At 41.1% G+C, this 58,961-nt stretch overlaps 2 protein-coding genes across 2 annotated transcripts; both read right to left on the bottom strand.

The window, feature by feature from the left end:
• Positions 1 to 5,328: 5,328 nt before the first annotated feature.
• On the bottom strand, positions 5,329 to 24,180 carry Ifgga2l2 (interferon-gamma-inducible GTPase 2 like 2). Its single transcript, NM_001024284.2, is given in 2 exon segments — positions 5,329 to 7,354; positions 24,082 to 24,180. A coding segment is annotated over 1 exon segment (1,233 nt). The 5' UTR covers positions 7,334 to 7,354; positions 24,082 to 24,180; the 3' UTR covers positions 5,329 to 6,100.
• A 15,925-nt stretch (positions 24,181 to 40,105) lies between these two features.
• Ifgga4l (interferon-gamma-inducible GTPase 4 like) lies at positions 40,106 to 58,139 on the bottom strand. The gene is given in 3 exon segments (NM_001394984.1): positions 40,106 to 43,527; positions 52,780 to 52,841; positions 53,749 to 58,139. A coding segment is annotated over 1 exon segment (1,248 nt). The 5' UTR covers positions 43,508 to 43,527; positions 52,780 to 52,841; positions 53,749 to 58,139; the 3' UTR covers positions 40,106 to 42,259.
• Positions 58,140 to 58,961: the final 822 nt, after the last annotated feature.

The raw sequence follows: 58,961 nt of genomic DNA, 5'->3' as shown, positions 1-58,961 counted from the left end.
AAGGATCCCAAGACCCTCCTCACCTCCTCCTAATGCAAATAACTGTCAATATTCAGTAAGCACACAAAGCCATGTCTGTGAGTGGCTAAAGAAAATAATTAATTCAATACCTATGGCTGTTTTGTCTGTATCTATGTACTGCTTGTCGTCTGGTGTCTTTAGAAGCCAGAAGAGAGCATTTGATCCCCGGGGACTAGCCTTACAGACATCTGTGAGCCACTATGTGACTCACAGAAACCAAACTCATGTCCTCTGGAAGAGCACCCAAATGCTCTAAACTTCTGAGCCATCTTTTCATCCCTAAGAAAGTTTCCTGATTGATGATTAGTGTATGGGGTTCAGTCTACTGTCGGCAACAATATCTATAGCTAAGTGATCCTGGGATGAAAAGTCCAACTCAGCCTGAGCCAGAGAGCAGGCCAGCAAACAGCCTTCCTTAATGGTTTCCTTTTCAGGTGCCAGCCTTGAGTTTCTCTCCTAAGTTTTCTCAGTGATGGACTGCGAGGTGGGAGGTGTAAGGTGAGAGGAATTCTTTGCTCCTGCAGTTGCGTTCCGTCATTGTCTTACTTTTCTATTCAAGTTTTGAGTAAATACAACTGTCCATCCAGAACACTGAGCCAAGTTATCTGTCATACCTGAGGGAGAAAGAAGAACTTTCTATGATGAAAATAGATAAAACACAAATCTGTGATGACAGAGGCAGCTCCACAGAAGATACTGGAAGGAAGTCTATGAACTGAAGAGAAAAAATTCCAGCCTGGGGCAAGCCAGAGGAAAGGATAAAGCATGCTAATAAAACTAAACAGGAAACAAAGAACAAACAAACCCCAAACCCATCCCTAAAATATCAGCAAACCCTCTGGAATCAACACGTAAGTTTCAACAGTAATTCTAAATTTTAATAGTCTCGGTTTCCTACTTAAAAAAAAAACCCACAAGTATTTTTCATGAAAACCCAGGTTGTTGTCTCCAATATTCACTGTACCACAAAAGATTGGCACTCCTTTGGGGTCAAGGACTGAGGAAAAGGTGTCCAAGCCAATGGACTTAGAAACAAGCAGATGTAGCTGTTCTAATATCTGAAGAAATAGACGTCATACCAAAACTAGTGAGAAAAGAAAGATGGCTGCTTCATACTGAGGCAATCACACAAGGGCCTTTATTCAAGGTAGCTCTGGCCCCTTAGCCCACCACCCACACACAGGATGGTTTTGGTGGAGAGGAGCCAGAACATCTATGGGGGTAAGTTTTTATAGAGAGCAACAAGGGAGGGTGAGTGTTTCAAGTCTGAGAAGCATCTAATTGGAGAGCTACTATGGCCTTTAGCATAATTGGCTGGTGCTGGGGGTCAAACCATAAACTTCACTTTTGCTTCCCTCTGCATTCGTGGTTGTTAAGCAAGGAGTGGGCTTGTTGAGGATTAACCTGGAAATGCTGGATTTGTTGGGGGAGATTAACCTGGAGAGGCAGGTCTTGTAAGAGTTAGCCTAGAAACAGGAGCTAGGCTCTGGTTTTGTTTGGAGAGGGGAATAACTTGGGATTTAATGCTAGGTGCTAGCCTGCTAGTTTACCTGAATTCAAGTTCTCTAAAATCGAGTCTGAACTTAAAGGATTTGGTCTCCCAGTTTTTGAACATTATTAAAAACAAAGTACTGTACATTATTAAAAAAAATACACCTTGTTCCAAAATAGCCAATTCTACACAGAGAAACGCTGTCTCAAAAAACCAAAAGAAATGATAGATAAATTTAATTCATCTTAAATTAACAAATGCAAAGTAAAATTAAAACTCTAATTAAAACATAACAAAGTAAATATATTATTAAAAGTATAAGCATAAAAAGTTAGAAACAGGGGATATAGGAAGAACACCTTTACTGTCTTCTTCATTTGCTCCTCCATCATATTTTTGAGCAGGGTCTCTCCCTGAGCCTGCAGCTCTCTGACTCAGTTATATGGCCCCAGCAAGCTCCAGGGATCTTCCACTCTCTAGGCTCCCAGTGTTGGGTGTCAGGCATGTGTGACACACCTGGAGTTTTATGTGGGTGCTGCGATCCCTACTGAGGTCCTCATGCACAGCAAACACTTAACTGATGGTGCCCTCGTAGCTCTTGCAATACAGTTCTATCTGATGAAATAAACTGGGCATTCAATATTGGCTCATATTCAGTGTACTCTGTGATATTTGTCCTTTGTGGTCTTCCTGAAATTCATGGTGACCCCATTCTGTGGTGACCAAGGGTCTCTAATAGCTTCTAAAGGCCAGTCCACCAGAGATCAATATTCCTTTGGGTTTGTCCATGTTTGTGATGGTTTATGTAACCTCTGTCTGAAGGAGGATGAATAGTTGTATTCTGTTTTAGGATGAAATGTTCTATAGATATCGATCAAATCCATTTGGTTCATAACTTCTGTTAGTTTCTCTGTGTCTCTGTTTAGTTTCTGTTTCCATGACCTGACCATTGCTGAGAGTGGGGTGTTGAAATCTCCCGCTATTATTGTGTGAGGTGCAATGGGTGATTTGAACATTTTAGTAAGGTTTCTCTTTTGATTGTAGGTGCACTTGCATTTGGAGCATAGATATTCAGAATTCAGAATTCATCTTGGTGGATTTTCACTTTGATAGATATGAAGTGTCCTTCCTTATCTTCCTAAAATAAATTTTGTTTGAAAGTCGATTTTATTTGATATTAGAATGGCTACTTCAGCTTGTTTCTTGGGATCATTAACTTGAAAAATTGTTTTCTAGCCTTTTACTCTGCGGTAGTGTCTGTCTTTGTCCTCCAGGTTTGTTTCCTGTATGAAGCAAAATGTTGGGCCCTGTTTATGTATCCAGTCTCTTAATCTATGTCTTTTTATTGGGGAATTGAGTCCACTGAGGTTGAGAGATATTAAAGAATAGTGATTGTTGTTTCCTGTTATTTTTGTTGCTAGAGGTGGAATTATGTTTGTGTGGCTCTCTTCTTTTGGGTTTGTTGCAAGAAGATTACTTTCTGTCTTTTTCTAGGGTGTAGTTTTCCTCCTTGTATTGGAATTTTCTATCTATTATCCTTTGTAGGGCTGGATCTGTGGAAAGATATTTTGTAAATTTGGTTTTGTCATGAAATAACTTGGTTTCTCCATTTATGTTAATTGAGAGTTTTTCTGGATATAGTAGCCTGGGCTGGCATTTGTGTTCTCTTAGAATCTGTATGACATGTGCCTAGGATCTTCTGGCTCTCATAGTCTCTGATGCAATTCTGATAGGTCTGCCCTTATATGTGACTTGACCTTTTCCCCTTACTGCTTTTAATATTTTTTCTTTGTTTTGTGCATTTCTGGTCTTAGTTATGGGTTTACTGCTGTGAATAGATACCAGACCAATGTAAGTTTTAGAAAGGACAACATTTAATTGGGGCTGACTTACAGGCTCAGAAGTTCAGTCCATTATCATCAAGGTGGGAGCATGGCAGCATCGCAGCATCCACACAGGAATGGTGCAGGAGTCACTGAGTTCTACATCTTCACCAGAAGGAAGGTGGGAACAGACTGAGCATCCTCAGGCAGCTAGGAGGAGGGTCTCCAAGCCCATCCCCACAGTGACACACTTCCTCCAGCAAAGCCACACCTTCTAATAGTGCCAGTCTCTGCGCAAAGCATATGCAAAGCATCACAGATGTTTTGACTATTATGTGATGGGAAGAACTTCTTTTCTGTTCCAATCTATTTGGAGTTCTGTAGGCTTCTTGTGTGTTTATGTTTATGTTTATGTTTATAGGCATTTCCTCCTTTAAGTTAGGGAAGTTTTCTTCTATAATTTTGTTGAAGATATTTATTGGCCCTTTAATTTGGGAATCTTCGCTCTCTTTTCTACCTATTATCCTTAGGCTTGATCTTCTCATTGTGTCCTTGATGTTTGGGGTTAGGACCTTTTTGTTTTGCATTTTCTTTGACTGTTGTGTCAATGTTTTTTATGGCATCTTCTGCCCCTCAGATTTTGTCTTCTATCTCTTGTATTCTGTTGGTAATGCTTGTGTCTATGACTCCTGATCTCTTTCCTAGGTTTTCTATCTCCAGAGTTGTCTCCCTTTGTTATTTCTTTATTGTTTCTATTTTCATTTTTAGATCCTGTATGGTTTTGTTCAATTCCTTCACCTGCTTCATTCTGTTTTCCTATAATTATTTAAGGGATTTTTGGGTTTCCTCTTTGAGGGCTTCTACCTGTTTACTTGTGTTGTCCTGTATTTCATTTATGCATTTATGTCCTTCTTAAAGTCCTCTAACATCATCATGAATAGTGATTTTATATCAAAATCTTGCTTTTTCCAGAGTGTTTTTCTGGTCCCCCATAGATTTATGGCCATCAGTCATGTAAGGGCAATGTCTCAAGCCCATCCACAGGTAGAGGAAGTGACCACTGGTCACAGGCTCAAGACAGATCTCTATTATAATGCGGTACATAAAGGCCTGGAGGCTTAGCCAATCACCTTTTCTTCCCAGACACTCTTCCCTGTGAAAGGTATTTAATCTCAGGCCTAACCTGAGAAGTGGGATATGGTTTTAACCATCTATTTTCCACCATGACAATAAATGTCTTAAAACCACAGACTTCTCTTTTCATTGGGATCCACAATAGGGAGCCATAGAGAAGGCCTTTGCCTACAGAGTTGCGCCTAATCTGTAGATGGCCTCTCTGTGCTCCTAGCCAGGCCCCATCAGTAAACTCAAGGCTAAGGCAGTCCAGTCAATGATCACAGAACCCCTCTTCCCAAGGACCAGACAGAGCTCCCCCTTCTCCCCTACCCCACTCCTCTGCTCTTCCTCTGCATCCCAACAGTGCCTGGATGCTTAAGAGTCTGAAAACCTGATGGTTCTGGCCTCCTCACAGGCCCTAGGAACCCTGAAGCAGCTCAGGCTCTGTCTTACTGTTAGAAGGTGCTTCCCCACCCCGGGAGTGGTGTCATGTGGCTTCCCACATCCCAACAGCCAGCAGCCTGGCAGTGGACTAAACTCCATCAACTTCCTGTGTCCTGCACCTGGAGTGGCCCAGAGCCCTGTGGAGGAGCAAATGTGCAGTACTAATAACCAACAACAATCCTGTATCGCTTTATTCCAGAATTCTTTCTCCTCTTGGTTATCCCATCTTTCAGTTCCTGCCTACCCCATAGGCCACAGGCTTTTTAAATGACAGATGATGCATCCATACAGCAAATGAGACATTTCTTTACGATTCAGAGAAGTGTTAGCTCAGTGAACAAGAATTGAGATTACCAGCGAACAAAAGCATCATTTCCCATAATCAACAGTAGCATATCAAGGGTGCAGTGGGGATAACAACAGCAGACACTCTTTTTTAATCAACAATTTATTACATATTTTATGGTGCCATGTGTGGCTTAAAACAGGTTTTATTCTAAATAACCATAAGCAAGACATGTAATGACAGTAATTCAGAGTTCTCCAGTTCCTGGCACAGAATTACAGATGTTTTCTAGTAATTATCCCTAGCAAGAATGTGGCAGGAGTTTTAGGAGTTTGTTGTTCATTAGCAAACTTATGATCTGTGGTTATGGTTTCTTTCTACTTTGGTCTTAAGTTCTTCCTGTTGAGAGAATCTGTAAACCATGCTAGTCACTCTCTAACACAGGCTTGATGATAGCAGGAATAGGTAAAGTTCAAGTGAATGTATGTGTGTATACGTGTGTGTACGTGTGTGTGTGTGTGTGTGTGTGTGTGTGCTTGCACATGCGCACATGCATGTGTGCACGCATGCGTGTTTGAGAGACAGAAAGGTACGTAGTGAGAGAGAACATCAGCTAGTGAGAGAATTCTGTTATAATTCACACTAATGAGCCTGGTCCTCAGATGTCTCATGTAGTTAGCAGATTGGCTAATGACATGGTTATGGTCCGTGGCTGTGGGTGACTTGAGTTTGAACTTACATATTTTTTATTGGCTTGGTTCTTTTGAGGCAGGGCCTCACCAGGTAACTCTAGTTGGAATTCGCTATGTAGCCTAATTGGTTGCCTTCAAACTCACAGACATGTGCCTGCCTCTGCCTCCTGAGTGGAGTCCTGGTGTTAGGGTGTGCACCTCCATGCTTGGCCTAAACTAGTCTGAACTAGTTTCTTGAATGTGTCTCTCTAAGGAGAACTTTGGCATCTTCAGCCACTGTGTCAAGGAAAAGAAGTTGTAAGTAAAAGGATTTCCTAAAGTAAAGACCTGTTGCCAGGAGCCCACCATTAGCTGAGGCAGATTTCTCCATGTATTTTAAAAGCATCCCTTCTAATGCTTTTCTTTTCTTAGTTTCTAACAAATAAGGAGATTTAATGATTTTTCTCAGTTGTTCAACAGGCACTTGGGAATCCTTCGCCATGAACTGCAGGGTTGCATCATCCACTCCAAAGAGAACTCGATAGTGGTTTAAACTCATCTTTAACTTCTCCACATCACTGTCTTTGAGGGTGTCCACTACAGGAATAGTCATCAAAACTCCATCTTTGAAGGCTTCTAGCCAGATAAACTGCTGTATAAAGGTGTGTTTTCTTTCAATGGCTGCCTCTGTAATATTAGGCAAGGAAACCATAATGTTGTGATATGTGTGAGTAGAAAGTTTGTTTTGCAGCATGGCCTTCAGGATCGGGAAATCATAGTCAGATACATTTCTGTTTGAGATCAGGAAGATCGGCGGCACATGAAGGTTATTCTTCTTAAACATAGTCACACAATGGCTTCGGATATGCTTCAGGAAGGTTTCTCTGCTAAAGGTGTCTTTGCATTCCGTTTCATTTTCTAGATCTATGTCCATCTTGGTTCTCACAAAATAGAAATCCTTCTTCATCATGCTGACTGCTTTGGCGAGGTCTATATCGTTTTTCCTAAAGCGTGTGGCTGAAATAATAATGAAGAAGTCATACTCACAGAATTTCATTTTCTCCAGATAGTCTTTTGGTGGGAAATTTGTGGTTCCAATCCCCGGCAGATCCCAAACAACCACATTCGGAATGTTGGGATGTCTGTATGGAGTTCTCCTCATGGTTGTCTCCACTACCCCAATCGGAGCTGCAGTTTCATCTTCATGTCCAACCCCCCTGAAGACATTGATGAAGCTGGACTTCCCTGTTCCAGACTCTCCTATCACAGCTACATTGAGTGGGGTGTTAGCAAGTTTTCTCAATGCAGAAGTAATTTCATTATTTGCCTGCGGAAGGTCTTCTAGTATCAGGTATAATTCAATCAATGTGATGGTTTCCTGAGAAATGATTTTGTTTTCTGCCTTAAACTTCTTAAAATATTCACTGAAGCTGGAGTACAAGGCTTCACTCTTAGCTGTGCCAGAGAACAGCTGACCCATGACACTGAGCAAACAAAGGCCCTGGAAGGAAGAAGGGAGAGTAAGTTGCAGGAGACTGATGGCAGAGGAACGCCTTGGTGCTTTGCTCTCTGAAAGCACTGTGTCCTCTGGAATGAAGCCTGCTACATTCTGATGTGGACTGGTTCTTATGTACTTCTACTTGCTCTCCAGTAAGTCCTTTATGATGGAAACTTTAAAAGTCAACCGAGAGTACCACGGCCTAAAGCTGGTCTTCAATAACAATAAGGGAAGAATGCCCACATATACGTGGAAATTGAACAATGCTCTACTCAATGATAACCTGGTCAAGGAAGAAATAAAGAAAGAAATTAAAGACTTTTTAGAATTTAATGAAAATGAAGGTACAACATACCCAAACTTATGGGACACAATGAAAGCTGTGCTAAGAGGAAAACTCATAGCGCTGAGTGCCTGCAGAAAGAAACAGGAAAGAGCATATGTCACCAGCTTGACAACACACCTAAAAGGTCTAGAACAAAAAGAAGCAAATACACCCAAGAGGAGTAGAAGGCAGGAAATAATCAAACTCAGAGCTGAAATCAACCAAGTAGAAACAAAAAGGACCATAGAAAGAATCAACAGAACCAAAAGTTGGTTCTTTGAGAAAATCAACAAGATAGATAAACCCTTAGCCAGACTAACGAGAGGACACAGAGAGTGTGTCCAAATTAACAAAATCAGAAATGAAAAGGGAGACATAACTACAGATTCAGAGGAAATTAAAAAAATCATCAGATCTTACTATAAAAGTGTATATTCAACAAAACTTGAAAATCTGCAGGAAATGGACAATTTCCTAGACAGATACCAGGTACTGAAGTTAAATCAGGAACAGATAAACCAGTTAAATAACCCCATAACTCCTAAGGAAATAGAAGCAGTCATTAAAGGTCTCCCAACCAAAAAGAGCCCAGGTCCAGACGGGTTTAGTGCAGAATTCTATCAGACCTTCATAGAAGACCTCATACCAATAGTATCCAAACTATTCCACAAAATTGAAACAGATGGAGCACTACCGAATTCCTTCTATGAAGCCACAATTACTCTTATACCTAAACCACACAAAGACCCAACAAAGAAAGAGAACTTCAGACCAATTTCCCTTATGAATACCGACGCAAAAATACTCAATAAAATTCTGGCAAATCGAATCCAAGAGTACATCAAAACAATCATCCACCATGATCAAGTAGGCTTCATCCCAGGCATGCAGGGATGGTTTAATATACGGAAAACCATCAACCATCCATTATATAAACAAACTGAAAGAACAAAACCACATGATCATTTCATTAGATGCTGAGAAAGCATTTGACAAAATTCAACACCCCTTCATGATAAAAGTCCTGGAAAGAATAGGAATTCAAGGCCCATACCTAAACATAGTAAAGGCCATATACAGCAAACCAGTTGCTAACATTAAACTAAATGGAGAGAAACTTGAAGCAATCCCACTAAAATCAGGGACTAGACAAGGCTGCCCACTCTCTCCCTTCTTATTCAATATAGTTCTTGAAGTTCAAGCCAGAGCAATCAGACAACAAAAGGAGGTCAAGGGGATACAGATTGGAAATAAGAAATCAAAATATCACTATTTGCAGATGATATGATAGTATATTTTAGTGATCCCAAAAGTTCCACGAGAGAACTACTAAAGCCGATAAACACCTTCAGCAAAGTGGCTGGGTATAAAATTAACTCAAATAAATCAGTTGCCTTCCTCTACACAAAAGAGAAACAAGCCGAGAAAGAAATTAGGGAAACGACACCCTTCATAATAGACCCAAATAATATAAAGTACCGCGGTGTGACTTTAACCAAGCAAGTAAAAGATCTGTACAATAAGAACTTCAAGCCTCTGAAGAAAGAAATTGAAGAAGACCTCAGAAGATGGAAAGATCTCCCATGCTCTTGGATTGGCAGGATTAATATAGTAAAAATGGCCATTCTACCAAAAGCAATCTACAGATTCAATGCAATCCCCATCAAAATACCAATCCAATTCTTCAAAGAGTTAGACAGAACATTTTGCAAATTCATCTGGAATAACAAAAAACCCAGGATAGCCAAAACTATTCTCAACAATAAAAGGACTTCAGGGGGAATCACTATCCCTGAACTCAAGCAGTATTACAGAGCAATAGTGATAAAAACTGCATGGTATTGGTACAGAGACAGACAGATAGACCAATGGAATAGAATTGAATACCCAGAAATGAACCCACACACCTATGGGCACTTGATTTTTGACAAAGGAGCCAAAACCATCCAATGGAAAAAAGATAGCATTTTCAGCAAATGGTGCTGGTTCAACTGGAGGTCATCATGTAGAAGAATGCAGATCGATCCATGCTTATCACCCTGTACAAAGCTTAAGTCCAAGTGGATCAAGGACCTCCACATCAAACCAGATACACTCAAACTAATAGAAGAAAAACTAGGGAAGCATCTGGAACACATGGGCACTGGAAAAAATTTCCTGAACAAAACACCAATGGCTTATGCTCTAAGATCAAGAATCGACAAATGGGATCTCATAAAACTGCAAAGCTTCTGTAAGGCAAAGGACACTGTGGTTAGGACAAAACGGCAACCAACAGATTGGGAAAAGATCTTTACCAATCCTACAACAGATAGAGGCCTTATATCCAAAATATACAAAGAACTCAAGAAGTTAGACCGCAGGGAAACAAATAACCCTATTAAAAATGGGGTTCAGAGCTAAACAAAGAATTCACAGCTGAGGAATGCCGAATGGCTGAGAAACACCTAAAGAAATGTCCAACATCTTTAGTCATAAGGGAAATGCAAATCAAAACAATCCTCAGATTTCACCTCACACCAGTGAGAATGGCTAAGATCAAAAACTCAGGTGACAGCAGATGCTGGCGAGGATGTGGAGAAAGAGGAACACTCCTCCATTGTTGGTGGGATTGCAAACTGGTAAAACCATTCTGGAAATCAGTCTGGAGGTTCCTCAGAAAATTGGACATTGAACTGCCTGAGGATCCAGCTATATCTCTCTTGGGCATATACCCAAAAGATGCCTCAACATATAAAAGAGACACGTGCTCCACTATGTTCATCGCAGCCTTATTTATAATAGCCAGAAAATGGAAAGAACCCAGATGCCCTTCAACAGAGGAATGGATACAGAAAATGTGGTACATCTACACAATGGAATATTACTCAGCTATCAAAAACAACGAGTTTATGAAATTCGTAGGCAAATGGTTGGAACTGGAAAATATCATCCTGAGTGAGCTAACCCAATCACAGAAAGACATACATGGTATGCACTCATTGATAAGTGGCTATTAGCCCAAATGCTTGAATTACCCTAGATCCCTAGAACAAACGAAACTCAAGACGGATGATCAAAATGTGAATGCTTCACTCCTTCTTTAAATGAGGAAAAAGAATACCCCTGGCAGGGAAGGGAGAGGCAAAGATTAAAACAGAGACTTAAGGAACACCCATTCAGAGCCTGCCTCACATGTGGCCCATACATATACAGCCACCCAATTAGACAAGATGGATGAAGCAAAGAAGTGCAGACCGACAGGAGCCGGATGTAGATCGCTCCTGAGAGACACAGCCAGAATACAGCAAATACAGAGGCGAATGCCAGCAGCAAACCACTGAACTGAGAATAGGTCCCCTATTGAAGGAATCAGAGAAAGAACTGGAAGAGCTTGAAGGGGCTCGAGACCCCAAAAATACAACAATGCCAAGCAACCAGAGCTTCCAGGGACTAAGCCACTACCTAAAGACTATACATGGACTGACCCTGGACTCTGACCCCATAGGTAGCAATGAATATCCTAGTAAGAGCACCAGTGGAAGGGGAAGCCCTGGGTCCTGCTAAGATTGAACCCCCAGTGAACTAGTCTATGGGGGGAGGGCGGCAATGGGGGGAGGGTTGGGAGGGGAACACCCATAAGGAAGGGGACGGGGGAGGGGGATGTTTGCCCGGAAACCGGGAAAGGGAATAACACTCGAAATGTATATAAGAAATACTCAAGTTAATAAAAAAAAAAAAAAAACAACGAAAAAAAAAAGCTAGGCATGGAGGCTTGTAAAAAGGCTTTAAACTATATTTAATAAGCAGTGTATCCTTGTAACAGAACTTGACTCAAGAAGTTACATTTGGGATTCTGAAGCCTGTTTTGTAAAAAAAAAAAAATGGGGTTCAGATCTAAACAAAGAATTCACAGCTGAGGAATGCCGAAAGGCTGAGAAACACCTAAAGAAATGTTCAACGTCTTTAGTCATAAGGGAAATGAAAATCAAAACAACCCTGAGATTTCACCTCACACCAGTGAGAATGGCTAAGATCAAAAACTTAGGTGACAGCAAATGCTGGCGAGGATGTGGAGAAAGAGGAACACTTCTCCATTGTTGGTGGGATTGCAGACTGGTACAACCATTCTGGAAATCAGTCTGGAGGTTCCTCAGAAAATTGGACATTGAACTGCCTGAGGATCCAGCTATACCTCTCTTGGGCATATACCCAAAAGATGCCCCAACATATAAAAGAGACACGTGCTCCACTATGTTCATCGCAGCCTTATTTATAATAGCCAGAAGCTGGAAAGAACCCAGATGCCCTTCAACAGAGGAATGGATACAGAAAATGTGGTACATCTACACAATGGAATATTACTCAGCTATCAAAAACAATGACTTTATGAAATTCATAGGCAAATGGATGGAACTGGAAAATATCATCCTGAGTGAGGTAACCCAATCACAGAAGAACACACATGGTATGCACTCATTGATAAGTGGCTATTAGCCCAAATGCTTGAATTACCCTAGATGCCTAGAACAAATGAAACTCAAGACGGATGATCAAAATTTGAATGCTTCACTCCTTCTTTAAAAGGGGAACAAGAATACCCTTGGCAGGGAATAGAGAGGCAAAGATTAAAACAGACACAGAAGGAACACCCATTCAGAGCCTGCCCCACATGTGGCCCATACATATACAGCCATCCAATTAGACAAGATGGATGAAGCAAAGAAGTGCAGGCCGACAGGAGCCGGATGTAGATCGCTCCTGAGAGACACAGCCAGAATACAGCAAATAGAGAGGCAAATGCCAGCAGCAAACCAGTGAACTGAGAACGGGACCCCCGTTGAAGGAATCAGAGAAAGAACTGGAAGAGCTTGAAGGAGCTCAAGACCCCTTATGAACATCAATGCCAAGCAACCAGAGCTTCCAGGGACTAAGCCACTACCTAAAGACTATACATGGACTGAACCTGGACTCTGACCTCATAGGTAGCAATGAATAGCCTAGTAAGATCACCAGTGGAAGGGGAAGCCCTTGGTCCTACTAAGACTGAACTCCCAGTGAACGTGATTGTTGGGGGGAGAGCGGCAATGGGGGGATGATGGGGAGGGGAACACCCATAAAGAAGGGGAGGGGGAGGGATTAGGGGGATGTTTGCCCGGAAACTGGGAAAGAGAATAACACTGGAAAGGAAAATAAGAAATACTCAAGTTAATAAAAAAAAAGTCAACCGAAGTAGGAGTATTCACATCACCATCCGCATGTGCCCCTTAGCCAACTAGTTTTGGAATTGGAGCAATCCTGTTGCCTCTAATTAGACTGGAGCTTACATGCACATCCAAGATGTTTTTCTACCCAGGCATACTTTCTTCAGAATGTGCTTTCAAGTTACAATGAATTTTAACTACCTTAAGTGTAATTTCTCAAACTGAGAAGCAAAAAAATAATTGTCATCAATGTTTAGTAAATGTTGTTTCCCCAATAGTCACATAAACCTTCCTTTTACACTTCTACTTTTAGCAATTTTATTTGACATAATTATTGTTAATTAATTACTTTTCTAGTGTCTTTTCCATAACGTGGAACCTATCTCCATGGGAATGAAAACTTTCAACAATAATCTGAAGCTTCTTTACCCTTAAAGATCATGTTAAAACCTATTTACTCCATTTAACAGTTCAGTGTGCTTGAACTATTATTTAGCTCTACTTTATGTTAATATTTTTCTGTATAAAAATCATCCACCTGTGCACTGGAAAGTAGCTCATTTGGTAAAATGCTTCTGGCATGAAGAAGGCCCTGGGTTCAATACCCAATAGTGTATAAACATAGTTGGATGTGCACACATACACATGGCTAAAACTTATAGATATAGAATTATCTAAATGCTTATCCACATCTAGCCAACATTAATATTCTTTTTGAATATATTTTTATGGAGAATGAGAGAAATGGGGTTAGTACAGGGTGGTGGTGGTAGCCATTAAGCAGGTCACCTGCATGGCCTCAACTTCAGTTCTCACCTTGACTTTCTTTGATGGACTGTGTCCCAGAATATATAAGCCGAATAAATCCCTTCCTCCCAAAGTTGCTTTTGGTCATGTCTTTTTACATCAGTAGAAAGAACACTAATACAGAATATTATTTTGAGTACTTTCAGCAAAGTAGCAGGATATAATATCAACACAAAAATCAGTAAGTAGTTATTTCATATGGCAGTAACAAACTTCTTAAGAAATAAATAAGGGTGAAGTCCCATCCAAATATCTAAAATATGAATAACAGGGTATGTGCATAGTTGAGGCCAAAGATTTCTACAATTTTTATTTATTTTATTTTATTTATAAATAAATATTTATGTATTTTATTTATACTTGAACCTTTGAAGAAAGGAGTGGAAGAAGATATTAGAAGTTGTAAAGGCCTTCCATGCTCATGAAGTGGGAGAATTAGTATTGATTAATTTGCTGTATTAGTAAAACTCATCTTTGGATATGAGGAAAATTCTAGTTATATCTTTCACAGGATAGAAAAACCACTCCTAAAATTCACACAATTGACAGCAGATCTGTGAGAAACCACAGCCAGCATGAGTAAAGAAGCCATTTTGGATATATCATAATGCTCGTGGGCAATGTAGACTGAAATCACAATGACACCAAGCAAGGTGGAATTCCCAAGCCATCAAGCTACCAACCCATGCACAGAAATTCAGGCTAAGACTGGAAAGGCCCAGAAAGAAACCCAATCATGGAATATCTGACAGAGGGTTCAAAAAATTATACACAGAAGAAAAGACTGTATCTTCAACACATGATGCTGGGAGAGCTCAGTATCCTCATATGGGAGTGTGTGAACTTTTCTCTTTGTATTTTGTGGGGAACACACCATGACATTTGTTTAGGGTAGCAGAACTAATTTTCATTTCTGTACTCCCACCAATCAATAATATTGAGGTGTTCCTTCCCTCTCACCTCCTCCTCTCCAATATTTGTGTGACTTTACCCTTGATAGTTGATAGCTATGTTTCCTGGGTGAGATGAACTCTCAATGCCCTTTGTGTTTTAAGAGTTATTTATATTTATTTATTAATTTATTGGAGGGTGATAGCATGTGTATGTTGTGGGGTGCTTGTGTTTGCAGAGGCCAGAAGAAGTCATTGGTTCTCCTTTACCTCCACTCTGTGTCTATTCCTCTCAAAAAGGGTTTCCCAGAATCTGGGGCTCACTTCTCTCCTAGACTGGAGGCAAACAAGCCTAAGAAAACCTCTTATTTGTGGTATCACCAACAGTGTCTGGGTTTGGTGACTGCAGATGGGATGGATCCCCAGGTAGGGCAGTCTCTGGATGGCCTTTTCTCTGGATGGCCTTCCCTTCAGTGAAGAATTTAGGACAAGGACTGAAGGACCTGAAGGGGTTTGCATCCCCACAGGAAGAACAACAATATCAACCAACCAGACCCCCCCTCAAAGCTTCCAGAAACTAAACCACCAACGAAAGTATAAATGGGGGGACCCATGGCTCCAGCTGGATCTGTAGCAGAGGATGGCCTTATTGGGCATCACTGGGAGGGAGTTCCTTAGTCCTGTAGAGGTTAGATGACCCAGTGTATGGGAATACTAGGGCACTGAAGCAGGAGGGAGTGGGTGGGTGGCATAGCACCCTCATAGAGGCAGGGGGGAAGGTGGAGTGGAAACCGGGAAGGGGGATAACATGTGAAATGTAAATAAATAAAATAACCAATAAAAAAGAAATCCCCTTATTTCTGGAAACACTCTGCGTTATAGACATTTGCTGGTTTGCCCAGCTTGTTACATGCTTGCTGGGATGTGAACTTGGGTCATCACAATTATGAAGCAAGCTCTCTTAACCACTGAACCATCTCTTTAGCTCCTAAGTGTAGTTTTTCATTTGCCTTTTCCTGGGTTAAAGATTTTGCAAACATTATTGCCATGTATTCATTGGACATTTGTGTTGCTTTCAAGGACTGTCTGTTTTGTTTCTTTGCTCTTTATGGATGAGATTTGATTTATTTTTGTTTAATAATAATATCTTCTATTCATCCTGGGTACTCATCCCTCATTGGTTGAATCCAATCCAATTGGTCACCTCCAATATTAAGTGTCACAATTGCACCATTGGGTCATCTTGCTGGGCTAGTCATTGTGATAGATAGGCTCTATAGTTGCCTGTGGATGGTTTTCTAAAAAATGCTGTTTGAACTCCCTGCATCCAAATCGGATTGCAGGGAGAGCTGGACCCTCCTGAAGTGCAGGCACTCCTGAGAAATCAGAGGAGAATACTCTCTGCCCACATTCCAGACCCAAGAGGAAATTGTCATCTGTGCCTCCTGGGCACAGGGACCTAGGAGCAGTCAGGGGCCGGACCCTTCCAGTTCCTGCCTGAGCTGAGAGCTGAAAGCCAGCCACCAGGAGTGACTACACATCTGAGAGCATAGGTAAGACCAACTTTTCTGCTCCAAGTGACCTGCCTGGTGGACTCAGGACACAGAAAGGCAGAAGTCCTCTGAAACAGGGCACTTCTGGTTTCTGACTGTGCCCAGAACTGAACTGATCCCATCCCACAGCTTCCTGCTCCCAAAGCCCATGGGGGAGAGAGCTGAACACTCAGAAGCGCAGATGATCCTGAGACCACAGGACAGACTGCCACTTCTGCCCAAATTTGCCCACATCCTTAGCCCAAGAGGAAATTCCAGAGTGGCTCTGGACACAGGAATATCACAGCAGTCAGCTGCAGGAACCCGCAGTCCAGGTCTGTGCCCAGAATTGAATTGAACTGGTCAAACAGCTCCATGCACCCAAATCCCGTGGGGGGAGAGAGCCGGACCCTCAGAAGTGTGGACACTCCTGAGAAATCAGAGGAGACTACTCTCTGCCCACATTCTTGACCCAAGAGGAAATTGCCTAGTGCCATCTATGGCCGCTGGGCACAGGGGCCTAAAAGCAGTCAGGGGCAGGATCCTTCCGGTTCCTGCCTGCTCCAAGAGCTGAAAGCCAGCCTCCAGGAGTGGCTACACACCTGAAAGAAGAGCACTCTGTTTCCAGAACCAGCTGAAAAAAAAAAAAACAAAAGAAAACAGGAAAGCAGGTCTACAGGAATGCTGACACTGAGATCTAAAGGAGGGTCAAGACACTGTCAGAAACAGCAAGACCAACACCAGAGAAAACCTGATGGCAAGAGGCAAGTGGAGGAACCTAAGCAACAGAAACCAAGACTACTTGGCATCATCAGAGCCCAGTTCTCCCACCAGAGCAAATACTGGATATCCAAACACACCAGAAAAGCTAGATTTAGATTTAAAATCACATTTTATGATAATGATTGAAGACTTTAAGAAGGACATAAATAACTCCCTTAACGAAATACAGGACAACACAGATAAACAAGTAGATGCCCTTAAAGAGGAAACACAAAAATCCCTGAAAGAATTACAGGAAAACAAAACCAAACAGGTGAAGGAATTGAACAAAACTGTGCAGGATTTAAAAATGGAAATAGAAACAACAAAAAAAGCACAAAGGGAGACAAACCTGGAGATATAAAACCCAGGGAAGAGATCACAAGTCATAGACACAAGCATCACCAACAGAATACAAGAGATAAAAGAATCTCGGGGGCAGAAGGCACCATAGAAAACATCGACACAACCCTCAAAGATAATGTAAAACTCAAAAAGCCCCTAACCCAAAACATACATGAAATCCAGGACACAATGAGAAGATCAAACATAGGGATAGTAGGTATAGAAGAGAATGAAGACTCCCAACTTAAAGGTTCAGTAAAAATCTTCAACAAAATTATAGAAGAAAAGTTCCCTAACCTACAGGAAGAGATGCCCATAAACACATGAGAAGCCTACACAACACCAAATAGATTGGACCAGAAAAGAAATTTCTTCCATCACATAATAGTCAAAACAAATGCACAAAACAAAGGAAGAATATTAAAAGCAGTAAGGGAAAAAGTTCAAGTTACATATAAGGGCAGACCTATCAGAATTACACCAGATTTCTCACCAGAGACTATGAAAGCCAGAAGATCCTTGGGCAGATGTCATACAGACCCTAAGGGAACACAAATGCCAGCCCAGGCTAGTATATTCAGCAAATCTCTGAATTAACAAAGGGGGAGACACCAAGATATTCCATGACAAAACCAAATTTACACAATATCTTTCTATGAGTCCAGCCCTACAAAGGGTAGTAGATGGAAAAGCACAAACAAGGAGGGAAACTACACCCTAGAAAAAGGAAGAAAGTAATCTCCTTGCAAGAAAACCAAAAGAAGAGAGACACACAAACATAATTCTACCTTTAAATGCAAAAATAATAGGTAGCAATAATCACTATTCCTTAATATCTCTCCACATCAATGGACTCAATTTTGCAATAAGAAGACATGACTAACAGAGTGGATACATAAAGAGGACCCAGCATTTTACTGCATACAGGAAATACATCTCAGAAACAAAGACAGACACTTCATTCAGAGCCAAAGGCTGGAAAAAAACTTTCCAAGCAAATGGTCCAAAGAAACAAGCTGGAGTAGCCATTCTAATATCAAATAAAATCAACTTTCAACCAAAAACCATCAAAAAAGATAAGGAAGGACACTTTGTATTCATCAAAGGAAAAATGAGATGAAGTCTCAATCCTAAATAGCTATGCTCTAAATGTAAGGGCGCCTCTATCTATAAAAAAAGAAATTACTAAAGCTCAAAGAACACATTGCACCTCATACAATACTAGTAGGAGATTTCAACACCCAACTCTCATCAATGGACAGATCATAGAAACAGAAATTAAATAGAAATATAGAGTAACTAATAGAAGTTATGAACCAAATGGACTTAACAGATATTTATAGAACATTCCATCCTAAACAAAAGAATATATCTTTTCTTAGCACCTCATGGTACTTTCTCCAAAATTGATCATATAATCAGTCACAAAACAGGCCTCAAGAGATAGAGGAAGATAGAAATAATCCCATGCATCCTATCAGATCACCACGGACTGTGGCTGGTCTTCAATAACAACAATAACAACAGAATGCCCACATACACATGGTGGTTGAACAATGTTCTACTCAATGATAACTTAGTCATGGAAGAAATAAAGAAAGAGATTAAAGACTCCTTAGAATTTAAAGAAAATGAAATTACAACCTACCCAAACTGATGGGACATAATGAAAGCTGTGCTAAGAGGAAAACTCATAGTTCAGAGTGCCTCCAAAAAGATACAGGAGAGAGCATACTTCAGCAACTTGACAGCACACCTAAAAGCTCTAGAACAAAAAGAAGCAAATACACCCAAGAGGAGTAGAAGGCAGGAAATAATCAAACTCAGAAATGAAATCAACCAAATAGAAACAAAAAGGACTATACCAAGAAACAACAAAACCAGGAGCTGACTTTTTGAGAAAATCAACAAGATAGATAAATCCTTAGCCAAACTAACCAGAGGGCACAGAGAGAGTATCCAAATTAACAAAATCAGAAATGAAAAGGGAGACATAACCACAGAATCTGAGGAAATTAAAAAAAAATCGTATCCTACTACAAAAACCTATTCAATAAGACTTGAAAATCTGGAGGAAATGGACAATTTTCTAGACAAATACTAGGTACCAAAGTTAAATCAGGAACAGGTAAACCATATAAATAACCACATAACTCCTAAAGAAGTAGAAGTAATTATTAAAAGTCTTCCAACCAAAAAGATCCCAGAACCAGATGGATTAAGTGGAGAATTCTATTAGTCCTTCATAGACGACCTCATACCAATACTGTCCAAACTATTCCGCAAAATAGGAACAGACAGAGCACTACCAAATTCCTTCTATGAAGACACAATTACTTGTATTCCTAGACCACACAAAGACCCAACAAAGAAAGAGAACTTCAGACCATTTTCCCTGATGAATATTGACACAAAAATATTCAATAAAATTCTTGCAAACTGAATCCAAGAGTACATCAGATCGATCATCCATCATAGGCTTCATCCTAGGGATGCAGGGATGGTTCAATATATGGAAATTCATCAATGTAATCCACTATATAAAGTAACTCAAATATTAAAAAGCACATGATCATTTCATTAGATGCTGAGAAAGCATTTGACAAAATTCAACACCCTTTCATCTTAAAAGTCTTAGAAAGATCAGGAATTCAAGGCCCATACATGAAGGTAGTAAGAACAATATAGAGCAAACCTGTAGCTAACATCAAACTTAATGGAGAGAAACTTGAAGCAATCCCACTAAAATCAGGGACTAGACAAGGCTGCCCACTCTCTCCCTACTTATTCAATATAGTTCTCAAAGTCCTAGCCAGAGCAATCAGACAACAAGAGGAGGTCAAAGAGATACAAAATGGAAAGGAAGAAGCCAAAATATCACTATTTGCGGATAATATGATAGTATACTTAAGTGCCCCCAAAGGTTCCACCAGAGAACTACTAAGCCTGATAGACAACTTCAGCAAAGTGGCTGGGTATAAAATTATCTCAAACAAATCAGTAGCCTTCCTCTATTCAAAGGAAAAACAGGATGAGAAAGAAATTCGGGAAATGACACTCTTCACAATAGTCGCAAATAATATAAATTACCTTGATGTGACTTTAACCACATTTGTATGATAAGAACTTCAAATCTCTGAAGAAAGAAATTGAAGAAGATCTCAGAAGATGGAAAGATACCCCTGTGCTCATGGATTAGCAGGATGTATATAGTAAAAATGGCCACTATGCCAAATGCAACCTACAGATTCAATGCAATCCTGATCAAAATTCCAACTGAATTCTTCATAGAGACAGAAAGAGCAATTTGAAATTTCATTTGGAATAACAAAAAACCCAGGATAGTGAAAACTCTACTGAACAAGAAAAGAACTTCTGGGGGAATCACTGTCCCTGACCTTAAGCAGTATTACAGAGCAATAGTAATAAAAACTGTAGAATATTGGTTCAGAGACTGGCAGATAGATCAGGGGAATAGAATTGAAGACCCAGAAATGCACCCACTTATCTATGGTCAGTTGATCTTTGACAAAGGAGCTAAAACCATCCAATGGAAAAAAGACAGCATTTTTGACAAATGGTGCTGGTTCAACTGGAGGTCAACATGTAGAAGAATACAAGTCAATCTATTCTTATTCCCCTGTACAAAGTTTATGTCCAAGTGGATCAAGGACCTCAACATCAAACCAGATACACTGAAACTAACAGAGGAAAAAGTGGGGAAGAATCTCGATCACATGGGCACTGGGGAAAATTTCTTTCTTTTTAAAAAAAATTTATTTATTTATTTATTTATTTATTTATTTATTTATTTGTATGAGTACACTGTAGCTGTATTCAGACACCAGAAGAGGGCATCAGATCCCATTACAGATGGTTGTGAGTCTCCATGTGGTTGCTGGGAATTGAACTCAGGACCTCCGGAAGAGCAGTCAGTGCTCTTAACCTCTGAGCCGTTTCTCCAGCCCCGGGGGAAAATTTCTTGAACAAAATATCAGTGGCTTATGCTTTAAGATCAAGATTTGACAAAGGACCTGATAAAACTGCAAAGTTTCTGCAAGGCAAAGGACACTGTCATTAGGACAAAACAACAACCAGCAGATTGGGAAAAGATCTTTACCAATCCTATATCTGATAGAGGGCTAATATCCAAAATATATAAAGAACTCAAGAACAGAGATTCCATAGAGCCAAATAACCCTATTAAAATGTGGGGTACAGAGCTAAACAAAACATTCTCAGGTGAGAAATATCGAATGGCCGAAAAGCACCTAAAGAAATGTTCAACATCCTTAGTCATTGGGGAAATGCAAATCAAAACAACCCTGAGATTCCACCTCATGCAAGTCAGAATGACTAAGGTAAAAAACTCAGGTGACAGCAGATGCTGGGGAGGATGTGGAGAAAGAGGAACACTCCTCCATTGTTGGTGGGATTGCAGACTGGTACAACCATTCTGGAAATCAGTCTGGAGCTTCCTCAGAAAATTGGACATTGAACTACCTGAGGACCCAGCTATACCTCTCCTGGTCATATACTCCCAAAATGCTCCAACATATAACAAAGACACGTGCTCCACTATGTCCATGCAGCCTTATTTATAATAGCCAGAAGCTGGAAAGAACCCAGATGCCCTTCAACAGAGGAATGGATTAAAAAATGTGGTACATCTACACAATGGAATATTACTCAGCTATCAAAAACAATGACTTTATGAAATTCGTAGGCAAATGGTCAGAACTGGAAAATATCATCCTAAGTGAGGTAACCCAATCACAGAAAAACACACTTGGTATGCACTCATTGATACGTGGCTATTAGCCCAACAGCTCGAACTATCCAAGATGCAATCCACAGACCACAGGAAGCTCAAGAATAAGGATGACAAAAATGCGGATGCTCCCGCTCCGTCTTAATAGGGGGACCAAAAATATCCATAGGAGTGGACATGGGGGCAAAGTTTAGAGCAGAGACTGAAGGAACAGCCATTCAGAGCCTGCCCCACATGTGGCCCATATTTATACAGCCACCAATACTAGATAAGATTGATGAATCTGTGAAGTGCATGTGGAAAGAGACTGGGTATAGATGTCTCCTGAGAGATGCATCCAGAGCATATCAAATACAGAGGTGAATTCTAGCAGCAAACCACTGAACTGAGAACAGGTCCCCCTTTGGGGGAATTAGAGGAAGGATTGAAAGAGATGAGGGGACTTGTAAGCCCATAAGAACAACAATGCCAACCGACCAGAGCTTCCAGGAACCAAACCACTACCCAAAACTATACATGGACTGACCCTGGGCTCCAACTGCATATGTAGCAGAAGATGGCCTTGCTGGACACCAATAGAAGGAGAAGCCCTTGGTCCTGCCTAGGTTGGACCCCCAGTGTACGGGAGTGTCGGGGAGGGGCGGTAAGGGAGGGTGGATTGGGAGGGGAACACCCTTATGGAAGATGGGGGAATTGGAGGAGTTAGAGGGCTTATGAACCAGAAACAAGGAAAGGGAATAACATTTTAAATGTGAATAAATAAATATCTGATTAAAAGTGCTGTTCAATCAAAGTTTCAGAGCTGAAGGGGTTTGCAACCTCATAAGAACAATACCAACCAACAGAGCTTCCACAGTCTAAAGCACCATCCGAAGTGTACACATGGACAGACCCATGGCTCTAGCTGCATATGTAGCAGAGGATGGCCTTGTGGAACACCAATGGGAGGAGAAGCCCTTGGTCTTTTCAAGGCTGGACACCCCCAGTGTAGAGGAATGTCAGGGCAGGGAGGTGGGAAGGGGTGGGTGGTTGGGTGGGGGAACACCCTCATAGAAGAAGAGGGCAGGGGTAGGGGATAGGGGTATTATGGACAGTAAACTGTGAAATCTGTTTCATGCTCCTTCCCCAATAATTCTGACTCCCTACTCACACTCCTAAGCCTTAGCAGACAGGGATGCCAAGATTACAAATCTATGAGTGAATGATCTCTTGATCAGGCCCTTGGCAGGCGGCGTCCTGGGCTCAGTTGTACAGGACAATTAAGGAGGAAATTGTTTTGAGTGCTTTGTAAAACCTGCATGAGCAACCCTTTAACAGTTATGCCAACTGTTCTACTCAAACCACAGGAAAACAGAGACATGTGAAGGATTTTATCCACTGTGTCTGGCTGTAGGTTGAGGGCCAGTCCTGGGGCATATGCAGAAACTTCCTCTACATGGGGACTTTCTTTTCATACCAGTCACTACAGACTGGTAGATTTGGGGTGACAGAGCTTAGGAAGAGAGGAAGCACACAGCAGATCATCTTCCCTGAGTGCTGCCTGAGCAGCTCATTGCTGAGTATCCATTAGGTGTACTCAGAGTGATGTGCGAGCCTCAGGAGCTGGCGAGAACAGTGAGGCACAAGAACGGAGTAGAGTTCTCTGCTGAAGTGGCAGGGCAAGGTCACCCGTGTCTGTGGCAAGGAAGACCTGAGTAAAGACAATGTTCTGAAAGAGAAGATAACCAAATTAAATAAGTGAGCACCATAGCAGGATTAGATAAATGACACCGTAGGCAGATGTACTTTTGACAGGGACAGTCCCCTGCAGGACACAGACAGAATGTCCCCGAAGGCACACAGCTGTTCTTGTCTTTTCAGTTTCCCCCTCTCATTCAGTTCTAGCTCCTGGTTTTTCGATGGAGCCTCCAGTATAATAGCTGTCTTCAAGGTCTTCCCACACAAAGCCAGCATTACAAATGGAAGCCTGTCTAAAGGACAGTTGCCATCCCACCCTGACACAGCACACGTTCCTTACAGATGCAGAGAAGACCCTTCCTTAGTGCTCCTGCTTTGCAATAAAGAAAACCGCAGTGAACAGGATTTCCAGAGACCAGAATGCTCCTGGCCACTTACCAGAAACTCCTGTGCCCAGTGGATTCATACGCTTTAGTTCCACTGCCGGAAGCACCCTCCTGTGTGTTCTCTAGTCTCTTCACGTGAAAACCCCGTTCCTGCTTCCTCTGTGGCTCAAGTCAGTTCCACAGACTTACACACCCTTCTGGCTTCTGCCCCGCCCCTCTCAGCGTGTGTTGGCCAATCATGGAGGAACACAGATCTAGCAGCTCTCAGAACCTCCTGCATTTCCCAGAAGAGAAATTGAAAATGAAACTTAGAGCGGTTTCTCATTCTATTATCACTTCATTTGTTAGCAGAAAAAGCTACACATTTCTAACATAACAATGGGGGGTGTCATTGGAAGCTGAGGGGGCACACAGAGACACAGTTCCCTAACTAGGCTGGAACCCAATCCTTGAAAGATGGTTTTCCTTATCCACGACTCCACAAATGCAACCTGAACTAATGTCACACAGCACATATATTGCTGATGCCAATTACAGTTTCAGCCACGATGTAACCTACTTCCTCCCAACTGGAGACTCACGTTCCTTAATTCTTGTCATTGTCAACTCCCCTGCCAATGCAGGGATTTGTTCTAGCTTGGGTTGACAGGTTTTACACATGATGTCACAATCACTGGAGTTCATATGTCCAGCTGTCTTGCTCTGTCCTGAAGACATAGTTTTGTCCACTGACTCTGGCTCTTACACTTTTTTTTTAAACTGACTCTTCCACAACCATTCCTCTGCCTTGGAAATAGAATTACGTGTATATGTATAAGATGTATATTTATATATTATATTAATATATATATTATAATTAGGACTGGATATTCTTTTCTTTTTTAAATTTAATGTTTCTTGGATATTTTGTGTATTTACATTTCAAATGTTATACCCTTTCCCCCTATCCCATAGCCCATCCCCCTTCCCCCTGCTTCTATGAGGATGCTCCCACTCCCATCCACCCATTCCCACCTCAACACACTGGCATTACCTTACATCGGGGACATGAGCCTTCACAGGCAAGGTCTTTTTCTCCTATTTATGCTGGACAATGTCATCCTCTGCTATATATGTGGCTGGAGTCATGGGTTCCTTAATGTGTACTCATTGGTTGGTGCTTTAGTCCCTGGGAGCTCTGGTAGGGTCTGGTTGGTTGATATTGTTGTTCTTCCTATGGGTTGCAAACCCCTTCAGCTCCTTCGGACTTTTCTCTAATTCCTTCATTGGGGTCCCTTTGTTCAGACCAATGGTTAGCTGCAAGCATCATCATTTGTATCAGTAGGGCTCTCGCAGAGACTCTCAGGTGACACCCATATCAGGCTCCTGTCAGTAAACACTTCTTAGCATCAGCATGTTTGTTGGCTGCATATGAGATGGATCCCCAAGTGGGGCAGTCTCTGGATGACCTTTCCTTCAGTCCCTGCTCCACTCTTTGTCCCTGTATTTCCTCCTGTGAGTTATTTTGTTCTCACTTCTAAGAAGGAATGAAGAATCCACATTTGGTCTTCCTTCTTCTTGGGCTTCATATGAAGGTATTCCTTCATATTTATTCACTTTTAGGTGTTCATTTTTAGGTATTCCAAGCTTTTGTGCTAATTTCCACTGATCAGTGAGTACATACCATGGGTGTTGTTTTGTGATTGGGTTACCTTACTTAAGATGATATTTTCTAGTTCCATCCATTTGCCTAAAATTTCATGAAGTCATTGTTTTTAGTAGCATAGTAGTACTCCACTGTGTAAATGTACCACATTTTCTGTATCCATTCCTCTGTTGAAGGACATTTGGGTTCTTTCTAGCTTCTGCCTATTATAAATAAGGCTGCTACGAACATAGTGGAGCAAATATCCTTGTTATATGTTGGAGCATCTTTTGGGTGTATGCCCAGAAGTGGTATACTGGGTTCTTAAGTAGTACTATGCCCAATTTTCTGAGGAAGTGCCAGACTGATTTCCAGAGTGGTTGTACCAACTTGAAATTCACTGACAATGGATAAGTGTTTCTCTTTCTCCACATGCTTGCCAACATCTGTTGTCATCTGAGATTTTTATCTTAGCCATTCTGACAGGTATGAGGTGGAATCTCAGGGTTGTTTTGATTTGCATTTCCCTTATGACTAAGAATGCTGAACATTTCTTTAGGTGCTTCTCAGACATTCAGTATTCTTCACCTGAGAATTCTTTGTTTATCTCTGTACCCCATTTTTTATATATATATATATATTTTATTAACTTGAGTATTTCTTATTTACATTTCGAATGTTATTCCCTTTCCCGGTTTCCGGGCAAACATCCCCGTCCCCCCTCCCCTTCCTTATGGGTGTTCCCCTCCCAACCCTCCCCCCCTTGCCGCCCTCCCCCCAACAATCTAGTTCACTGGGGGTTCAGTCTTAGCAGGACCCAGGACTTCCCCTTCCACTGGTGCTCTTACTAGGATATTCATTGCTACCTATGAGGTCAGAGTCCAGGGTCAGTCCATGTATAGTCTTTAGGTAGTGGCTTAGTCCCTGGAAACTCTGGTTGCTTGGCATTGTTGTACATATGGGGTCTCGAGCCCCTTCAAGCTCTTCTAGTTCTTTCTCTGATTCCTTCAACGGGGGTTCTATTCTCAGTTCAGTGGTTTGCTGCTGGCATTCGCCTCTGTATTTGCTGTATTCTGGCTGTGTCTCTCAGGAGCGATCTACATCCGGCTCCTGTCAGTCTGCACTTCTTTGCTTCATCCATCTTGTCTAATTGGGTGGCTGTATATGTATGGGCCACATGTGGGACAGGTCTTGAATGGGTGTTCCTTCTGCCTCTGCTTTAATCTTTGCCTCCCTATTCCCTGCCAAGGGTATTCTTGTTCCCCTTCTAAAGAAGGAGTGAAGCATTCGCATTTTGATCATCCGTCTTGAGTTTTATGTGTTTGGTGCATTTAGGGTAATTCAAGCATTTGGGCTAATAGCCACTTATCAATGAGTGCATACCGTGTGTGTTCTTCTGTGATTGGGTTACCTCACTCACGATGATATTTCCCAGATCCATCCATTTGCCTATGAATTTCATAAAGTCATTGTTTTTGATAGCTGAGTAATATTCCATTGTGTAGATGTACCACATTGTCTGTATCCATTCCTCTGTTGAAAGGCATCTGGGTTTTTCCCAGCTTCTGGCTATTATAAATAAGGCTGGTATGAACATAGTGGAGCATGTGTCTTTGTTATATGTTGGGGCATCTTTTGGGTATATGCCTAAGAGGGGTATAGCTGGCTCCTCAGTAGTTCAATGTTCAATTTTCTGAGGAAAATGGAGGAGTGTTCCTCTTTCTCCACATCCTCGCCAGCATCTGTTGTTGCCAGAGTTTTTTTTTTTTAAATTTTTTTTTTATTAACTTGAGTATTTCTTTTTTTTTTTTTTGGTTCTTTTTTTCGGAGCTGGGGACCGAACCCAGGGCCTTGCGCTTCCTAGGTAAGCGATCTACCACTGAGCTAAATCCCCAGCCAACTTGAGTATTTCTTATATACACTTCGAGTGTTATTCCCTTTCCCGGTATCCGGGCAAACATCCCCCCCCTCCCCTTCCTTATGGGTGTTCCCCTCCCAACCCTCCCCCCATTGCCGCCCTCCCCCCACCAGTCTAGTTCACTGGGGGTTCAGTCTGAGCAGGACCCAGGGCTTCCCCTTCCACTGGTGCTCTTACTAGGATATTCATTGCTACCTATGAGGTCAGAGTCCAGGGTCAGTCCATGTATAGTCTTTAGGTAGTGGCTTAGTCCCTGGAAGCTCTGGTTGCTTGGCATTGTTGTACATATGGGGTCTGGAGCCCCTTCAAGCTCTTTCAGTTCTTTCTCTGATTCCTTCAACGGGGGTTCTATTCTCAGTTCAGTGGTTTGCTGCTGGCATTCGCCTCTGTATTTGCTGTATTCTGGCTGTGTCTCTCAGGAGCGATCTACATCCGGCTCCTGTCAGTCTGCACTTCTTTGCTTCATCCATCTTGTCTAATTGGGTGGCTGTATATGTATGGGCCACATGTGGGGCAGGCTCTGAATGGGTGTTCCTTCAGTCTCTGTTTTAATCTTTGCCTCTCTCTTCCCTGCCAAGGGTATTCTTGTTCCTCTTTTAAAGAAGGAGTGAAGCATTTACATTTTGATCATCCGTCTTGAGTTTCGTTTGTTCTAGGCATCTAGGGTAATTCAAGCATTTGGGCTAATAGCCACTTATCAATGAGTGCATACCATGTATGTCTTTCTGTGATTGGGTTAGCTCACTCAGAATGATGTTTTCCAGTTCCAACCATTTGCCTACGAATTTCATAAACTCGTTGTTTTTGATAGCTGAGTAATATTCCATTGTGTAGATGTACCACATTTTATGTATCCATTCCTCTGTTGAAGGGCATCTGGGTTCTTTACAGCTTCTGGCTATTATAAATAAGGCTGCAATGAACATAATCGAGCACGTGTCTTTGTTATATGTTGGGGCATCTTTTGGGTATATGCCCAAGAGAGGTATAGCTGGATCCTCAGGCAGTTCAATGTCCAATTTTCTGAGGATCCTCCAGACTGATTTCCAGAATGGTTGTACCAGTTTGCAATCCCACCAACAATGGAGGAGTGTTCCTCTTTCTCCACATCCTCGCCAGCATCTGTTGTCCCCTGAGTTTTTGATCTTAGCCATTCTCACTGGTGTGAGGTGAAATCTGAGGGTTGTTTTGATTTGCATTTCCCTTATGACTAAAGACGTTGAACATTTCTTTAGGTGTTTCTCAGCCATTCGGCATTCCTCAGCTGTGAATTCTTTGTTTAGCTCTGAACCCCATTTTTTAATAGGGTTATTTGTTTCCCTGCGGTCTAACTTCTTGAGTTCTTTGTATATTTTGGATATAAGGCCTCTATCTGTTGTAGGATTGGTAAAGATCTTTTCCCAATCTGTTGGTTGCCGTTTTGTCCTAACCACAGTGTCCTTTGCCTTACAGAAGCTTTGCAGTTTTATGAGATCCCATTTGTCGATTCTTGATCTTAGAGCGTAAGCCATTGGTGTTTTGTTTAGGAAATTTTTTCCAGTGCCCACGTGTTCCAGATGCTGCCCTAGTTTTTCTTCTATTAGTTTGAGTGTGTCTGGTTTGATGTGGAGGTCCTTGATCCACTTGGACTTAAGCTTTGTACAGGGTGATAAGCATGGATCGATCTGCATTCTTCTACATGTTGACCTCCAGTTGAACCAGCACCATTTGCTGAAAATGCTATCTTTTTTCCATTTGATGGTTTTGGCTCCTTCGTCAAAAATCAAGTGACCATAGGTGTGTGGGTTCATTTCTGGGTATTCAATTCTATTCCATTGGTCTATCTGTCTGTCTCTGTACCAATACCATGCAGTTTTTATCACTATTGCTCTGTAATACTGCTTGAGTTCAGGGATAGTGATTCCCCCTGAATTCCTTTTATTGTTGAGGATAGCTTTAGCTATCCTGGGTTTTTTGTTATTCCAGATGAATTTGCAAATTGTTCTGTCTAACTCTTTGAAGAATTGGATTGGTATTTTGATGGGGATTGCATTGAGTCTGTAGATTGCTTTTGGTAAAATGGCCATTTTTACTATATTAATCCTGCCAATCCATGAGCACGGGAGATCTTTCCATCTTCTGAGGTCTTCTTCAATTTCCTTCTTCAGTGTCTTGAAGTTCTTATTGTACAGATCTTTTACTTGCTTTGTTAAAGTCACACCAAGGTACTTTATATTATTTGGGTGTATTATGAAGGGTGTCGTTTCCCTAATTTCTTTCTCGGCTTGTTTCTCTTTTGTATAGAGGAAGGCAACTGATTTATTTGAGTTAATTTTATACCCAGCCACTTTGCTGAAGTTGTTTATCAGCTTTAGTAGTTCTCTGGTGGAACTTTTGGGATCACTTAAATATACTATCATATCATCTGCAAATAGTGATATTTTGACTTCTTCTTTTCCGATCTGTATCCCCTTGACCTCCTTTTGTTGTCTGATTGCTCTGGCTAGAACTTCAAGAACTATATTGAATAAGTAGGGAGAGAGTGGGCAGCCTTGTCTAGTCCCTGATTTTAGTTGGATTGCTTCCAGTTTCTCTCCATTTAGTTTAATGTTAGCAACTGGTTTGCTGTATATGGCTTTTACTATGTTTAGGTATGGGCCTTGAATTCCTATTCTTTCCAGGACTTTTATCATGAAGGAGTGTTGAATTTTGTCAAATGCTTTCTCAGCGTCTAATGAAATGATCATGTGGTTTTGTTCTTTCAGTTTGTTTATATAATGGATCACGTTGATGGTTTTCCGTATATTAAACCATCCCTGCATGCCTGGCATGAAGCCTACTTGGTCATGGTGGATGATTGTTTTGATATGCTCTTGGATTCGGTTTGCCAGAATTTTGTTGAGTATTTTTGCGTCGATATTCATAAGGGAAATTGGTCTGAAGTTCTCTTTCTTTGTTGTGTCTTTGTGTGGTTTAGGTATAAGAGTAATTGTGGCTTCGTAGAAGGTATTCGGTAGTGATCCATCTGTTTCAATTTTGTGGAATAGTTTGGATAATATTGGTATGAGGTCTTCTATGAAGGTTTGATAGAATTCTGCACTAAAGCCATCTGGACCTGGGCTCCTTTTTGTTGGGAGACCTTTAATGACTGCTTCTATTTCCTTAGGAGTTATGGGGTTGTTTAACTGGTTTATCTGTTCCTGATTTAACTTCGGTACCTGGTATCTGTCTAGGAAATTGTCCATTTCCTGCAGATTTTCAAGTTTTGTTGTATATACACTTTTATAGTAATATCTGATGATTTTTTTCATTTCCTCTGAATCTGTAGTTATGTCTCCCTTTTCATTTCTGATTTTGTTAATTTGGACGCACTCTCTGTGTCCTCTCATTAGTCTGGCTAAGGGTTTATCTATCTTGTTGATTTTCTCAAAGAACCAACTTTTGGTTCTGTTGATTCTTTCTATGGTCCTTTTTGTTTCTACTTGGTTGATTTCAGCTCTGAGTTTGATTATTTCCTGCCTTCTACTCCTCCTGGGTGTATTTGCTTCTTTTTGTTCTAGAGCTTTTAGGTGTGTTGTCAAGCTGCTGACATATGCTCTTTCCTGTTTCTTTCTGCAGGCACTCAGCGCTATGAGTTTTCCTCTTAGCACAGCTTTCATTGTGTCCCATAAGTTTGGGTATGTTGTACCTTCATTTTCATTAAATTCTAAAAAGTTTTTAATTTCTTTCTTTATTTCTTCCTTGACCAGGTTATCATTGAGTAGAGCATTGTTCAATTTCCAAGTATATGTGGGCATTCTTCCTTGATTTTTATTGAAGACCAGTTTTATGCCGTGGTGGTCCGATAGCATGCATGGGATTATTTCTATCTTTCTGTACCTGTTGAGGCCCGTTTTTTGACCAATTATATGGTCAATTTTGGAGAAAGTACCAGGAGGAGCTGAGAAGAAGGTATATCCTTTTGCTTTAGGATAGAATGTTCTATAAATATCTGTTAAGTCCATTTGGCTCATGACTTCTCTTAGTCTGTCTACATCTCTGTTTAATTTCTGTTTCCATGATCTGTCCATTGATGAGAGTGGGGTGTTGAAATCTCCCACTATTATTGTGTGAGGTGCAGTGTGTGTTTTGAGCTTTAGTAAGGTTTCTTTTACATATGTAGGTGCCCTTGTATTTGGGGCATAGATATTTAGGATTGAGAGTTCATCTTGGTGGATTTTTCCTTTGATGAATATGAAGAGTACTTCCTTATCTTTTTTGATGAATTTTAGTTGAAAATTGATTTTAATTGTTATTAGAATGGCTATTCCAGCTTGCTTCTTCTGACCATTTGCTTGGAAAATTGTTTTCCAGCCTTTCACTCTGAGGTAATGTCTGTCTTTGTCTCTGAGGTGTCTTTCCTGTAGGCAGCAGAATGCAGGGTCCTCGTTGCGTATCCAGTTTGTTAATCTATGTCTTTTTATTGGGGAGTTGAGGCCATTGATGTTGAGAGATATTAAGGAATAGTGATTATTGCTTCCCGTTATATTCATATTTGGATGTGAGGTTATGTTTGTGTGCTTTCATTCTTTTTGTTTTGTTGCCAAGACGATTAGTTTCTTGCTTCTTCTAGGGTATAGCTTGCCTCCTTATGTTGGGCTTTACCATTTATTATCCTTTGTAGTGCTGGATTTTTAGAAAGATATTGTGTAAATTTGGTTTTGTCATGGAATATCTTGGTTTCTCCATCTATGTTAATTGAGAGTTTTGCAGGATACAGTAACCTGGGCTGGCATTTGTGTTCTCTTAGGGTCTGTATGACATCAGTCCAGGATCTTCTGGCCTTCATAGTTTCTGGCGAGAAGTCTGGTGTGATTCTGACAGGTCTGCCTTTATATGTTACTTGACCTTTTCCCCTTACTGCTTTTAATATTCTTTCTTTATTTTGTGCGTTTGGTGTTTTGACTATTATGTGACGGGAGGTGTTTCTTTTCTGGTCCAATCTATTTGGAGTTCTGTAGGCTTCTTGTATGCCTATGGGTATCTCTTTTTTTAGGTTAGGGAAGTTTTCTTCTATGATTTTGTTGAAGATATTTACTGGTCCTTTGAGCTGGGAGTCTTCACTCTCTTCTATACCTATTATCCTTAGGTTTGATCTTCTCATTGAGTCCTGGATTTCCTGTATGTTTTGGACCAGTAGCTTTTTCCGCTTTACATTATCTTTGACAGTTGAGTCAATGATTTCTATGGAATCTTCTGCTCCTGAGATTCTCTCTTCCATCTCTTGTATTCTGTTGGTGAAGCTTGTATCTACAGCTCCTTGTCTCTTCTCTTGGTTTTCTATATCCAGGGTTGTTTCCATGTGTTCTTTCTTGGTTGCTTCTATTTCCATTTTTAATTCCTTCAACTGTTTGATTGTGTTTTCCTGGAATTCTTTCAGGGATTTTTGCGATTCTTTCAGGGATTTTTGCGATTCCTCCTGTAGGCTTCTACTTGTTTATTAATGTTTTCCTGTGTTTCCCTAAGGGAGTTCTTCACGTATTTCTTGAAGTCCTCCAGCATCATGATCAAATATGATTTTGATACTAGATCTTGCTTTTCTGGTGTGTTTGGATATTCCATGTTTGTTTTGGTGGGAGAATTGGGCTCCGATGATGACATGTAGTCTTGGTTTCTGTTGCTTGGGTTCCTGTGCTTGCCTCTCGCCATCAGATTATCTCTAGTGTTACTTTGTTCTGCTATTTCTGACAGTGGCTAGACTGTCCTATAAGCCTGTGTGTCAGGAGTACTGTAGACCTGTTTTCCTCTCTTTCAGTCAGTTATGGGGACAGAGTGTTCTGCTTTCGGGCATGTAGTTTTTCCTCTGTACAGGTCTTCAGCTGTTCCTGTGGGCCTGTGTCTTGAGTTCACCAGGCAGCTTTCTTGCAGCAGAAAAGTTGGTCTTACCTGTGGTCCTGAGGCTCAAGTTCCCTCGTGGGGTGCTGCCCACGGGCTCTCTGCAGCGGCAGCAACCAGGAAGACCTGTGCCGCCCCTTCCAGGAGCTTCAGCGCACCAGGGTTCCAGATGGCCTTTGGTGTTTTCCTCTGGCGTCCGAGATGTGTGTGCAGAGAGCAGTCTCTTCTGGTTTCCCAGGCTTGTCTGCCTCTCTGAAGGTTTAGCTCTCCCTCCCATGGGATTTGGGTGCAGAGAACTGTTTATCCGGTCTGTTTCCTTCAGGTTCTGGTGGTGTCTCAGGCAGGGGTCCTGCCGCTCCTGGGCCCTCCCCCACGGGAGCCCAGAGGCCTTATACAGTTTCCTCTTGGGCCAGGGATGTGGGCAGGGGTGGGCAGTGTTGGTGGTCTCTTCCGGTCTGCAGCCTCAGGAGTGCCCACCTGACCAGGCGGTGAGGTCTCTTTCCCACGGGGTCTGGGAGCAGAGAGCTGCTGTGGGCCGGGATCCGCGGGTGTGGGACTTCCGGTAAGCACAGGAGGTGCCCGGTCCTAGAGGAATTCTGCCTCTGTGTGTCCCGATTTCACCAGGCAGCTTTCTTGCAGCAGATGAGTTGGTCTTACCTGTGGTCCTGAGGCTCAAGTTCCCTCGTGGGGTGCTGCCCACGGGCTCTCTGTGGCGGCAGCAACCAGGAAGACCTGTGCCGCCCCTTCCGGGAGCTTCAGCGCACCAGGGTTCCAGATAGCCTTTGGTGTTTTCCTCTGGCGTCCGAGATGTGTGTGCAGAGAGCAGTCTCTTCTGGTTTCCCAGGCTTGTCTGCCTCTCTGAAGGTTTAGCTCTCCCTCCCCGTTGCCAGAGTTTTTGATCTTAGCCATTCTGACTGGTGTGAGGAGGAATCTCAGGATTGTTTTGATTTGCATTTCCCTTATGACTAAAGATGTTGAACATTTCTTTAGGTGTTTCTCAGCCATTCGGCATTCCTCATCTGTGAATTCTTTGTTTAGCTCTGAACCCCATTTTTTAAATAGAGTTATTTGTCTCCATGTGGTCTAACTTCTTGAGTTCTTTGTATATTTTGGATATAAGCCCTCTATCTGTTGTAGGATTGGTAAAGATCTTTTCCCAATCTGTTGGTTGCCGTTTTGTCCTAACAATAGTGTCCTTTGCCTTACAGAAGCTTTGCAGTTTTATGAGATCCCATTTGTTGATTCTTGATCTTAGAGCATAAGCCATTGATGTTTTGTTCAGGAAATTTTCTCCAGTGCCCATATGTTCGAGATGCTTCCCCACCTTTTCTTCTATTAGTTTGCGTGTATCTGGTTTGATGTGGAGGTCCTTGATCCTCTTGGACTTAAGCTTTGAACAGGGTCATAAGCATGGATCGATCTGCATTCTTCTACATGCTGACCTCCAGTTGAACCAGCACTATTTGCTGAAAATGTTATCTTTTTTCCATTGGATGGTTTTGGCTCCTTCATCAAAAATCAAGTGACCATAGGTGTGTGGGTTCATTTCTGGGTCTTCAGTTCTATTCCACTGGTCTATCTGTCTGGGACATCCAGTTTTAAATGGTGTGTCTCCATTAAATGCCTCCCCTCAGGACTCTGGGTATCATTCAGTATAGTGGGAAAAAGAATATAGGAGACCTAAGGGATGGAGAATGCCAAGGAACTAGACCCCCCATATTAATAGGATGGATACATTATATGATCTCACAGACACAGGCAACATGCATAGGGCACGCACACATCAACACCATGTCCTTTATGTACACCTTATGGCTTCCGGCTTTTTTGTGGGATTCTTGAGTATGGGAATGAGAGGAACTCTGTTGTTTTGTGCTATCTCTTGCTTTTTTTCCTGTTTTTGTTTGTTTTGTCCAATTTTAATATATTTAATTAAATTAATATATTTAATATATTTAATATATTTTAATATATTTCAAACCATTATATTATATACTAATTTATATTGTATATTATACATTACTACACATGTTAGGTGATTATTGTTATATGACCTATGATAAATTATATAATATATGTTATATTGTTGTCTGTTAGAAGTCTTTTTTAGTGAGAGATAGAAAGGGATTGAATCTGCATGGGACATGAAAAGAGAAGGAATTGTGAGGAGTTGAGGGAGGCATCTGTTACCAGGACATAAAGTGTGAGAAAAAGAAAATGTATTCTCAGAAAAAAGGCGAAAAGAGAAAGAGAAAACAAATATTAATAAGCTCTGGCAATATGTAGGATAATAGAAATTCTTATTCATGGTTGGAGTATGTACAAACTGTTGCATTCTTTCTGGAAATCACTGTGGATGTTTCTCAAACAAAAAATGAAACAATTATGACTTGATACACTATATACTCAGCTATATCAACGCTAGGCATATACCCCAGGGACTCTATATTTTACCATACAGATACTTGCTCATTCATATCTGTTCTAACTCTACTTCCAATTGCTGAATATGGAAGCAGTCTGAATGCCCATCAACTGAAGAATGGGCAATGAAAACATCACACACACACACACACACACACACACACACACACACACACACACACGGTAGAATTCTATTCATCTCTGAAGGAGAATAAAATCACAAAAATTTCAGGTAAATGGTCAGATCTGGCAAACACAACGATTGGTGTATCTTATAGCCAGAAAGACAAACACATGTTCTTTTTCACTGAATGAGATTGAATCTTTAGATTTGTGTCATTCACTTGGAATAAGCAGAGAAACCAGGAAAGTAGAAAGGGGTCACTGTAGAAAGGGAAGAGAGATCTTAAAGGAAGATCTTGTGGTTGATTTTAGTGTCAACTGGCCACAGATTAGAATCACTTGTAGGGAACCTCACCTGAAGAAGTGTCCTGACTGCCTTGAGCCTGCTGGAAGACCCACCCAGATGCAAAGGGTGAGGCAGGGATGATCTCTTACCTTGTGCTGGCTTGGCCTTCCCTCTTAACTGCAGGTTGATTTACCCTGTCACGATTGCTGCCTCCATCACTGACATCAGAACAGGAATTTCTGGAAATCTATCCTGGTCTCTGGATCAGTGACTCTCCAGGAAGCTTCCAGCATTTTTTGTGCCAGTTTGTTACTTCTTAGGTACCCCCCCCCCTTGTAGGCTAAGCAAATATATGGTTGTTGGCCTGCCTAGTTATTCTAAGTACTGAGGCACCTTACCTGAAGAATGGAGGAACCAGTAAGTTTTGGCATCTTAGCCAGGATTCAGCTGTTGATATTACTTCAATGTAAACTGTCTTAATAAATTATTATTACATATTGTGTATAATATATGTGTTCATCCCTTCGATTTTGTTCATCCAGCGAATCCTAATACCTCAGGAGTTACTGGAACATGTAGGATGTGAAATAATAGGGAGAGGTGTGTAATGGGGATGAGGTTAAGAAGGGAGGAGTGTGGAAGGACAGGGCAGAGGAGGATGGAGTAGAGGAAGGAATCACAAAATAGTGACGTCTGAAAACACTGAACTGAACCTTTCTATTTTATGCATGCATAAGGAGTTTTAACTGGAATTACTGGATGTAGGAGTGAGGGTGTAATGCTCATTCAAGAAGATATAGCTTATCAAACCCAAACTCAGGGATTTATTGGAATGATCCACAGGTTGCAGTCCAGTTAATCCAACAATGGCTATATTGAATGGAAAGTCCAAGAGTCTAGTAGTTGCTCATTTTCACAAGGCTGGGTGGGACTTCTATATGTGCTGGTATCCAAAAGAAGTAGGGTCCAATGCCAGTGATGGATAGCACAGTGAGGGAGGGCAAGCAAACAACGAGCAAAAGCCTCCTTCTTCTGTGTCTCTATATAGACTTTCAGCAGAAACTATGGCCCACATTAAAGGTATATCTTCCTGACTCAAGATTTGCATTAAAGTTAGGTGTATGTCGCAGAATTTTCGCCTAGTTGATTTACATATTAAACTCAAGAAACCAGTAATTGGACAGGGAAAAAGAAGGCTGAACTAAGAGTTTCAGAGACAGAAAGCCAGAGGAGGAAGAGGAAGATGAGAAAAAATGGATGGAGAAGAGGACGAACCTTATCCACATGACTTTATATAGCCACAGGTAGCCATGGTTATCATAGAAAGAATAGACTGACTAGGACAACTTGTGTAATCTCGGTGGGCAGCTCCTATCATTATCATTTGGCTCTGAATTTATTGCGTGGGCATTTTGTGAGCTGAGAATTTATTTATTTTTATTGGATATTTTATGTATTTACATTTCAAATGTTATACCCTTTGCCCTCTCTCCCCTCCTCCCTCAAATCCCCCTCCAATCCCCTTGCTTCTATGAAGATGGTCCCACCCACCCACCCACTCCTACTTCAACACCCTGGCATTCCCCTACACTGGGGAAACAATGTTTAAATATCTAAAGTTCAGTACAATTTATGAACCGTTAAAAGTTTAAAATTCAAAGTCTTGTCTGAGATTTCCTGCAATCTCTTAAAGGGTGGATGTAGCACTCTTTTGCTTTCATATCTTCATCAGTTTTCTGTGTTCAAAGATTTCCTTCACTGCCTAAGCTCAGCTATCAAAGACCAACTTTGGCACCATGAGGTCGTTTACAACCCAATCAAAATAAAAAGAATCTGATCACATATATTACCATTTTAAATGGAGGAAAGGCAGGATAGTAAGGAAATATTGGACTAAAGCAAGAGTAAAATCTAGCTGGGCAATCTCTAACTTCGTCTCTTCTGATCTCCAACTTCTTTCAGCTTTGTTGACTGGAATATATTTCTTTCTCTTGAATTGGTTCCATTCTCTGTTAGCAGTATCAGGAGCCATACTAGGAAAAGCTAATAATTAGCAGGTGATCTTCCAGAGATGGTCTGCCTCAGATTATAATATAATCTGAACAGATTCACTCCGTGCTGGCAAGGCTGTAAAAGAATTCATTTTAGGAAAGATTCCTTGTATTAATATGCTTTTTCTGTTATCATTACACATATATAACAATAACTAGGTATTAGCCCACCACTTTTGAGCAGATCTATGAAGATGTACTGCTTTGTAGTGATGCTATATAGACAAATAGATGGCTTAAGTCTTAATGATGATTCTATAAGAATTCCTAAAATTATATAAGTGATAATTAAGCTCTTTTATAGTAGGACTGCTATTAGGTTCTTTTATGATAGTCAAAACTGCAATGAGAACTCTACCAGCCTTCCATGTGTCACCAGTTAATTGCTATTAGTAACCAGACTTTCTCGTACTCATAGCAGTTTCCAAGAGGTTGTAAAACTTTTAACCAAAGATCATAAAATGGGAACTAATGATTTATTATAGATTCTAGGGCAGAAGATAAAATATTGACTGGGTTTAGCTATACAGAACTTCACTAATAACTTAGTTAAGGTTTTGAACCTTCTGTGAATCTGTGGAGCTGTTACAGGTGATGGATGTTTAGTCAAATTACTCCTAATAGATATGCACGCAAACATTCTTTGTTGAAACTTTTCAATTTATGATTTGATTTTTTTTGTGTGAATTTGTAATGACCTTTTAAACATGTGGTCATGTTCTGAAAGATGTATAAATACTGAGGACAAAGAGAAGAGAGGAGAATTTTTTTCTTTTCCCACCTAGACAAATTTCTTCCCCCAGAAGAATTAGTTCCCTTTCCCTGCTTAGGATCTTTTTGCTTTTCCTCTTGTATAGCTTTCATAGGGAACATTTTACAACTTAGTAATAAAGTCTATAATCACATTTCAAAGTGTCCCCTTTTCTTCCTGAGACTTCCGATTAGCAGGCTGAAAGTTAGAGCTGCACAGTTCCTTCTGAGACAGTGCAAAGGCCATTTACTTAATCCTTCCCTGTTTGAGGAAGAAGTGCTAAATGCCAGAAACTGCAGTTTTTGACCTCAGAGGATCACAGACAGCAGAACAGCTACAGGAGCAATGTAACTTAGACTCAGCTAAGTAAGCTTTTTATAATATATTATAATTATTTATTATATATTATTGCTAAATATCTTGTAAGATGATAACTTCTGCCTATGCTCTTCCCCCTCTGCTGCCTCAAGATGAAATGACAAGAAAGAAGACCCCCTCCCAACCCCCCACTTGTTGGAGCTGGCCCAAGGCATCTTGGACTGGTTCCATTCCCTGTTAGCACATCACCTTATCCCACAGCACTGGAATCTCTAACATCATGGAGTCTTTAAGGCAATACAGGTTTCATTCACCTTCACAACTTTACACAATGACCTTTCTCGGCCTCCATGCAGTGACATCACTGCCAGACAACTGGCCCCAGTGCCTTTCCTTGATTAAGTAAGGAGATTCCATTCATATAATGGCCTTTCTGGGCTTCCATGCAGGGACACCCATGCCACATATCTGGCTTCACACACACACACACACACACACACACACACACACACACACACACACACACTGGGTAATTGGAGCAATGTTCATATGAGGAGACTCCAAGTTTACATATATACACATACATAAGATTTATGGATGGATGGAGCAAAGTTCCAATGAGCAGACTCCAACAAACTTCACATATATACATATATACACATATACATATATACACATATACATATATACACATATACATATTGGTGTATGGAACAAGCAGCAATGAGTTGATTTTAACAACTTTATTTTTTTCTTAGCAATTTTATACCACCTAAGACAAAGTTCTTTATGTAAGAAAGATTGCTACATAGGCACAATTACATATTCTTTAAAATCAATTACCACCACAACATATTCTTCACAAACAGATAAAATGATGGCATAGCAGGTAATTGCAATGGTATTGTTGATTATGTTTAAGTCTTTGAAACACATACCTACAGGGAAAGGGCATATTGTAGTCTGGTTTTTTACTTTTTCATATATTTCTGGCAAAACAACTTAAACCACCTCCTTACACTTTCTAGTTATTTTAACTATTTAAATCAATCCAAGAACTCTGTAAAACCATTAGTTAATCTAAATAATGTTATCTCATAAATGTTCATCTTCATGCTGATCTGCAGGAAAATTGCTCAGTAGAGTGGGCTATCACCCAGGGAGGAATCACACCAGGCTCTAGGCAGTGAGGTCCTCCTCATTCCCAATCACATCAAGCTAGAGATATGTGAGGAATATAGCAGTGACAGACATGAGAAGACAAGCAGCAATCCTGAAATCAAGCCCCTGGCACTGTGCTACTCCAGTGTGTACCGCAGCATCTGAACAAAACAGTGGGCAGTCTCCAGGACGCCCGCTTCTCCACAGCAGTTTTCCTTCATGGCGTCTGCCACTTGGCTCTCCTGGAAGTTGCTCTGTAGACTGACTGACCTTAAACCAAAAAGAGACCTACATGCCCCTCTCAGCTTAGCTCTAAGATTAAAAGCTGGACCTAAGCTTTTCTTTAATTCCTTTTTATAAAATAGAAGCTTACCTGGGTGGGATCTTGCCCTGAGGTTACCTCTCCCTTAATTCCATTAAATATCTTCAATCTGTTTATCTTTCTGAACACAGAATTTAGCTCCTTTCCAATTTCTGGTACCACTTTAATCCTTGAACCATGCATTTTTTTCCTTTCTAAGTTTGTACTGTTTCAACAAAATCATCTTCAAAAAGAATGAACAACAGGGCAGCGTCTATGTTAGGTTGCTTTGAGATTTCCTCTGCCAATGCAATTAATTGAAATCTTTTCACTTTAGTTTTAGGCTGAGTTTTTGGATAAGTGCAGAAATCAGCCACATTCTTCACCAAAATAATGATGTCTAGGCAACATGCTGATATGCTTGTCCTCTGAAAGCTCCTAATCTAGGACTCAAATGTTACATCACCCCGGCAATAAATACTGTCTTTCATGCTCTTACTAGTATGGACTGTTAATTAGCTCTTAGAGTCCTCTACTGCTTTCCTAACACAAAGTCCCAAAGTCCAAATTCCTCCAAATGAATACATTGTCAGGCCCATCACAGCAATACCCAAGTCCCTGGGAACTATTTCTGTCTTTGGGTTTCTATTGCTGTGTAGAGACACCATGACCGAGGCAACTCTTATAAAGGAAAATATTTAATTGGGGCTGGCTCACAGTTCAGAGGTTTATTCCGTTTTCATCATGTGGGAAGCATGGCCATGTGCAGGCAGATATGGGTTTGCAGGAGCAAAGAGATCTACATCTTGATTCCAAGGCAGCAGAAAATAACTACAAAACTGGGATAGGTGAACATCTATGAGACCTCGAATACACCTACTGTCCCCAACATGGCAACAATTATTCTAACAAGGCCATACCTTCTAATAGTGCCTCTACCTATGGGGGAAGCCTTAAAACAATTGAGTTAATGGAGCCATATGTGTTCAAACCAACACACATGCCAAGTGTTTTATGTACTCAGCATAGAGACCTCAGCTTCCTGAAACTTTGTTACGATATTTTGATTAGGGGCAAATGGCTACAAAACACCTATTGTATCTTTTGTGTGTATGCATTTGCATGTTCACTGGCATGTTTTTGTGTGTGCATGTGCGTGTGTGTGCATGTGTATATGTATTCACGTATGTATGTGTAGTGTAAAGAGAAAATGATATGAGGGAAATTAAAAACTGAAGAAGGATTGGGGATTGTCAGGTTCTGGCATATTAAGACACATGGTTTTTATCTTCAGCTTTTCCATGGTGGTAGTGGATTTGCTGAAATGAAAAGCCATCAGAGGGGGAATTTCCCTAGTGACTTCCTGATATTGATCACTTAATGTTGTCAGGGTAAGAAGTTGTGGTAAGTTGAATTTGAACTAGTGTTTTGAATATTTCCATTGAAGGAGAACTTTGGCATCTTCAGCCACTGTGTCAAGGAAATGAAGTTGTAAATAATAAGTTTTCCTGAAGTAAAGACCTGTAGCAAGGAGCCCACCATTAGCTGAGGCAAATATCTCTAAAGATTTCAATAGCTTGTCTTGTAACGTTTCCTCTCTGTCAGTCTTCAACAAATGAGGAGACTTAAGTATTGCTTTCAGTTGTGCAACAGGCACTTGGAAATCCTTAGCCATAAACTCCAGAGATTCATCATCCACTCCAAAGAGTTGTCGGTAGTTGTTTAACTTCTGCCTTAGCTTCTCCACATCATTATCCCTGAGGATGCCCACTGTAGGAATAGTCGCCAAAGCTCCATTTTTGAAGGCTTCTAGCCAGACAAACTGCTGCGTAGCTTTGTGCTTTCTGTCAATGGCTGCTTCTGTAATTTTAGGCAGGGAAAGCATAAAATTGTAGCGCTTTTGAGCAGGGATATCCTTAATCAGGGTGTTCATCAGGACTGGAAAATCATAGTCAGATAAATTATAGCTAGAGATCAAGAAAATTTGTGGTACATCTATATTATTGTCTCTAAAGGTATCCTCAGAATAGCTTCGGATCTTCTCCAGGGTCTTTTCTCTGTCAAAATTACGTGGTTTGGATCTCTTGTCATTTTCTAAATCAAAATCCACCTTGGTTCTCACAACGTAGTAATTCTTTTTCATAATTCTGATTGCTTTGGCGAGGTCTAATTCAAGTTTTGTTAAACGTGTGGCAGAAGCAATAACGAAGAAATCATATTCTTTGAATTTCACTTCCTCCAAATAAGTCTTTGGTGGGAAATTCTGAGTTCCAATACCAGGCAGGTCCCATAAGGTCAAAGTTTTAATTGTGGGATGTTGGTAAGGAGTTCTCTTCATAGTTGTCTCTACTACCCCAACTGCAGCTGCACCTTCCTCTTCAGGTCTAATCCCTATCAGTGCATTGATGAAGCTGGATTTTCCTGCTCCTGACTCCCCTGTCACAGCAATATTTATTGGGATACTCTCAATATTTTTTAATGCATCGTTGATCAGATCATTTGTCGCAAGAATGTTTCCTTTGCTCAGGTGTAACTCTATTAAACGGATAGTTTCCGGAGAAATAATTTTGGTTTCTGTATTAATCTTTTTAAAATAGGCATTGAAGCTAGACACCAAATCTCCTTCATTGTCTTCACTCTTAGATGTATCAGAGAAGAACTGACCCATGTCGATGATTTAAAAAGTCACTGAAAGAAGGAAGGGAGAGTAAGTTGCAAGAGATTGAAGATGCCTTTAAGCTGAACAATATGTTTTTCCCCTATGCTGTAGCCTTAGTTACCTTCTTATTGAATAATCTCTATGTTTTTCTGTCTTGTCTTGTCTTCTCTCTCTCTCTCTCTCTCTCTCTCTCTCTCTGTCTCTCTCCCTCCCTCCCTCCCTCCCTCCCTCCCTCCCTCCCTTCCTTCTTTCCTTCCCTTTTTTATCCACAAGATACAAACTAGAGAGTCCTTTTGGATGAGAAAACCTTATTTAAGGAATTACCTCCATCAGACTGGCTATTGGATATATACATATATATATATATATACATATATATCTTATGAAAGAAATCTAGCTTGGCTGTGACCATGAAGTGCCCTTGGGCAGAAGATTACAGTGGCCCTCCCGCATGTGATGGGGGAGATTCCTGTAGATCTGAAGTCACAGGAGCTGTATGATCCTGGAAACAACAGGATATCCTAGAGGAGTCTCAGTAAGGATCCCATGTTTATGGTACTGAAGAAGCCAGAGACCTCAACCCAGACTAATGACTCAATGCAAGGAAGTCTGCATGTAAAGATGTATGGACAAAAGAGTGTAGTGTGTTTAACACTGTGACACAAAACAGCTACCATGATGAGGCTTTTTGTTTGTTTTTTTAATTAAAAAAATTTCCCATTTTATATTCTTTGGGGAGGGTGTTGCATGGGCAAGGGCACATGTGAGGGGAATGGAGAGATGAGTGGGATTGGGGTGCACGATATAGAATTCACAAAGAATCATTACAGAGTTTAAAAAACTGGGGGCTGGGGATTTAGCTCAGTGGTAGAGCGCTTACCTAGGAAGCGCAAGGCCCTGGGTTCGGTCCCCAGCTCCGAAAAAAAGAACCAAAAAAAAAAAAAACTAAGCTAGTCACCAAAAGATAGATAATCCAGATTCCATTTACCTGAAGTATCTAAAGTAATCAAACTCACAGGGATAGGAAATAGAATGTTGGCTACAGGGAGTGGCTATGGGCAGAAAGGAGGAGTTTTAAATCAGTTTAGAGTTTCTGTTTTGCATTATGCAAATGACTTGTGGTTTGTTGTACAAACAATGTAAGTGCAGCATTATTGAATTATACACATGATAATGTAAATCGGTGAATCCTGTGTTACCATTTTGCCACTACTAAAAAATTATAAACACTGAACTAAAATAAAAAAAAATGGAAAAAAAAAGCAATTTGATATAGGTCAGTAGTTAGAGGACTTTCAAAGCATGAACGAGGCCTAGGGTTCAATCCCCAATACCTCATTAAATGCATGTGTATCCCTATAATTCAAGTACTAAGTAAGAAGAGGTAAGAAGGTTGGGACTTGGTGAAGGCGGGGCAGCCCCTTCTGGTTCCTGCCCTCATGGAGAGCTGAAACCCGGCTCTGAGAAGTGACTCCAGGCCCGAGACCAGAGGTAAGACCAACTTTTCTGCTCCAAGTGACCTGCCTGATGGACTCAGGACACACAAAGGCAAAAGTCCTCTGGGACTGGGCACTTCCGGTTTCTAGCTGGGGCCCGAACCTAGCTGATCTGGGCCCACAGCTCCCTGCTCCCAAACCCCGTGGGAGAGAGAGCTCATTGCCCTGACAGGTGGGCACTCCTGAGACTGCAGGGCAGGAGAGACTGCCAGTACTGCCCACCCTTGCCCACATTCCTGGCCCAAGAAGAAACTGTATAGGGCCTCTGGGAACAGGAAGATAGGGGCAATCAACACTGAGGTCCAGACCCCGCCTGGATCTGAAGGGACCTGGTCAAATAGCTCCCTGCATCCAAATCTCGTGGGAGGGAGAGCTAGACCTTCAGAGTGGCAGATATGCCTGGCAAGCCAGAGGAGACTACTATCTGCCCACATTTCTGACTCTAGAGGAAAATGCCTCGTGCCATCTGGGCCCCCTGTGCACAGGGTCCTGAGAGAAGGTGGGGCAGGGCTTTCTAGTTGCTGCCCTCATGGAGAGCTGAAACCCTGCTCTGAGGAGCGACTTCAGGCCTGAGACCAGAGGTAAGACCAATTTTTCAGCTCCAAGTGACCTGCCTGTTGGACTCAGGACACATGCCCACAGGAACACCTGAAGACCAGTAGACAAGAACGACTACACGCCTGAAAGCAGAACACTCTGTCTCCATAAATAGTTGAAAGAGAACAGGAAAACAGGTCTACAGCACTCCCGACACACAGGCCTATAGAACAGTCTAACAACTGTCAGAAATAGCAGAACAAGGTAACACCAGAGACAACGTGATGGTAAGAGGCAAGCGCAGGAACCCAAGAACAGAAACCAAGACTACATGCCATCATCAGGGCCCAATTCTCCCACCAAAGTAAACACTGAATATCCAAACACACCAGAAAAGCAAGATCTAGATTTAACACCACATTTGATCATGATGGTGGAGGACTTCAAGGAAGACATAAAGAACTCCCTTAGAGAAATGCAGGAAAACACAAATAAACAAGCAGAAGCCTATAGAGAGGAATCACAAAAATCCCTGAAAGAATTCCAGGAAAACACAATCAAACAGGTGAAGGAATTAAAAATGGAAATAGAAGCAATAAAGAAAGCACAAAGGGAGACAACCCTGGATATAGAAAACCAAAGGAAGAGACAAGGAGCCATAGATATAAGCATCACCAACAGAATGAAAGAGATAGAAGAATCTCAGGAGCAGAATATTCCATAGAAATCATCAACATAACTGTCAAAGATAATGTAAAATGGAAAAAAACTACTGGTCCAAAACATACAGGAAATCCAGGACACAGTGAGAAGATCAAACCTAAGGATAATAGGTATAGAAGAGAGTGAAGACTCCCAACTCAAAGGACCAGTAAATATCTTCAACAAAATCAGAGAAGAAAACTTCCCTAACCTAAAAGAAAGAGATACCCATAAACATACAAGAAGCCTACAGAACTCCACATAGATTGGACCAGAAAAGAAACTCCTTCCGTCACATGATAGTCAAATTACCAAATGCACAAAACTAAGAAAGAATATTAAAAGCAGTAAGGGAAAACGGTCAAGTAACATGCAAAGGCAGAACTATCAGAATTACACCAGACTTCTCACACAGACTATGAAAGCCAGAAGATCCTGGAGCGATGAACACAAATGCCAGGCCAGGTTACTGTATCCAGCAAAACTCTCAATTAACATAGATGGAGAAACCAAGATATTCCATGACATAACCAATACAATATCTTTCTACAAATTCAGCCCTACAGAGGATAATAAATGGTAAAGCCCAACACAAGGAGGCAAGCTACACCCTAGAAAAAGCAAGAAACTAATCCTTTTGGAACAACACGCACAAAAAAAGGAAAGCACACAAACATAATCTCACATCCAAACAGGAATGTAGCAGGAAGCAACAATCACTATTCCTTAATATCTCTCAACACCAATGGACTCAATTCCCCAATAAAAAGATAGAGATTTACAAACTGGATCCTCAATCAGGACCCAACATTTTGCTGCCTACAGGAAAAACACCTCAGAGACAAAGACAGACTCTAACTCAGAGTAAAAGGCTGGAAAACAACTTTCCAAGCAAATGGTCTGAAGAAGCAAACTGGAGTAGCTATTCTAATATCGAATAAAATCGATTTTCAACCAAATATCATCAAAAAAGATAAGAAAGGACACTTCATATTCATCAAAGGAAAAATACGCCAAGATGAACTCTCAATCCTAACTATCTATGCTCCAAATACAAGGGCACCTACATATGTAAAAGAAACCTTACTAAAGCTCAAAGCACACATTGCACCTCACACAATAATAGTAGGAGATTTCAACACCCCACTCTCATCAATGGACAGATTGTGGAAACAGAAATTAAACAGAGACATAGGCAGACTAAGAGAAGTCATGAACCAAATGGATTAAACAGATATTTATAGAACACTCTACCCTAAAACAAAAAGGATATACCTTCTTCACACCAACTCATGGTACTTTCTCCAAAATTGACCATATAATCGGTCATAAAACAGGCCTCAACAGATACAGAAAGATAGAAATAATCCAATGCATCCTATCAGACCATCACGGACTAAAACTGGTCTTCAATAAAAATAAGGAAAGAATGCCCACATATACATGGAAGTTTAACAATGCTCTACTCAATGATAACCTGGTCAAAGAAGAAATAAAGAAAGAAATTAAAGACTTTTTTAGAATTTAATGAAAATGAAGGTACAACATACCCAAACTATGGGACACAATGAAAGCTGTGCTAAGAGAAAAACTCAGAGCTCTGAGTGCCTGTAGAAAGAAAAAGGTAGAGCATATATCAGCAGCTTGACAGCACTCCTAAAAACTCTAGAACAAAAAGAAGCAAACACACCCAGGAGGAGTAGAAGGCAGGAAATAATCAAACTCAGAGCTGAAATCAACCAAACAGAAACAAAAAAGGCTATACAAGGAAACAACAGAACGGAAAGCTGGTTCTTTGAGAAAATCAACAAGATAGATAAACCCTTAGCCAGACTAACCGAAGGACATTGAAAGAGTATCCAAATTAACAAAATCAGAAACGAAAAGGGAGACATAACCACAGAATCTGAGGAAATTAAAAAAAAATCATTGGATCCTACTACAAAAGCCTATATTCAACAAAACCTGAAAATCTGCAGGAAATGGACAATTTCCTAGACAGAAACCAGGCACCAAAGTTAAATCATGAACAAATAAACCATTTAAACATCCCATAAGAAATAGAAGCAGTCATTAAAAGTCTCCCAGCCAAAAAGAGCCCAGATATAGATGGGTTCAGTGCAGAATTCTATCAGACCTACATAGAAGACCTCATACCAATACTATTCAAACTATTCCACAAAATTGAAACAGATGGAGCACTACCGAATTCCTTCTATGAAGCCACAATTACTCTTATACCTAAACCACACAAAGACCCAACAAAGAAAGAGAACTTCAGACCAATTTCCCTTATGAATATCGACACAAAGATACTCAATAAAATTCTTGCAAACCGAATCCAAGAGCACATCAAAACAATCATCCATCATGATCAAGTATGCTTCATTCCAGGGATGCAGGGATGGTTTAATATATGGAAAACCATCAACGTAATCCACTATGTAAACAAACTAAAAGATAAAAAGCACATGATCATTTCATTAGAAACTTAGAAAGCATTTGACAATATTCAACACCCCTCCACGATAAAAGCCCTGGAAAGAACAGGAATTCAAGGCCCATAGCTAAACACTGTAAAAGCCATATACAGCAAACCAGTTGCTAACATTAAACTAAATGGAGAGAAACTTGAAGCAATCCCACTAAAATCAGGGACTAGACAAGGCTGCCCACTCTCTCCCTACTTATTCAATATAGTTCTTGAAGTTCTAGCCAGAGCAATCAGACAACAAAAGGAGATCAAGGGGACACAGATTGGAAAAGAAGAAGTCAAAATATCACTATTTGCAGATGATATGATAGTATATTTAAGTGATCCCAAAAGTTACACCAGAGAACTACTAAACCTGATAAACACCTTCAGCAAAGTGGCTGGGTATAAAATTAACTCAAATAAATCAGTAGCCTTCCTCTACACAAAAGAGAAACAAGCTGAGAAAGAAATTAAGGAAATGAAACCCTTCATAATAGTTCCAAATAATATAAAATACCTCGGTGTGACCTTAACCAAGCACGTGAAATATCTGTATGGTAAGAACTTCAAGGCTCTGAAGAAAGAAATTGAAGAAGACCTCAGAAGATGGAAAGATCTCCCATGCTCATGGAGTGGCAGGATTAATATAGTAAAAATGGTCATTTTACCAAAAGCGATCTACAGATTCAATGCAGTCCCCACCAAAATTCCAATTCAATTCTTCAAAGAGTTAGACAGAACAATTTTCAAATTCATCTGGAATAACAAAAAAAAACCCAGAATAGCTAAAACTATCCTCAACAATATAAGGATTTCCAGGGGAATCACTATCCCTGAACTCAAGCAGTATTACAGAGCAATAGTGATAAAAACTGTATGGTATTGGTACAGAGACAGAATATAGACCAATGAAATAGAATCGAAAACCCAGAAATGAACCCTCACATCCATGGTCATTTGATTTTTGACAAAGGAGCTAAAACCATCCACTGGAAAAAAGATAGCATTTTCTGCAAATGGTGCTATTTCAACTGGAAGTCAGCACGTAGAAGAATGCACATCAATCCATTCTTATCACCCTGTATAAAGCTTAAGGCCAAGTGGATCAAGGACCTCCACATCAAACCAGATACACTCAACCTAATAGAAGAAATAGTGGAGAAGAATCTCGAACACTTGGGCACTGGAGAAAATTTCCTGAACAGAACACCAATGACTTATGCTCTAAGATCAAGAATCGACAAATGGGATCTCATAAAACTGCAAAGCTTCTGTAAGGCAAAGGACAGTGTTGTTAGAACAAAACAGCAACCAACAGATTGGGAAAAGATCTTTACCAATCCCACAACTGATAGAGGGCTTATATCCAAAATATACAAAGAACTCAAGAAGTTAGACCGCAGGGAGACAAATAACCCTATTAAAAAATGGGTTTCAGAGCTAAACAAAGAATTCACAGCTGAGGAATGCCGAATGACTGAGAAACACCTAAAGAAATGTTCAACATCTTTAGTCATAAGGGAAATGCAAATCAAAACAACCCTGAGATTTCACCTCACACCAGTGAGATTGGCTAAGATCAAAACTCAGGTGACAGCAAATGCTGGTTAGGATGTGGAGAAAGAGGAACACTCCTCCAATGTTGGTGGGATTGCAGACTGGTACAACAATTCTGGAAATCAGTCTGGAGGTTCCTCAGAAAATTGGACATTGAACTACCTGAGGACCCAACTATACCTCTCTTGGGCATATACCCAAAAGATGCCCCAACATATAACAAAGACACATGCTCCACTATGTTCATCGCAGCCTTATTTATAATAGCCAGAAGCTGGAAAGAACCCAGATACCCTTCAACAGAAGAATGGATACAGAAAATGTGGTACTTCTACAGAATGGAATACTACTCAGCTATCAAAAACAATGACTTTATGAAATTGATAGGCAAATGGATGGAACTAGAAAATATCATCCTGAGTGAGGTAACCCAATCACAGAAAAACACACATGGTATGCACTCATTGATAAATGGATATTAGCCCAAATGCTCAAATTACCCTAGATGCACAGAACACATGAAACTTAAGAAGGATGACCAAAATGGGAATGCTTCAATATTTCTTTAAGGGGGAACAAGAATACCCTTAAGAGGGAATAGGGAGGCAAAGATTAGAACAGAGCCTGAAGGAATGCCCATTCAGAGCCTGCCCCACATGTGGCCCATACATATACAGCCACCAAACTAGATAAGATGGATGAAGCAAAGAAGTGCAGGCTGACAGGAACCAGATGTAAATCTCTCCCTATGAGACACATCCAGAATATGGCCAATACGTAGGCGAATGTCAGCAGCAAACTACTAAACTGAGAACGGGACCCCGGTTTAAGGATTCAGAGAAAGGTCTGAAAGATCTTGAAGGGACTTGAGACCCCATATGAACAACAATCCCACCCAACCAGAGCTTCCAAGGACAAATCCACTACCCAACGACTATATATGGACTGACCCAGGGCTCCAACCTCATAGGTAGCAATCAATAGCCTAGTAAGAAAACCAGTGGAAGGGGAAACCCTTGGTCCTGCCAAGTGAACCCCCAGTGAATGTGATTTTGGGGGTAGGGTGATAATGAGGGGTGTATTGGGAGAGAAACACCTGTATAGAAAGGGATGAGGAGAGGTTAAGGGGATGTTGTCCTGGAAACTGGGAAAGGGAATAACAATTGAAATGTAAATAAGAAATACCCAATTTAATAAAGATGGAGAAAAAATAAAGAAGGTTGGGACTTCAAGGTCATCTTTGATACATAGTGTGTTCCAGGCTAGCATGGGCTACTTGAGACTTCTATCTCAAAAGAATATATACCAGCTCCAGCAAACTTGCAGTCAGGCCTAAGGAGCTGGAAGTGATTGTTGGGCAATTAGCTCAGAATGCCTATTTTTCCTTTATTCTCCACAAATTTCCCTACAATACCTCCTGTGGTAGCATAATGGACCTCACTATCTGTTGAGGAAACACCAAACCCCTGCTGCCACCCTGGGGCCTGCTCTTGCTCTTTCTGTCCCACCCATATCAAATCAGTATGGAGACTTAAGTTCTATTTCCAAATCCATCCCCAACTGATCATTGCTCCTATATTATCCTCAGCTAGACCTCCTCAGTCCTGTCCTTGATTGTGTCCTAGGTATAATATTACTGTATTTATGTTACATATGTTGCTGTATTTACTATGACCATTCTTGCAGCAACATGGAATATCAAATGGCCAGAGTTACCCTATTGACACTGAAGTCCTGTCAAGTCAAAGCAATCCCGAGAGGCACTGCTAGGATCTCCATTCCACTCAGAGAACTTTCATTATTAGGTGTACAGTGTACATGCTACATACAACCCAACCTTTGGGTTTAATTATTACACCTCTGGAGCTGCTTGTGTCAGACCTCCAGCTACCCTGTTATCGTGGGCTGTCTTCTCATCCCTGACTTTGTACTTTCCTTTCCATGATGCTCTCCTCCAGTAGCCATATGGCTGTTGACTTAATCACTTTTACTATGTTGTGTTCCAATCAGGCAGGCTTTACCATTTAGATCCCCTTTGGGATGTTCCTTCCTCCATCATTCATCATCCATTCATTATGCTTCCGTTTCCCCACAGCACTCACTGCCTTATGATGTGTACTTGTTTGGGTTCCCTTGCTGCCATCTTCCCTCATATAATGAAGCTCAGGGAGCAGAATGTGCTTTTGTTTTGATCAGTTCCTCACCACCATATGCACAGGTATATGGTGCTTTCTCATCAGGGAATGGATGGGGAATATGAGCAATCTGTTTGGACATCCTTGTGAACATTTCTGTCGGTTCTGGAATACTAACTGATGTGTGTGGAAACTGAAGTCCTATTGTAGTCAAGGGAGTGTCTGCGAAGACTCTGGGGAGAGCACACAAACAGTCTAATAGAAAACATGGATCTCCTTAGAATCATGCTGTATTTATGAACACACACACACACACACACACACACACACACACACACACACACACACCCCACACTGCTCAGGAAGACCCACTCTTACTTTCAGGACAAATTGGGACAGCTGTGCAGGAAACCTGAGATACAGAACTTTGTTCAAATGAACTGCAGATACAGGCCCAGAAGGGGTAAGTAAGCAGAATGACTTAAAAGGAAATCAAATCTAGTTAAACAAACTCCATAAACCAATTTACTATTGAAGGGAACTTTCACCCACAGGGCACTGAGAGAAGGCACACAAGCTGTTCTTGTCTTTTCAGTTTTCCTGTCTCATTCTTTCAGGTCTAGCTCCTGGTTTTGTGCTGCAGACTCCAATGACATAGCTGTCTGCAAGGTCTTCCCAAGGAAGAGGAACACAGCAGACAAAGCTGTGGCACAGCTGCCGCCATTACAAAAGGAGGCCTGCCTAAACGATAGCCACCATCCCACCCTGACACAGTGCATGTTCCTCCCCAGTGCAGAGAAGGTCCTTAGCTCTCTTGCTTTGAAATAAATAAAATTATTTTTGAAGGGTTTGAACACAACTCTTGGGGCACAGATTTCCACAGCCAGCTCCAGCAGAAGCAGCCATGTATAGATACCTCTTCTTCACAGGACAGGGTCCTCAGGAATTTTAGGAATTAGTTGACCTAGTTAAATAATTAACTAGGAAACAAGATGGACCTGAGATGCAACAAACCTTATACACACTGAAGATATATTCTGCTACCTGACACATCCATTATAACCATCTTAGGGAGAGAATCAAGAGGCAAGCAAATCAATTGGATAAGTTTCTATCAAAAACAGCATCCATGTCATCTCCCTTAGGTCTACCTCAACTTGAATGATGGGCTACAACTGTTAACATCCAGTCCTGACCACCTCCCATCCCACCTAAGCCCCTCTAGCTTCCAAGGTGTGGATCTCCATTGTCTGGGCATGTTCCTGAGTGCTTTCTTACCTGTAAGATCTTCAGAGAAAACAAAGAGTGAGGATTAGAAGTTAGATCTGAATGCTCCTGCCCACTTACCAGAAAATCCTGATCCAGTGGATTTGTTTGCTGTAGTTTAGGTACAGGAAATCCCCTTCACCGTGCTCCCTCCTCTACACATGAAAACCTCTGTGGAAGGTAGCAGGTTCAACTCAGTTATATAGGACTTACACATCCTTCTGGCTTATGCCTCTCCTATCTCATTGTTTGTTGGCCAATCATGGGGGAGCATAGGTCTAATTGCTTTTCAGAATCTACTGTATTTTCAAGAAGATGAAAGTGAAACAGAACAGTTATTTTTCATGCCAGAAACACTTAACTTTTTGGCAGAGAAACCTGGACAGTTCTAACATAACAGCGGGGAACTTGGAAATTTATGGGGCATGAAGAAACAGTTTACTAACTAGGCTTGACCTGAACCCGTGAGTTTTTCTGAAACTTGACTTCACAAATGCAGCCTAAACTACAGTCACACAACACATTGTCTGGGAGTCTGTGCAGATGCTAATTTTAGTATCACTCAAGACACAATCTGTCTCCTCCTCTTTGACTACAACCTTATTTCCCTACCACTGTAGAGCCCTGTTCCTTAATTCTTGTCAACTCTCCTGTCTCCTTGGGATTTGGTCTGTCTAGGGCTTGCGGAGTCTTACACATGCTGTCACAATCACTGTGAGGTTTTACATGTGGCTTCCCTGTAGTGTGGTAAATACACTGTTTTCTTGTATTTCCACCAACTCTGGCTCTTACAGTCCTTTCACGCCCTCTTCCACTGTCATTCCCGTGCCTTTGGAGGGAGTTCTATATATATTTCACTTAGTGTTGGACATTTATAGATGTCTTATGTTTTGTACTTTGGCCAGTTGTGGATATCTCTATTGATTATCACCTACCACATATATGAGCTTCCATAAGGGTTTATCGATGCCTTAATCTATGGGTACAATGGCAAATCAGTAGGAGCTGGTTTACTATTGAATCCATTTAGCAGAATAAATAGTATTAGATTCTCACCTAAGGTGTATGGCCAGTATAGGAAAAGAACACAACCTGTTCTCAACTCTTCAGTTCCCTCTTCCCTTTCTTTCTATTCCTGCTCCTGCTTTTGTGATGCAGACTCCACAGTAATAGGGATCTGCAAGGTCTTCTCAAGAAAGAGGAACATAGCAGACAAAGGCTGTGGCACAGCTGCTGTCATTACAAAAGGAGGCCTGCCTAAAGGCCAGCTGCCATCATGTCCTGACACAGCGCATGTTCCTCACTGATGCAGAGAGGATCCTTAGCTCTCCTGCTTTGCAATAAATAAAATTATTTTTGAAAGGTTTGAACACAACTCTTGGGACACAGATTTCCAGAGCCAGCTCCAGCAGAAGCAGCATGTAGAGAGAACTCTTCTCCACAGGTCTGTGTCCCCAGGGATGCTAGGAATTACAGATTTGACCCTGAACTGGGAAGCACTTTGAGCCTGAGAGACAACAAACCTCAGACACACTGCAGAGATAGTCTGTTACCTGACATCCATTGCAACCATTTTAAGGACGGGAATAAGAGGCAAGCAAATTAATTGGATATATTTTACCAAATCCAACATCCAGATCATTTCTTTAAAGCCTCTCATCTTGAATGATGTGAGCAAAGACCATCCACAAGCCAGACCTGCCCACCTCCCATCAAATCCCCCTAACTTCCAAGCTGAGGATCCCCAGTGTCTAGGCATCTTGCTAAATGTCTTGCTACATATTAGCTCTTTAGAGAAAAGAGATGGTGAGGGTAAAGGTTAGATCTGAACACTCCTGCTCACTTAGGTGAAATTCCCGTGTCCCCTGGATTCACACGCTATAGTTCAGCTGCAGGTACCCCTCAATTCTGCTCCAAGCTTTTTACATGAACCCTAGTCCTGCTTCCTTTGAGGAAAGTGTCAGGTTCAATGTGGTTAGGCAGAATGCTTCTGGCTTCTCCTTGTCTCTAGGTATATGCTGGGCAAGATAAAAGTGGATAAGATTGTTTTTCAGAAGCACCTTCATTTCCAAGAAGCTGAAAGTGAAATATCAAGCTACTTAGCTGTCTTTCGAACTATTAACCTTTCATTTCTTGGCAGAAGAACCTACACAGTCCTAAAATGATAAAGTATGTAGAATGTGGGACTAGGAAACTGAGGCGGAACATGGACAACCAGCTTACTAAGTAGGTTGAAGCACAGCCTTGAAAGGTAATTTTCCTGATGCCTGACTCCACAGGTGCAGTTCGAACTGAATTTACACAGGCCATTGTCCGGGCTCCTGTACAGATGTCAATCAACGTTGGACAACCACCTCACCCCTCTGCCTTCAATCTTATTTCCTCACAAGATTCACATACCTTGCAATTCCTGACTTTCCCTGTCTGGCTGGGGTTTGGTCTGGCTTGGGTCAGACAGGTCTTACATGTGCTTTCACAATCATTCTTCATCTGTGGAGCTGCCCTGCTGTGTCCAGAAGACACTGTTTCTTTCCTTGTAGTGATCTTCCAACTCTGGCTCTTACTGTCTTTTACCCCCTCTTCCACACCCACCCCTGTGCCTTTGAGGTAGAAGTATTCATGTTACATCAAGGGTTAGACATTCTTCACTGTCTTATTCTCTGCCTCATGGCCATTGTGGGTATCTGTGTTGATTATCATCTTCTGAAAACACTAGCATCCATGGTAAAAATTGATGGATACCTTAATCTATGGGGAAAATGATAAATCATTTAAGGTGGCTTAACACTGTGCCCATTTAACCGTAAAATAGTAGTCATTCTCACCTAAGGTAAATGATCTGTCTAGCGTTTAGTTCTTTGCCAGGTATGGGTTTCATCTTATGGAGAGGCCATTAAACCCAACCAGGAAGCAGTTGGTTACTTAGATGACATTCTTGCCACTATTACACTTTATGTGTCTTTAGCTTTATTTAGTGCTTGCTAAAGACATAAGTGGGTATGTCTTTCCCATTCAGTCATTATTGTATCTCACATCTGGGGCTGGTTAATGATTCCTTTTCTCCTCTGGTATTAAAGACAGTTCCTTCTAGCACTATGAACGCTGTCCAGTAGAGATGAAGCTTCTGAATCAGTATTAGCTTGATTTTTGCCATGTTTTATAACTCAAGTATGTGTCTGTCTTATCAACACTTATTGGAAGTTCCAAATTTGGGAAACTAAAGAAGAGCAGGGACAATGGCCTATAAGGGTTAGAGACCACTCTGTCTAGCAACTGTAAAAATCAAACTAGCTCCTGGAAGTGGGCTTCTTGTTGCCCTGTGGTGTCTAATGGGGCACTGCTGCCTAAGTTGAGGGCAACTCCATCTTAACTCTTTTCATAGATGTGTATAGATTTATTTTTGGAAGCCTCTACAGTGATAGATTTTCATATGACATTTACAAATACTCTAGTGTTATTTATCCCTCCAACTCTTTTCTTCTCCCTGTTGTAAAGCATCCCCATTTAAATGTTGCTCTTTATGAGAGTTGCCTTTGTCGTGGTTTCTCGTCACAGCCATGAATACCCTAACTAAGACAGGTCCCTTTTGAGGAGTAAATTTGCAAATGAAATTCCTGAACACTACCTGTTTACTTTGTGATCATGTCTTTTTCAAAAGATAGTTTTGCGACATTGGATGCATTCCTTCTGGAATATTTGCAAAGCAGTTTTACCAAAGACAATGTAGCAGTAAGGAAGTACAGAAAAGTCTTAAAAAACCAAACCAAAACTAGCAGCCATTACCACATGGCTGGCTTGTAACTCGGGAACGTGTTCCCTCCTAACTTGGGTGTTCCTCAAAACAAGTCAAGGCCATGGGTTGGGATACATCAAGGAAACAGTGAAAGAAACTTATTATTAACTAGACAGCATAATGGCTCCTGCCTTCCAAATGGAGTCAAGCCATTCTTCGTTCTCCCTTTAGAAATGGGTTCCTGTCAAATTCTTGATAAGGGACTGTGTTTAGTAATGCAGCAACTATTCTAGTTATGATTCTAGCAAAGAGTAACAATAATTCTAGCACTGTTTATCTAAAGGATGATCAAGTTTGTAATACATTAGAGAGCATGTAGGGCCTGATTATGATAACTAGTGGAAATAATATTAGAGAGCCAATGAAGTGGGAGAACCATTTTAGTCATATTCGCCAGTCAAAATTTGTTTGAGGAGGTTTCATCTATTTCTTCACTTCAATTATCAACTTGTTCATCAATAATATGTCAAAAACTAGAGATATTAAACAGTGTATTCCAGTAAATTGCTGATAATGAGGATTATGTTTAAGTAACGGGTAGTTTATAGTAGTTCTATTTTGCAGAACCACTGTTCTCATTTCTCTCATTTCTTGATCAATTCTGGCTAATATTTTTGCCTAGGTTGAAAACAAACAATAAAATTGCTAGCCAACAGACCGTCATGGTGCAAATTCCAACAGGCAGGAAACCTTGCAACCTTAACAGCAGTAGGCATCAAGAGAATCATGATGTGACTCCTTTCCACCTAGGGTCAATCCTGTTGGTTTTGAAGCAGTAGAACAATATAGCATCTCTGGGTTGGAATGGGTGAACAGGCTAGTATGGGTGGTACAGAACCGTTTGAGCAGCCTTTACCTGAGGGAAAAAAATCTTAGACAAGGTTAATTGTATACCCTTTAAGGACTTTAGAGATTGGAGTGGGGCAATCTGATAATAATCCAGCATGTATCTCAGAGATCATGGGAGGTGGTCACACATAGACTATTTGACGGGTAAGCTTTTGTTAGTATGGGTATAGTTGACCCTACAAGGGCATAAGGCAAGAGGTCAACTCAATAACTACCAGAGACAGAAACTTATTTTTAACTATATAGCTTGATGTCTCCTACCTTCAAAATGGTGTCAGGCTGGTTCTTCACCTCCTCATAAGGTCCCAATGACAAACTAAACTTTGATTCCTCCAATGTTTACTCCAAGAGAAACAATGAGTTTATTAGACTGATTTATAGAGCATAGGTGAGGGGTTATAGGTAGAGGCTTGATGACCCCAAAGCAGCTGCACTGGTCAGTCTGTACCAAGCATGGGTAATGGCTTCCCCATGTTGCACAGATAGAGGCCTTTCCCCCTAGTCTTTCCCAGCCTTTGTATTTCAACCTCTCCTTAAGACTGTGCAGTCATATATAACTGGGGCAAAATTGCATACACCTGAGAGATGCGGATGGATGCCCAGGTAAGGATCCCAAGACCCTCCTCACCTCCTCCTAATGCAAATAACTGTC

This window comes from Rattus norvegicus, chromosome 18 (genome assembly GCF_021556685.1).
Source record: "Rattus norvegicus strain SHRSP/BbbUtx chromosome 18, alternate assembly SHRSP_T2T, whole genome shotgun sequence".
NCBI lineage: Eukaryota > Metazoa > Chordata > Mammalia > Rodentia > Muridae > Rattus > Rattus norvegicus.
The sequence above is the reverse complement of the archived record's forward strand: the minus strand, read 5'-3'. Positions and strand labels throughout refer to the sequence as shown.